This window comes from Tauraco erythrolophus, chromosome 15 (genome assembly GCF_009769465.1).
Source record: "Tauraco erythrolophus isolate bTauEry1 chromosome 15, bTauEry1.pri, whole genome shotgun sequence".
NCBI lineage: Eukaryota > Metazoa > Chordata > Aves > Musophagiformes > Musophagidae > Tauraco > Tauraco erythrolophus.
In genome coordinates, this window is record NC_141479.1 from 4,102,607 (window position 1) to 4,174,695 (window position 72,089).

At 40.9% G+C, this 72,089-nt stretch overlaps 1 protein-coding gene across 1 annotated transcript; it reads right to left on the bottom strand.

Annotated features, from left to right (window-relative positions):
* Positions 1-6,725: 6,725 nt before the first annotated feature.
* On the bottom strand, positions 6,726-40,319 carry MMP2 (matrix metallopeptidase 2). Its single transcript, XM_009977472.2, has 13 exons — positions 40,176-40,319; positions 35,614-35,840; positions 34,047-34,195; positions 31,777-31,905; positions 29,988-30,161; positions 24,514-24,687; positions 22,875-23,048; positions 21,575-21,730; positions 19,595-19,748; positions 13,689-13,825; positions 11,738-11,897; positions 8,174-8,283; positions 6,726-6,829 (listed from the first exon to the last, which is right to left on the bottom strand). The coding sequence occupies exons 1-13, from the start codon at positions 40,317-40,319 to the stop codon at positions 6,726-6,728; spliced, it is 1,992 nt and encodes a 663-aa protein (XP_009975774.1).
* Positions 40,320-72,089: the final 31,770 nt, after the last annotated feature.

A 72,089-nucleotide genomic window follows, 5' to 3' on the forward strand; every position in this document is an offset into this window, starting at 1 on the left:
CGTCTAAATGTAAGAATGGATGAAAGGCATGATGCTCAAAGAAGAGTCCTACGAAGTCCTACAAATGAGGATTCTAAAAGCACATAAATAGAAGCCTCTTTGACCACAAGGGAAACAACAGGAAAAGTCCTCCTATTTCATACTTTTGATCTGTTGAACAAGAGAATTGTCAGTGGCCTTGAAAAGTACATGTTTCTTAATGGGAAAGGAAAGCATGAAAATGCAAGAATGTAATGAGCCTTGCCAAGTGTTCAAATAGTGAGAAATCGCTCTCTCTCTTTAGAGGAGTGGGTTCAACAGTTAGTGCATTGACCACAGAGAGTAAGCAGGCTGATTGTCTTCCTTTAGCACGCGAGACTTGCGTCTCGGTCGATTGCTTCAGCGTGGTTTGCCTAATACGATAGGCAGCTGCTGTCCTGTAGCAGGGAACTCTACTGCCGTGGGATTCTCTACAAGTCCAATTAAGGCACTTGAAAAGGAGAGCAATGGAGAGAGACAGTGGCCAGAATCGTCTATTATAAAGTACAACCACAGAAGAAATGACATCTTCATGGCTTAACGAAGTGTGTCATGTGACACACAGGATGGGAGACCAGTGGCTGAATTTCCTAATTCCTTGGCTAGTGGTGATTAGAAACTTTGTGCAGTGGAGGTTCTGGGTCTTCGTCATTGCCTGGCATCCAACTGCAGAATGCGAAGCTGCTTTCTAGCTTCAGCCTTTTTGGCAGCAGTGTTATGGCTGTTGTAATGGGCATAGGGAAGACAGAATAAAGCTGTCCAAGTTTAAAGCAGTGGTTAGAGACCCAAAAATCAAGCCCACTTGGATAGCTTAATATTGTGAATTCCCATCTTTTTATGATGGGAGACCACCTCGAAATAACTCCAGGGACAGACTGCCAAGCTCCAGACTAATGTAAATTAAAACGATTATCCTCTTACAATTTTAAGTTTATTTTGGCAATGCTAGCAAATTCTTAACAGCAGAGCGAGTTAGTCAGTAGGGAGTAGTTCTGAGAAGTCCCAGAAGGAAGCACTGGACAGTAACAGACAGCTGAAAGCTCAACAGTTTTCTGTTTTGTCACCCTGTGGTTCATGGTGCGGAGAATCCGCAGCAGGGCTAGCAAGGGCAATGCAGGCCTGTAGGGACACGAGGCCTTTTATTCTTAGTACCCGTTTTCAGAGTGACTTCTTGGTTGTCTGGTAGAGTCTGAGCATGCACGTGGTGAAGCTGTCTGAAGCCGAACTTCAGAAGTTTACCAGGAGTTTGGGGATTTGCAAAAAGAGGCAAAAGAATGATCCAGATATTATAGCAGCAGGCAGTGTGGATACAGCCGTCCCAGTGCTGATTAGGCTGACCAACCGGGTAGTGCTGGTAGGAGCTGCTATGACATGTTGAATGGTCACTCACTCAGCTACTGCAGCTATGTAGAAATTACTTATCGCTTGAGCAATAAAACCAATAAACTATGGATTATTTTGAAATTCTTGACTGTTATCTCCACTAGTGCTACAAAGGAAGAGCACTTGTGCAGACTGAATACTTGTACTTTTATCTTCCCATATTGTCCTTTGCTCAGAAAGTGGCATGTTTTATGGACAAGGGAAAAACTAAGCAATGTCCTACGCCAGTTAAGGTCAATTAACATTCAGGCAGTTGGAGCAGATGATTATTGTAGGTCCTTTTGAACTGAAATATTCTATTCTATTCTAACATTCATCTTAAATCCTTACTATTGAATCAGATATTGTAATATCGCCATGAGCTGTTTCTTGGTGTGTGTATATGTGTGTACACATGCAGGCATATATTTAATACCTAAGTTAGAAAAGCTATTGTATGCACTTCTTAAAATTATATAAATTAATTTCATAGCCAAAGGCAGTCAAAGACTAGAAGAGGCCGTTGGTTCACTTACTCGAATCCCCACTTGGTCTAGGCCAGGATTTTTTTCCCAGATATGCTGTATTAACACCAGAAATAATATGTCTGAGTGAAAGATATTCTCCAAAAAGGCAGGGAGTCTTGCTTTGAAGACATAAAAGCCCTCAAAACAAACAAACAAACAAACAAACAAACAAACAAACAAACAAACAAAATGCCTCTCACTTCTTTTGGTACCCTGCTACACGGTTTATTATTTTTACTAGGCAAAGGTTCATGTCGTATCTTTCTCCATTAGATTTAAGAGTTCTGAGATAATAACAGGGTTTCTTGATATTAAGAAAAGAGTAATTGGAGATCTTACAAAAACCATTTTTAATGTAATGATGAGAATGAATGAATGTTGTTGAATTGTCTTTTTTATGTGAACTATCATACACCCGGAAAATTTGAGCCCATTTATTTCTGCAGATGAAGACTTGCTGTTTCAGTTGGGGTGGGGGAAAGCCATGTACCCAGCTTCCTGGCTAGTTGTGTGTGAAATCATCGTTGTCTGTGTGCAAGTGTCAATCTCAGAACTGGATAATTCACCCTAAGATGCCTTTTTGCTCTCAGTTGTGTTTTCAAAGGCAGTGCCAGCAGGAGACGTATTTCAGGCAATAGCATGTGACTCCGACAGGCTCGGTACGCAGAAACCTTGCTGGCAGCTTTTGAGGCGCCTCCAGTTCTGCCTGACTGTGCTTATTTCTCTGACAGAGTCTCAGAGTGGTTGGTTTTGGTGTTGTTTTGGGAGACTTGTTCTGGTTTTATGTTTTTGTCCTTACTACAGTTCCCTACGTTGAAATACCTTAGTACTTAAGAGTGTTTTCCAAAAGCAGCCTGGAACAGACTGTTTCCCCTTGCAGGTATAAATCTCTGCATTTGCAGCGATTCCACAGAGCCCAAAGCCTGCTCATTTGTTGGCTTCATCTCTTCCAAAAGCAGAAGAATGTTCATTCACCTCGTCTTTGCTGCTAAAAACATGCATGTCTGGGTTGGTAAATAGAAATAATTTGTCCAAAATGAGCCCAAAGGACCTGCTTCCTCTTGATTTAAAGAACAGCACAGTTACAGTCAATTGCTTAAATTTATGGGTGACTGCTGCTTTGTAAAAGCATGACAAAATAATAGGAAGAAAATGAATTTTTAACAAATACAGAGTGTTAGTGAGACACAAACTGTTGAGCATGATTCCCAGTTCAGGCTGTGATGTCTATTAAGTATTTAAACTGTGGCATTTCATTACAGCCTTGGCTGCCTTTTCCGTATTGTGACAGAGTGGTTACTAAGCCACTGCCCTTTACTCCATTGGCTTGGAACTGCCTGGCTGGGTGCCTACAGCCTGACTTGCTCATCACTGATAGGAAATTTCCTTCAGCTCAAGGAGCAAGAGTGTCTGAGCTCTATCCATGTTGCAACAAGCCCTTGTGCAGCATGTGTGCAACACCTGACACCAGACAGCCCTAAGTGAACCTAACTTCCATTTAGTAAAGCCATAGTAGTAGAACAAATTAGTTAAGGGTTTGATAGGGTTTTGTGCTGGGTTTTAGATGACTTTCAGATAAACACTTATGCTTTTGGCCTTTGTTTCTTCCTCTGTAAAGAAGGTAGGTAAAAATCTTGGTTCAGTTCTGAAAATGTCTTAGGAGAACCATGATGAGGGCAGGAAGGGCAGTGGCCTCACTGACAAGGCCTCACAGTCTCACAGTGCCCAAGAAAGGTGAAAAGAGCAGGCCTGGAGAGGGTAATCCAGTTCAAGGGTCCATGGATCACCAGAGAAGTCCATAGTGTTAGGGCAGGTCCAAAGTCAAAAAGGGAAGGAAGTCAGTGGGACAGATAGGCATGAGACGTGGTGAGGTACAGGCAGAGCTGCAGTGCTGCTCAGGGAAGGACTTTCCATCTCGTGCTTAACTCATTACAAACAGGAAAGAAGAGGTACAAAATGACTGAGGTACAATTTCTTGGGTTTTGGCCATAGGAAAAAAAGAAAGCATCCCTAGCTGCAGAAAATGCATTAAAGCAACTTTTAAGTTTCTTCTCCATTATCATGACTAGGTGGTATCCTGAAGGTAGAACAGGTTGTTTCTGGGTTCCAACAGTGAGGTTTTAAAAGTGGCTACCAGTAAGTGGAATTAGACCCAAAGACCTTTTCAGGACGCATTTCGTGACTTTTGGCGTTTCACAGGTAAAATGTGAAAGGTTAATGAGAAGGGTCAGTATACTTCTCCAGCTCATTGGATATATGTAGGTGATAACCTGGGAAATGGTACAGTTCATGAACAGAACCAGATGTGTTTACAATTGACCTGTGATAAGCTTAACGTTGCCAGTCTGAAACTGAACCCAAAGAAGCGTGTGTTGGTTTAAGGATAGAAAATTTATTCCTGTTTTCTGCCAGTAATGTAGTCGATGGAGAATGATTTTACACAGGCAAGAACAAAACAAGAAGCTGAGCAGAACTCCTTAAACCCACCAGATGTGCAGAGTGTTGTAGACTTGTGGTGTTATTTTAACAGAAGGTAAGCTGGTAGATTTGCCAATGTCGCAAAACATACACTTAATTTGTAGACAAAAGGGAAACTGTTTCAATCATCAGTAGGAATGTGATTTAGCAAGTTCAGAGCCAAAAAGGCCCATTGCAAATATTCCTCTAGTATATCTATGTTTCAAAACCCTTCTTCATATTAAATGCAGATGCTAGAGCATGTGGTTTGGGGCAGTATTGACACAAGAACATAAAAATCTTGAGGGGATAGTTATTGACGATGCTTAAACCTGTAAAAGCTTAAATTCTCCAGGGAGGAATTGTTGCAGCACTCAAAAGGAACTCCTGGCAGTCATTAAAGCTACAGAATGTTTTCAGCACTGATATAGGAAGATGTTTATGGTCAAGGACAGACCATACATCCCTGCCATGACTCAACAGATCCTGCAATCCCGAGGAAGTTGCCAGGTGTCTGTAAAAACTGGAACAATCATGTTTTGCAATTACTTTATTTTTTGCCTTATTTTCTTGACTCTGGTACGGGACTAATTGGGAAAGTGATTAATGATTTCTGGGGAGAATGAGGATGCTCAGAAGTAGATAGCCATCTTTTCCTTTGGCATAGGTGAAAATAGCACTGGTTCATCCAGGTGAAAATTGTCTGTTGTAATCAAAATCTTCTCAAAGTGGAAGTTCTGTCTGGATAGTGTGCAATGGAAAGATGATTTGGTGAACGCAGCCACTTTAGAAGTGATACCTTTTCAGAATACCACAGTAAAAAACTGCTTAGAACCAGAAAGCACTGAGTGTAAACATGAAGTTGTAGAGGACCTGAGAAAAAAACAATTGATGGTTGGTTCAGGTATTAATTGGTTACTAGCCACTTCTGTGAGTCATGGACTCAATGTGAGAGATGTGTTGAGAAGGATCTGAGTTGACCACTTGCATGATGCAGCCTATAGATTCTCACAAAGCGCTTCACGTTCAGAAAGCTGGATAAGATCCTTGGCCAAATGGCATCTGATCTCATGGGCAGGAGTAAGGTTTTACGTCTCCGTTTCTCAGCCTCACAATCTCTATAGGATACATATACCGCTGTGGCTATGCTGACTCCTCCTGTCTGGGTTGTGGTGAGGTAGCCTGCTGATAAGGAGGAAGAGTGTGGATAACAGACAGGCATGGAAACTGTTTTGAGAAGGCAGTGGGCTTTGCGGAGGCACGGGACCACGTGTGAATGTAAATTGCTGCAGTTACATCTTAGAACTAGCAGAAAGTAACCTAGGTTTCTAAATAAGTCCAGTATGCAGTTATATACTGGGGGAATATTGTCTTTCCTATGACAGGTATCACACTGTAACATGCTACTGAATTTCTGATTTCAAATGATACAAGGAAGCCTGGCCATGAGAAGTGTTGACAGTGTAATTTGATTTTATTTGTAAAGTTGGCATTTCATGTGTGGGACATTCTTTTCTGTTTTATTTTTTAATGAGAAACATTCCATCAGATTGTGAAAAGAACATTTTCTGTTGCCTGATGCATAAGCAAAAAACCTGACCGAACAAAACTCTGATATTATAAAGAACAGGAAAATAAACCAAGTTAAACAATAATGCTTGACTTTTATGTATAACGCATTGACTTCAAAAATCTGAGTCATTCCATCCATATAAACAAGTTATATAGTAGTAACAAAGTGCATGAAGCAAATTGCTAAATTTAACTAAGGTATTAAAATAAAAAGTACTTTAAAACAATACTTTAACACAGTTTCTTGCCATGATTCCATCATGCATCAACACAAATCAAATCCTGAGGCAACCTGTGCCTTTGACAGTCTTTCTGTATTATTATGTAAATAAATGGAAGTAATGATCAAACTTGCAAAAGGGCAAAAAACACTAAGACAAACCATCTATTTATAACAGTTGTATTGAAAAAAAAAAAATCAAAGTGCACTGCTGGTACATCTCATTTGAGCCGATTTGGGATGTGTATGACACAGGGGCGTGATCCAGTCTCCAGTGGTGTCAATGCTTTGTTTAAGCACCAGGGGGATAAAGACTGATGGATGTTCCGTTACTAGCATCGCTATGACTACCGTGAAAACTGGAAATTGTACCAGAATATATACGTAAACATCTTTTGTATACTGAGGAGGCAAACACTCTTAAATTCTCTGATGTGTACAGTACTGGTACTTAATGTTTGGGTGCCAGTACCAGACTGGTCCAGTAATTAGCATTCAGATCTATTTCTAATTACAGATAAGGCATATAACGAAAAAGTAAATATTTGGTTATTAATATCTCATACAGTTCAGCAACCCAACCAGTCAGAATTTATCTTGCCAATTTTAACAATCTTCAAACTCTTGTCTTCCATTTGTAGATAGTACTGATCTTTGAAAAAGTAGGTGTATCCTATGAAGGTAAATAAAAAAGCATTCTCAGATTACAGAGCACATAATTCTTGATCAAAGATTTTTTGTCTGTTTGCTTTCATGAAACTTAATGAACTAGAAGACTTATTTCCTGAAATATTTATACACAATAAAAATATTTATTTTAAAAATATGTAAAAATTCCCATCCTGGAGAAGAGAGGTCTTGTTAAATAGAGCCTGAAGTCAGGTTACCGTTTTGTGAGCCAGAATTTTCTGGGAAGAAATATTTGCTGGCAAAATAGATGTTGAAAATGTAATCGAGTCAAGACTCATGTGATATCAGTGGTGCTTCCAGACAGTTACACATATCTGTGCAAAATATGAGGCCACTTAAAATCCTGGGCCAGGCTCTCAGCTGCAGTTGACAGAAGGTTAAAAAAAAAGGGCAAAATACAACCCTTTTGTGCCTGTGATCAAGGAGATTATCATACTCGAGTTCTGGCAGTGCTGGAGCCAGATGATGCTGAGATGATGCTGTGACTGCATGCTGGTACTGAGGAACCTATGGAGCTGTCAGGAAGCTGGGAAATTTCCAAGCCATAGGGACTGGCCTGGTCATGCCTTCCTGTGTTAGGACATCCTGTGCATCAGGCACTGGCTGGCAGGAGTCGCTCTAGTCTGTATCTCAAATTACACTAGAAGGAGAATTCTCCACACAGCTAGTTTCCCCCGTGCTGAAATTAGAGAACCAACCCAGCTCTGAGCTTCAGAGAGATCTCAACATAAAAGTGACTGCAGCACAGATTATTACCCTCCTCTATGTCCTGTCTGACATGTAGAGCAGGTTTCTAGACCTGAACAACATAGCAATGGAAAGCAATAAGATGCTTCAACACACTTAAGGAAGAGAGTATATAAGCTTTTTTTTTTTTTAGGGGGGAAAAAAGTACCAAACACAAGGAAGAAAAGGAGGAAGATGCTAATAAAAGCTGTTTCTTGCCTTGTTAAGCTTTGCAAAGTGTTCAGCATCAAGGAAGTAAACAATAAAGAGTAGTAGCAGATTGAAATCAAAGGAGCTTCATGAAAAGGGAAATTAGCATAACTATTATTATTGTTATATGCTTGGATAAAAATATTCAGGAGAGGTCATATTCCTTAAATGTTTAATTTTAAAAAGTTTAAACTGTCTTAGTAGGGTATTTATCAACTGGTACTTTACGGAAAAAGAAAGAGACAAAACCAGTTTGTTTGAACTAGTAGTTTGCAAAGCCGAATGGCAATTTGGTGCCTTCTCATGGACCACAAGGAAGTAAAGGCTCCTATAAGTTTCACTGCAGACAAATAAGAGCTTTTTAGGGCCTTAGATCAGAATTACAGCTTACCACTGTCACCAAGACCCAGGACAGCATCGAGGTTATCTGGAACTCCGTTCCAAGAGTCAGCAATGAATTTAGGGGATGCAAGCTCCATTTTCTTCTTTTCTTCATTGTACCTGAAGAAAATTACATCCCTGCATTACAAATCTATACTTAATGTTAAAATTTAATGTAATTTTTCAGGGAGTCCTCAGTAAATGTGACTATATAAAAGAAAGAGAAATATAATAACTGAGACTGTGATATTGTTTTTATTTTATTATAATTATTCCCTGACTCTTTTAAAAACCTGTGAAGTTTTTATGTCTTTCCTTTTGGAAATGCAATTCTTGCTGAATTGAAGATATACTTGCTAAGCAAAACCCTTTTCAGAAATGTGACTTTAAAATTCCAACCATAATTCTAGGAAAGGTAACTTTCTTCAGGCAGTAGCCAACATCTGAAGATAGCAGATTTTAATGTGAAATGGCTATCTTATTTCAAATAAGATTTTTAAATGCTTCTAATCCATGTAATTGATGGATTGCTATTAAATTACTAATAACTTTTCCTAACATTTAGTTAAAGATTGTATCATTTTCACATAATCCTGTCTCTTTCTCAGTGATGATCAGCAGATAAATGCCAACTTAAAAATATATGTTTTTCTTTGGGGAAAAAAAGCCAACCCAAACCACAATGGCTTTCACAGTCTATGCTTTACTCAGCTAATGTAAACTCATCCAACTCCATGGAAGTCGGACCTAGTTTGCAATGTCCTTCAGCAGTGAGTGGATCTGTCTGTACCCACATCTGCAGATGATCAGTTGTCTCATTTACTCTGTGTGCTTTCCACCGTAATGTGCGATGACAGATTTGTGCAAATCCAGTTTTACACTCCCGCAAACAAGTAGTGCAGGATCTCCCTTTCCATATGTAGGGAATAAATGTCCCAGGGATGCAAGGTCTTTGAGAGTGAAGATGGAAGGAGCAACACTGTGGCCTGATTTCCACATTTTTCTGGCTTATAGAGAGTCAGTGATGAGCAGGAAGAGTGGAGATGTCGTGAGGAGCAGTGACATGGAATATAGTTTGAACCAGGCTTCCAATGCATGTGAGGCCTTAGTCACCCTGGCACCTTAGTCACCTCCTCTTCAGGAGCTTTTGACAAAGAAGGGTCATCTTTGTGTAGTACTGGAGGGATTCTCGTTCTTGATTCTGTTTACCCATAGCTGTATGTATCTGGAGTTACTTTTCCCTCATTGCTATATGGAACTACTTGGATCATATCCAAAGTTACACCAGTACAAATAAGCAGTAGGTTGGTCAAAGTCAATTTAAATGCTTTATTTAAATTACTTACTATTTTTTCCTTGGATATTTAAAGAAAATCTAGTACCTTACTGGGTAGCTTTAAGCCTTCAGCTGTGGAATCTGAGCCAGGTCCTCTTCCTCTCCCTCACAAAATTTTGCTTCGCTTAACAATCTTGTTATAATAACACTAAAATAGCTTGAGGCTGGAAGGAGGGAGAGGAGAAGGCTTCCAAAAAATCCATTTAAATTAAGTGTGATAATGGCACAGGAAGGACTATGGTATGTAACTATTTTGATTCCATGTGGCAAAGTCCTTGTATAAAATAAAACAGCCAAATACTTAAGGGTTATAGCATCTGTGTGAAACAGAGATGCATTTTTTTCTGAAATATTTGTCAACTGCTTGCTTTCTTCTTCACACAGATAAAAATCACTGAAGCTTCTTTTGATTCCTCAACAATAAATTATGCAATCTGCAGTGACTGCAATTGATAAGGTACTTTGATAGAAATACTGTCTGTGATTAGAGTGATGAATTACTTGGAGGCCCTGGAGTGCAGTTCATCAAAACAATCGCTGGTACAGAGGAGACAAGCTGCTTTGCTAACTCGTAGTCTATAGGTTTTGGTAGGAATCCGAAGTATTGCGGATGTCTGTATTAGAACTACTTGCAAATGTTTAAGATGGTCTTTACAATATGATGTTAAAAAATGAATAACGTAATTTAGCTTTTAAGTTCTTTTTTTTTTTTTGATAATGGAGAAGAGTACTGTCCTCAAAGTAATTGAAAGAAAGTTATGATCAAGTGGCAATTGTGAAAGGGTATTTTATTTACTTACAGGAATCCACAGCCATTAGGATGTTAAAAAAGACACTCATCCAGTTTGATCATAACATGAAATTAATGTTCACATAAATGGACTCAATTATACTGACACTTCCTTTGATATTTTATATAGAGCATCTCTCCGAAGGGAGCCTTATAGCTTGGAGAATCTTTTAGATTTTTGGTGGGTGTTTCTGATGTTTAACCTACCTCTAAATTGTCAGTTAATGAATGGTTTGATTTTCAGCCTGTTGTTTAATGTCTGCATTCCTGAATTCAAGTCCTGTTCCTGGAAGAGACCTCTGACTGGGAAAGCAGGAGTTAGTGTCTCTGTTTTGTTCTCATGCCATTCTGATAAGCAGCATGGAGGTAACTCACAAAGTTCCTCAAAGCACCAAAATGTGCCTGCTTTTTAAGATGATTGTTTGTGCCAGATCTTCCTTCCAGTTATGATAATGAAATTATATTAAATACAATTAGAAAACTTTTCATCAGGTGCAATGTAGGATATTTATTTCTACCACGGTAATAGCCTTGAGACATTTTGAGGACATTCTTTCCTAATCTAAGACTCCAAGATCTTTCCTGGACAGAGCGTGGTAGCAGATCACTTGAGTTTGGTTGCTTATGTTGCATCATACTTTGCTTCTCATACAATCTGTCTAACAACCTTAGTGCAAACAGAAATACGCGTATTTGTGGAATAGCACATTTGTTGGTGTTCTTTGCAACAAAAACTTCTCTGAGCGTGTACTGGAAACATGAAAAGGATTGTAGAGACTCTGAAAATGAATTGAAGCTAAGATTCTTTCCAAAGTACTAACAGATACACTTGTGGTTTGCTCAGATCTCCTCAGAGCCAACACTATTAGTAGAGCAAATGTGTTGGTGACTGGTAAATCAGCTGCTGAAAGGATTCACGGTCAGCCTCAGTGTGCTTTGCTAGTCACACTGCTGTTTCGTAATCCAGCACCTCCAAACCTGGTGGCTTAGTGAAAGAATTTCAAAGGCAATCTGGTCAGTCTTTGGCTTCAAGTGATTGGAGATCAGCCTGCTTTTAAGGAATTCCTGTCGTTTTTTTCCCAGCAGTTCTGAGCTGACAGTAGGGACAGCTTGTCCCTTTTAAGAGCCTAATACTGATGTGGGGCAGTTGCTGATACGTAGGGGCTGAGGGATGGGTTTAGTGGTGAGCAGCCTGACAGAGACTCCCAGGTATCCTCTTCCCTTGCAAGTTGTTCTCTCACATACATGCCAGTTTCCTGCTGCTGGCCTGAAGCACTTTCCTAGTCCTGCTCCCTGGTTCAGCATCCTCACTTATCGCTGCTGTCAGCGTGAGTTTTGTATTCTCAAAGGATGAAAACCCTGTGTTTGGTTTCTGCCTCCTGAACCTCAGTGTGCCTAGAGACACAGCTCAGCTAACAGCGTACCACCGCCACTTCAATGCGTCTTACTTCCAGTATCTGTCTCCAGCGAAAATGTATGTCCTCTTGTTTCTGCCCCAGTTAAAAGCTGCATCAACGCGTTGCACATCAGGGGGTAGTCCCAGGTTGGTGAGTTTCTTTGGATAGCCCCTATCCAAGTTACTGGCTGAATAAACCCAGTACTCATTTCCTAAGTAGGGGAGAAAACAAAACAAACACTGTTAATTAATCAGATACAGAGGAGTATTTCTTCTTTTATGCTTTGTTGTGTGACGTTTTATTGCACTAACTGTACTGTTAGTCTTCCTGGTATTTTGCCATCTGGGAACACTAGAGCGCAGGGGCTTGGCGAGTACAATTTCTGCGTTAGCCTCTTGAGCGTTGGTCGCCTCTCAGCAAAAGACATCACCTCAGCATGCTCTTGCTCCCGCCCTTACTAGCTGCTTCATCCTTGAGGCAGACACTGTCTGAGGACGGTTAAGAGTTGTGTTGAAACAAATAGCTAACATTGGTAATTTTTTGTAGATGAAGATGGTCTGAAATCAGGCACGGGCACCTGAAGTTGAATGCAGAAGCTCATGTCCACCCTCCACGTGTTTTGTTGAGCGATTTTATTGAGTGATTAACAGGAAGTTTTTGCCCAGAGTTCCTCTTTCTGTTGTCTTTTGTCATACGACATTTTCTAATGTCTCTCCAAATACGAACTAGTGAAAGAAGTACTAGTATGTAGAGTTCCTTACATGGAGTTGTAATTTACTTAGTAAATACCCTCACTGGGTTCACTGAAAGCCACAGAAAGATTCATTCATGAAAGGACATTTCTTTGATTCTGTGCTACTGGGAAAGAAAGTGAGTGAAGTGGTAATATGAGAAAAGCGTTATGTAGTGTTTGAGTTCCTGAGAAGTTACTATTTCACCATTCAGGAGCAAAGGGTGAATCTCAGTAGTAAGTACTTTGAGATAGTTGAGTTACACGTAACTTTCAAACCAATCTTTATTTGTTTGATAGTTCTTGGTTTTTTGGTTGGTTTTTTTTGTTTGTTTTTTTTTTTTAACCAGATTAGTTACATTTTCCTGGAAATCATAAAGAGAGAGAGAGAGGTTTAGATGCAATAGGATTATATATAATATATGCAATATTTAAAGTGTTTTGGCTTGCCTGAAATAAAACATTCCCCTCCTGCCATGTAAACTGAAGCAAATGGCCTTTGAGACATGTGGAATAGATTATCATTACTTTTTTCCCTCCTGTACAGAAAATGTGCAGCAGCATCGGCCATATGGTTTTTACATGATTGGAGATGTTTAGTCATGTTTTTAGTAGATGCTGGAGCCCAGTTTTTGCTGGCTTAGTTTTTCATGTTGAAAGCAGCCTCCCAGCTTCGCTGATCTGGCCAGTTCAGCTGAACCATATGTGTGATTTAGGACGGACAGAGTAGTGCTTCCTGTGACCCTCCTCTCCCCTGGCAGCCACTAGCTCAGCCACCTGTATCCTCTGCCTGATGAGCCACCAAGGCAGGTACTTGGAAGCCAGAGTGGAAGTCAGTCTTTGGCAAAAGAGGAGACAAGGAAATGCCTGGGGTGGGAAGATGTAATCTTCTCAGGTAACATGTACAGAGACAATAGCCTAAAATAAGAGGAAACAGAAGAGAAACAGAGCTCTGATGAAACAGAGCTCTCACTGTTGTTGCGTTTTGTTTTAAATAATGACTCTTGTTTAGTCTTGCTCATTGTTAAATGATTGTATCCTTCTAGGTGGGTATGGCTCCCCTTTGTTGTAATGGAGGCTGAATGCTGTTTAGCATCTTTCAGATCCAGCCTTTGTCTTAATATCCTCAGCATGGGATGTTTGAGATGTCACCCATTCCTGCTGGCTCTCAGGCAGGCCATTCCCTGGCCCAGTTACAACTTAGAGGAAACTGAGCTCGAATGCAGCATTTATGCAAATGGCTACTTACATTTCAAAACTTAAAACCAATACCTGAAAAAAATACAGCCTTCTCGTCCTGAGGGGCCTCGTAGACAGCATCAATTTTCTCCGGCAGATCGGGCCAGAACGTAGCAACAAGAAGAGGACCTGTGGGTTTTCCTCGGGGGTTTACAGTCCTCCACATGAATCTGAGCAGAACAGAAAATTGTACGGGATTTACAATGAACCAGTTCACCAGCACATCTGTTTCTCATCCTTTCTGGCAAAGGCCACACGAGCGTGCGTATACACACATGCGCACACACGCGGGTTAGCAGCAACACACACTTGTAAGTGTTTTCCTACGGTGACTGAAAAGCCAAATCATTTAGAAGCATGTTGCTAAAACAGTGGCACGCTAAGCTGCATGCTGGACTGCAGGTGAACTTGCTTGCACTGATTGCACTGATTGCTTTGGAGTTCCTGGTGCTTTTTGCATCAGGGCAAAATGTATTCTGTGCTTAGAGTACACAAATAAACTAATTTACAAGGCATTTAAACTATTAGAGCTCTCCTGCTTTTGTGTGTATAGCAGATGGATGAGGGTTTGACAAAAGCAGAGATTTGTATTCTGTGAATTGCTCTTGCAATTACTATTGTAGTGACTAAAAGTTCGAATTTAATAACAGTATATCAAAGTGCCTGGAAGTCAGCTTGGCTGTAAAAGAAACTGCTAGCACTAAAAATGTTCATTAGAGAAATGCAAAGGGTAATTTATTGGCTATTTTATGTAAGTAGGATCATAATTTGATTTAAGCTTTAAAAAGCTGTAATTATCTTTAAATGGCAGAGCTTAGAGCTGAGGGCTTTTGGTATTAAAAATGGTACTGCTATTTCCTTCTCCATAGAATGAAGAACTTTCTTCCCCAACGGAACAAAAGTTTTGCCATGACCATAAAATGAAAAATCAGTAGGCTAGTGGAATTGCTGTTGCACCAAGCTATAGCTATTAAATTCTCAGGTCAAACAGCTTTTAGTGTCAATATGTTGCTGAAGCTCAAGTTGCCACTGGCATCTTATTTTTTGCAGAGTATAGTCATTACCCATTCCTACCTAGAATAATTATACCTTTGAGAAACCCAGGATCTGTAACTGAATTTTGCTTTTGCCTGAAACTCGGAGGAGCAGTCCTAAATTCATTTAATAAATTTCTGTGTTTTTGTCAACAGAAGTTTGACTGCTAACGGAGCTAGCTAGGACAAATAAAACATTCTGAAATGCATTTGCAAGTATGATTAGTTGCTGCATACTGAATTATGATAACCTATAGTGTTTGATATGAGGAAGGATACAACTGGCAAGTGCATTATTTTTTTGTCTCTTAATTAAAAATACGTATTAATTTAACCTGACATATGGTACTAATAAGATAGTAATATGTTAACTTACTGTCATTTTGCATACATATATGTATTTTTAACATGTACAAAAATATCTCTGAGCATAACTCATGATAATTTTCATTTTAAGAGAGGCAAGAAATAAGGCATTTAGCTAATTACTCTTGCTTTTGACAGTGTTTAAACACATATTAAATGCTGTAAAAGATAATAACGTTTGTTGCATGCATCTCTTTTCAGACAGAAAAGCAGATCCAATATGATATGAAATGGAAATCCATACAACAAATCTTTCTAACACTGCATTCATAAAAGTAACTCCTTTTAAAAATGCAAGTTACAGAATTCTCAATCAAATTTGGGTCTGATTTATGGCTGAGTCAGCACTAATAATTACTATCTGCATGAATTCCAAACTTTTCAGAGCCAACAGAGACTTAACACCAGGTTTTTATTACAGCACACGTTTCAAGGGACTTGTTAAAATGGTGAGATTTTCTCGTGGAAAGGGAAACTTTGTCAAAGCTGAATTTTCTTTTATTTTTGAATTGAGTAGGAGGTATTTTTGTTTCTACTCATCTTATTGAGGAAATGGTGAAATTATTTATTTGACTATCTCATTTCACTTTGAACATGTTAAAATATGTTAACTTGTTCAGGTTAAATTTTTATATGATGTTTATAGACAGATTTGTTACTTTGTTACAGTAAGTATTTTACATTTTATTTTAACATAATCAAGATTTGCCATTGTTGTTATTACTACATGCAGTTATGGAAAGGGACCAAATCAGTGGGTCTTTTTTACTGTCTTACTAAACTTCAGAAGCTTGAATTTTTGTTCTTTTTCAGAACAAAAACATCTGTGTAAATGCTGTACTCGAGCACTCTGGTTGCTTGAAGGATTCTGTGCCCAGTGGAAAAGCCCAACTATTCTCTGTGGCCAACAGTACCTGCAGTAATTCCCTTTTATTTCCTTGGTTTGAGGGGGAAGGGAAAAATACACTTTTGAAAGAATTAATCTGATCTGACCTCCTTTTTGCTGTTTACTCCTTTTTCCTGTGTAATATGACAGTTGGATGCTATGGTCATTTTCATGAATCATAAAAGTCACACGGCACATGATAGACGTTTGTTTTTTGAATTCCAAAAGTGAGACATAATGCTGCTTGCCTGATATTTGGAAAGCTGCAAGACCGACAGGCAAAGCCATTCCAGAGCGAAACAATTCAGCAATTGTCTGCTTTGTGTCTGTTAGATAAAGCATGAGTCAGTTTGAACAGATTGGTTTGGTATTTGCATAGTTCTTTGACCAACTGTATCTGAATGCAAAATACTCCTGTTTTGTTGGGATTATATGGAATACTGAATCGCTTTGCTGATTGAGGAATAGATTTAAAATTGTTCCTTGTCGGATCAAGCCTCGCACAATTACTGATTTACAACAGCAGAATCAAGGTGGAGGTCTGACTGAAAACCACGGCCGACAAGTGAGCAAAAGAGGATCAGGATGCTGTGGATACTGTGGAACTTGAGAGGTTTTTTACTCACGTGAGAGTATGTTTTCCCTTCTGAAGGCACTGAGTGAATACTTTAGCTCTCTGATGACTATGGTAGCAAAAGTAAGCACTGGTTTTGGCAAACTAGTTAGGCCAGGGTGGTGGGGCCAGCTCTGGGCAGCTTGTTGGTGGAAGGATCTGGCGCTGGCTTTCTGTGAGGCAATGTGGGGCCGTTTCATGACCAAGAAAGGGCCATTTCTTTCCGTTAGGGATCACTGGATTGTAAGGAATCTTAGCCTGCTGCTGACTGGGACAAGAGGAGTAGTACAAAGGGTATCACAGGTGTCCCCACAGGTGTGTTGAAGGAACCCTTTTTGCCCCTAGCTGCCCTAGCAGCTGTTATAGAAATGGGGAACATCCTGTTCTTATAACCAGAAGTTTTAAATCCCATTTATGCATTGCTGGACCACAAAGCCTGTGAGAAAGATAAAATCAAACTTCAAAGCCAAAGCACCATTATTCTGGGTATCGCACAGATTGGAACTAGAAGGAAATGTACTGAAGGAATTACTGTATACCATAGCCTGTAAAATTACCCAGTTAACCATGATTTTTTGTTATGAAAAGCTGGTGAGTAGAGTTAAACTGTGCAGTATAGTAATAAATCCTTCATATCTTCTAGCTGAAAATGTAAGTCTGGAGGAGGTGGCTGGAATTTACACCAGCAGGAGATATAAAATAACTATTAAATTACTGTTTTGTGAGAGGGACCTTGTCTGTTGGTTCCTGCTTCCTTTTAAATTTCAGCTGACATCTGGCAAGGAGCAATGAACAGGTGAGTTGTAATCAGCTTCAGATGCTTGTGTATGTTTCTATATGATAGGAGACAGTGATTTAGGCATGTGCAGTGAACGTGCATGGGCCCAGATCTTCAGTGGCTTTAGCAGACTGTTCAGGGTAACTGAGGATACATGGTTTCAAATTGGGCATTGATTTATGGCAGGGAAAAAGGAGCTTTCGTGTCTCTCACCATGGTGCTGCCAAGTCCCATACTCCTTAGGAGCTGCTCTTCATTGCTGAGCAGCTGGGTAATACAGGCCCTGGCAAAGACAGTGGGAGCTGCAGCTGTGCAGCCACCTCATTTTATCAGGAATGTTTCTGCTTTTGCATCAAAAATGCCTTTGTGTCTTCTGTCTTGGAGGCCTTGCACACATGGAGCCTATCCCAATCACCAGTGTCCGTGATGTGTTATTACAGCAGCCGTGAGTGACATAATACTGTTATTTAATGATTTTGGACTCAACCTGGATTAAACCACTCAGGGACAAGACTTTCCTCACAGATTTCCATGATTGTATCTTTATGAACATGGGAAAGGAACACAGATCCTCTTTGGACCAGTCAATCATAATGAAAGTTATGCTAAAACTGAAGATTGGCTAAAACAGTGTCTCCATGGGAATACTCTCAAATGCTTCTTCTACCACTAGCTTTGGATGAACTACTTTTTTTTAGGAGTGTTTATAGAAGTTGAGATTGGAAATTTTCCTGCAATCAGATTTGCAGCTTTCCCCAGAGTGTAAACTATATGAAATGAAATCAGGAAGGATTCATCCTTCCAGAGCTCTACTCCACTGAAAATGACGGGATTTCCATTGCTGAATTAGTCCTTGTAGGTTTTGCTACAAAGTCCGGCATCCGGAAATATTTTATAGGGAATGAATCCTTTGGCAGGCAATAGACTGGCTAATGCATCTCTTGCATTGCTAATTTTGTGATTAACATTACAGATGAGTAAATCTCTAAAGATTTTGGGGGTCATATCTGGTTTGCATAAGCATTTAGAAGTTTGGATGTGTCTCCCAGCTACTTCACCCTTTTGAGCAACCCTTGTGTGACTCCACAGAAGCCAACAGGGCTGACACCAGGGTTAATTTTTGCTCTTCAATCTGTAAATTTGGGCAGAAAATATCATGAGAACAGGCTTTTTTGTGAGCTTTGTGGCATTTCCTTGTCCTGATTTTAGCTAGAACTACCACCAGCCCAGTCGTTGTCATAGCATCTTGGCATGCACAATTCCAGCGTAGGGCAGAAACCAGAAATTAAAAACCATCACAAAACTGCCTAAAATAATGACTGAAGTTGAAAATTCCAGGCTGTCAAAGAAGTTTGAGAGTAGCTCAAAGAAAAGGTGAATTTATGGCATAATCATCTCACCTATCTCTAATTACAATCATTTGGACAGGAAGGTGATTGGGAGTAGTCAGCATGGACTCTCAAATGGGAGGTCATGCTTAACCAACCCAATAACCTTGTATGATGAAATGACTGGCTCGATAGATGAGGGCAGAGCAGATCAGAAAGGTTTTTGACCCTGTTTCCAATAAGATTCTCATAGACATGCTTTTGAAGTATGGATGAGGTAAGCAGATAGCAAGGTGGACTGAAAATTAGCTGAGTGGCTGGGCCTAGAGGGGATGGTCAGTAGGATGATGTCTAGCTGGAGGCCAGTAACTAGTGATGTACCCCAAGCATCAGAACTGGCTGAAGAGTGTTTAGCATCTTCAGTAATGATCTGGATGGAAGGGGCAGAATGCACCCTCTACAAGTTTGCTGATGACCCACAATTGGGAGGAGTGACTGATACACCAAAGGGTTGTTCTGCTGTCCAGAGGGACGTGGACCCCTGGGGAAGTGGGATGGCAGGAACCTCATGCAGTTTAGCAAAGGCCAGTTCAAGGTCCTGCACCTGGGGAGAAACAACCCCAAACACCAATACATACTGGGGACCAACAGACTGGAAAGAAGCTTTGTGAAAAAGGACCTATGGGTCCTGGTGGAAATCAAGTTGATCACAAGCCAGCAGTGTACCCTTGTGGCAAAGAAGGCTCTATTATTTAACCATAAAACTGGAATTTGCCATCTCTTCCCTTAGGAGTTGATTAGCATACGTTGCTGTCTCTGAACACACAAAAGAAAGGGCAGATTGTGCCTGATAATAAATTTCTAGATTTTGATGAATAGATTTGACAGATTCCTCCTCTTGAAGCCTCATTGGTAAGAAATTTATCTCACTTACCTATCTTTGAAGAAAAACGTTTCTCCTCTAATTTGTGCAACTCCATCAAATACAATGTCGTGCTTGCAGAGCTCTGGAGTGACGGGTCCGAGGGTTGGACGTGGTCCTGGCCCGGGTCCTGGCCCTGGTCCAGGTTCGACATCGGGCGATACTTCTGTAACGATGAACCGAGAGATTCTGTTACTCTGGAGCACAGTGCTGCATAGCTTGCCTAGAGAACAGGAACTACCATCGTTTCTAGAGGGGGATCATTTGGAGGCAGTGCTGGAAGGAGAGAAGACTTAAAATCTTTTCTGAAGGAGGGTGGTCGAGTACAGGTGAGAAGGCCTTAGCTTCCAGTCCTGCCTTGGTCTGCTGTGTGCCTCCATTCAAGACACTGACTGTGTGAGTGTCTATCCGTGTTGAGATGCCTGTTTAACTGGAAAAATAATCAGAAGTGACTGTCCTAAGTTCAGATGTTAACATTACAATTTTTATTTTACTGGGTTCTGCAAAGAAGAGAAATGCATTTCAAAGTCCTTCCATTCAGAATTATCTGCAACTCCACTGAAAGAGGTGTCAAAGTGGATTTCTCCTCTTACTTCCAAGTGCCAATATTTTGCAAGTTACAAAGATGCATTTTGAGCCATTTGTGTGATCTTTCTGCCCTCATCAATAATCAAAATGTGCTCTTCAGAACATGTACTTTGCCATCTGGTTTATTTTATTTTATTTTATTTTATTTTATTTTATTTTATTTTATTTCACTGTTTGGCTGCTGCTGTGTTGCCTTAGGAGGCATTTACCTTTTTTATTAGACATCAGATTGATTTGCTGTATGATGCAAAGTGGAGTGTAGCTGATCTGGGATATTAATAATGGAAGAAAACACAGGGTTTTTTTGAATGCCTGTTTTATATAGAAACCAGTTTGTAAAGGGTTATGTCAGTTATAAAGAGGTAAGAAATATAGTTTTGTCTCAGGTTTTGCCTGCCTTGAGAGAACTGGGTTAAATTCTGAACTCTATCGAAGATATGCCATGAGAGCTTAGCAAATTCACTTAACCTTGCCCATGTCTCAATTCCCAGTCTTAATTAAAGCAGCTAAGAACAAGGGAAAAATGAAGATTCAAATCAGATTTCTGATAAAAAGGTGTCTCATGAGGTAATCATTTTGGTATATTCTTATTATAATTTTCTAAGGTGTTGAATACTGTAGAATATAGTCACAATTGGGAAGATATCTCAGTAGAAAAGTGAAAAGCACAGAAAGAGAAATAGTATAGGTTTTCTTCAACTGCTTAATTAGCTGTACTATACTTGTGCCTCTACAAGATAGAAAATATATACGTGAAAGAAACTTTAATTGTAGTAATACTGATGCATTTTACTAAGCATATCTGTGGAGAAAATAAATTTTAAAGATGTACCAACATAAAAATACTTAATCTACATTTTCTCCGGGAGCTTGCTAAACACATTTACATGAAAGTATGAGCTCCCACACACTCTGCAAATGTCATTGTGATGGTACAGCTGGAATTGTTGTGGGAAGGCAATGTGAACTGTTTCCAAACTGGAACAGGAAGCAACGTCCTGCCTTTCTTACAGGGAGTTGCAATCTGGGAAGCTCAGAGTGTTGTAGGCAATAACACCCAAACCCACCCATATCAGGTATTTCAGGCTAGAGAAAAGCACTACATTTTGTTGTCCCAGTAAAGGCATTCAAAATTTGAGTTTTGAATCTAAAGGTTTGGTTGTGGGAGTTTTGGGGCTCCTGTTAGTTCAGTAAATTTAGTGACCCCTTGTCCTTAAATTGGTATATTTGATTGAAGTAGGAGCCCTGGTAATAAGATGAAGAAAGCAGGGAGAAAGGAACAGAGGATGTTTCTGGCATTGGTGGTATTGTGCAGTATGTAATTTACTGCAAGCCCTGAGTCTTAAATTTCAGCCTGTGCTACATGCTTTTCTGATGAGTTCTGCTGACGAGGGAGGACTTTACCGTATAGCTCCTGGATCCCTTTAATGTCATCCTGAGAAAGCCGAAAATTCTTGGTGTAGGTGTAGATAGGGGCCATAAGAGCTCCTGGATCCTCAGAGTGCTCTAATCCCATGGCATGGCCAAATTCATGAGCAGCAACCAAGAAGAGACTGTATCCTAAATAACACAGCAAAATAGCATTAGCTGCTTGCATCTAAATAGAAGTGTACCACGCAGGTTAGTCATAGTCTTATAATTTTATTTTCCTTAGGCTACTCATCAAAAATCTCCCAGTAATAAATACCATAATTAGTATTTACAGCCTCCAATGCTGAATGTTAGAGAGTTTCTAAAACCGCCTCTGTGGCTGTTTGCTGCTGTCTCACGTGCAAGTGACTTTGACCACAGTTTTTAATACTTCCATGAAAAAAGGAAGTGTAGCAAATAAAATCAGACATCTTTTTTTAAGCACAGAAGAATTAAATTTGCAATCTAGACCTCAAATCTGACTTTTCATCATGAAATGGCTTGCAAGTGATAAACAGGTGTGTATCTTGTGTCTGTGAACAGAGCGTGAATCAGTACTATTGTGCCAAATATTGTTAGATTAAAAAAAATCTTTTCGCATAGAATGACATTTTATCAATTATGCCCAAAGTGTCTCCGAAATTTAGCAGTTATTTCCCTTCTAAAAGAAAAACCTGAATCTAGCATTTATTTGTAAATGTGTAAAAAGCCTTTTGCTATATTTGATTTTATCGATGTTACAAATAAAGACAAAGATTAACCAAAATAATGTAAAATACTGATATTTACCATACCAACTTTATACTGTCTCTCTCATTTTTTAAACGTGTTTTTTATCTTCAGCAATGTCAGTCACAAATTTATTAATTTTTTACATTTAGCTTTTTGTTGATAATTTGGCCAATATCAGGATATAATTATTAGATACTAGTGAAATACTATAGTACTTGTGGCTTTGAGCCTTGGAAGGAAAAACTGGTGATGAGAAAAAAAAAAGTATTTATTTATTTAATTATTTGTTTGTTTGGTTGGTTGGTTTTGTATTTTGGAAAGATACTTCATTGTTACAATTTTAGAAAATGTGACTGTTTCAGGCAGATGAATTCTGCGACTGACTCTTTAACAATAGTCTCCCATTTAAATGTAGGGGTTTTGCCCAGATTTCGGGCTGGGGAGAAATACTGTAACCAGACAGGAGTCTGGTAAGCATGAGAATGAAATCCTCGTCGGTGTGATGTCATCGGTGTTGTCAAATATGCTGTTACCGTTGTATTGCTCTGACAAAGGGTGTTACCTTGATCTGGACAGAAGCCCCACTTGCGGTCATCGTCATAGCTGCTGGTAGAAGCGCACCACAGCTTGCCGTCGTTGCGACCTGCGCTCGTGCAGGACTCGTATTTGTTCCCAAGGAAGATGAACGGGAATACACAAGGGGCTCCCTCTGAATTTCCACCGACTGTTGACATGGCTGTGGAAAAGGAGAACACACTGAGAAGGGAATCCCTTTTGTGAGATTAAGCTGATGCATCTTCTCCTAAGCTACATGTTAAGAACAGAAAGCAAGCAGAAAAACTGCAATCCTCTTAAGAACGTAAGGAGTAAGATTCAAAGTAGTATTTGAAAAAGAAACTGTCTGACAGAAGAAAAGGAAGAAGTCTAGACTGATGAACTTGCCAATTGTTTTGGTGGGAGTGAGAATGAGCCCAGACTCACGTTCACAGCTCTTAAGAAGCAGTTAACAGTGTTTTGTGGAAGGTGATTGCATCTCAAGTATCTTTTGATGGTCTTTCCTGGTGATTTTTTAAAGCATGTCTCAAATAAGTCGAAGGTGCGTGTGCTGATTTTGGCTGGGCTAGAGTTAGTTTTCTTGATAGTAGCTATTATGGGGCTGTGTTTTGGATTTGTGCTGGAAACTGTCGATAACTCAGGGATGTTTCTGTTCCTGCTGAGCTGTGCTTACATAGTGCCAAGGCCTCTTCTGCTCCTCACCACCCCCACCAGCGAGTAAGCTGGGGGCGCACAAGAAGCTGGGAGGGGACACAGCCAGGACAGAGGGAAGAGGGTGTAACTAACTTTAAAATTACAGTTTAAAGTAGGCATCATGTGATCATATGAACAGAATATGGAAAGAATATAAAACTCATTTAAATTCATTTACATTGCTGCCTGGCAATTACAGTTCCTTTCAAATTGTGGTCTGTTTTCTGGGAAGCTGCAGGAGAGCAACACAGAGGCAAAGCTGGTTGTGTCCCTAACAGGACACCTCTAACAGGGTGAATGTAGCTTCCCCTTGGGTTTGTTCCAAGCCCGAGACTTTAGTACTGCCATAGCTAACTTGCACAGTCTAAATTCTTATGGCTCTAGTCTGTATCCTAAAATTGAACACCTGCCAAGCTATACAAGGCTATAAATTAATTTTTGTTCCTTTATGTAATGAAACTCAAGTTAAAAAGTATAAAACATTGTGAAGAAAGTAGAAATCTATTTTCTTGGCTAAACCATTTTACTTAGGTCTTTTGAACTGCTGAAAAGATCTATTAACCCAAGCTTAACATACTAATCAGGATTTCTTTTTTCAAGTGTAAATGGCAAGTATTAAGCTAAAATATTATTCATGCTTTCCTCCGTCACATGAGACTTCTCTTCCAGAGCCATTAACAAGTTGTAATCTACTTGTAATTATCCTGCAGTGGTAGACATTTAGTCCTAAGGTTCAATGACATTTGTGTATCCCTGACAAACCTGGTGTGCTATGACACACTGTGTCCTTTACCTAGATCGTTTGTGTTCTAGTTACTTCCTTGGCTGCCTTTGCTGAAATGGCGCCCAACTCATCGACTTTTGTGTGCTCTGGTGAACGTGTCAAAAAGGAGATTTTGTTACTTAAAACAATGATAAATTAAACTATATTATGCAAGCAACATTCCTCATACCAGTCTCTGGACAGAATCCGTATTTCTTATCTCTATCATAGTCTTCAGTGGTTCCACACCATCGGTATCCGTCTGTCCTGCCTTCTGTTGTGCACTGGTCGTAGGATTGGCCTTGAAATTTAAAGGGAAACTTGCATGGCTGCCCGTCGCCGTTGCCGCCCATCGTAAAAAGTGCTGTAGGGAGAACGAAAGAGAAAAGTGTCAATCCGCGATGCTCAACGTCAGCAAGGAATCACAGTGTGCCTATGGAAACGTGCGGTGGTCTTGACAGAGATTAGACAGCCGTTGTGTGTGGTGCAGTTCCCACCTAGAACCTCTATTTTACACCAACAATGAAATGCTTTGGCAAGATAGATAAGGGATGTTACAATCTCACAAGTGTATAGCAAGGAGTGATCGACTGATCTTTATAAATGAACTGAGAAACGGAAATCTCCCTCGTGGATGAAGGAGTACAGATTAAACTGAGTCAAGAATTGTGGGATCTGTTTTAGTAAATAGATTTTAGGATCTTTGGTAAACTTTCTGGAATATCTAGGGGAAGCAGATAAAAATCTCCCATGCTGATGTTTAAAAAAATGTATGTCCAAATTGAATTACATGAAAATACTCGTGGCTCAGAGCATTTGATATCTTGTGGATCTGCCTGTGTGTTCTCTTGGCTGCTCCATCCATGCGAATTCTCGATAGTAGGACAGTGTCTGTGAGTACCATGTGCTGGTGAGAGGAAACCATGAGGGCAACAAACTGGGCCAGGCGTTGCACTGAACAGAGACAAAAAATCCTTCATGCAGCCACGCACTGATTCCTCTTGAGATTTAAGAACAGCGCCTCAGAATGGAACATGTCTGTTTGAATTCCCAGTGTAAATTATGCATGATTTGGCCTTTTTTAAGGTGCCCAAGGGGACACCTTTCTCTCTCTCCTTCCCACCATTTAAAGCTAAAGCTAAAACCCAAACATGTACGTGGGAGGGTTTGGCAGGTTATCTCTAACTTTGCTTTTGTGATTTTTGATAACCAAAAAGCCATTGTAGCCTCAGCATCTTTGTGTAGGATTTGAAGGATCTTGCCTTTGCTTAGTCTCATACATCGATGGGAAGAGACATTGCTTATGACTGTGCTTCACTTTTTAGCATAGTAAAAAACTCAAGACCTTTTCTAGATGAAGGGTGATTGGAACAATGAGATCTTGTGACGCAGATGATTCATTTTGCCTTTTCCATTTAAATCGGTAATTGGCTACGGTATCAGGGGCATGAACCAGTAAGTCACTGAAGTTCCAGTCCCACTAAGGAGAGGACTTGAGCTTTGTAGGCCTGGCTCACATGTGTGAGTTCACTGAACTTCTCATCTGGCTGAGCTCTCATCTGCATCCTTCTGCATCCTGGACATGGCAGGAGCCACACAGAGGTCTTATCTCTATGCAAAAGGTGCTTGTCAAGGTAACTGCAGTACACACTGTGTCTCTCCAAAGAGCAAGCTGCAAACGTTTGTATTTGTCTCAGATGCTGTAATAAGTTAGTAAACGTGTATTAACTAGGACTGGGGCTATTGTGATTGGAGAAAGACTTTGTTTTTTTTATAAAGAAATTATAGAACTGGAAGGCAAAATTAAACTGAGTTGTTTAGATGACTCATTTACCACATGAGCTGCTTCCAGCTCTAGATCTGGCAAACTCTGTATTGTAATAGCCTTTTTTTATTGGTTTAAATGTGGCTAAGTTGCAAAAACCTTATGGAAAGTCCATCTCTTACTGCTTTGCATGGAGTCTTTCTGAGTCACAGTCAAAATGCATTTTTTCATTTTGCTTGAGGTAACATCATGTGATAGTAATAACAGCAATTTATTAAGTTTTCAAATCCTTCCCCTCCCTCTGTCTTAAGTAGAGAATTCTTTGCTTTAGTGTAAATGAAAGTTAGAGAGAGACTAGGGCAGTTCCCCCCCCCAAAAAAAAACCCAAACAAAACAAAAGCTTTGTTTACTTGTAAGGGGATCTTAAAGGGCCTGACTTTTCTCCTGCACCATGGTAAGCTCAACGATTTAAAAATCAGTAAAGATACGCTGACAGTACTGATCTGTGAGCTGTACTGCACTGTTAGCTCTTCCCAGAAAAATCAGCCAGTTGTTCTATAAGGAACCCTCAGGCTGGAAGGCTGCTGAACCCCTGTGGCACAGATCCAAGGTGGAGGTAGCTGCAGCTTCATGAGGGTTCTGCCTGGGAAAGCAGTCGAGCAGCAGCCTACGAGAACTGTGACCAGCCTGAGGGAGGTACAGGCAGAGTACAGATCTCAGCAGTGTTACATATCAGAGGACCAAAATATGGAGGCTAAACTCTCTATAGTGTCAGTGGAGTTTGGTAAAGAGAGAAATTCAGGATCTCTTGATCCCATCTGGCAAAGGAGAGGTTCAGCACACTCGCGTAAGGTTAATGTAGGAGGTAGATAACTTTCTGCTTTCCCTTCTTCTGCTTTGACAAATGATAGTTGAATCAGTCTACAAAATTAGGATACAGATCTGGGATTAGCTTTAGGAAAGCCTGGTGCAGTACCATAGCTTCAAAAATGTTTCCAAATATGCAGCATGGCTCTATAATGAGAAGAATTGAAACTAACTTCAGTGAATTAAATGGGAAAGAAACAAACACTGACAACTGGGAATGTCAGCCCCAGCGCAGACTCTGTAATGTGAATTCTCCCCTATCTCAATGTATTAGTTGGGTTTTAGCAAATGGTGTCTTGGAATAATGCGTGAACAATGCTGCTCTGAATTTAATAAGAAACATCTGTGCATAACTGTTCAAGGATCTTGCAAAACAATTACATCAGAAACAAAAGACTGGAACCCTTCTGTTCCGTTTCAGAAACCTTGACACAAGCATTTCCAGGAACATCAACCTCCAGAATCAACTCTCCCCGAGAGTGCTTCACTGCTTACATTTTTGGTCTTACGTGACTTTGGGATTTTACAAAGGTATCAGTCAGGGTATGTGGATCTTGATTTGTCCAGCTACTTATCATCTGGGCTTCGTTCTGACTATATCTGAGCATTTGGAGTGTGTGAAAGAAATAAACCCAATTTTGCTCTTTTCCAGTTGGAAGGATTAACCTGAAGGAGAAAAGATTTGGGGAAAGGTGGGGAATGAAGGAGATGGCACAGTTTTAGGAAAAAATGATTATGTGGGTATGTGCATGTGCATGCATATAATCTTCTGGCATAAATGTTAGGCTAAAGAAGCTAGTTCTGAAAGTCGTGTAGCTAACAAGACATTTTTTTATTAACTGAAGTTTGTTACAAGTTCACACTCTTGCTTGTTCATCCCCTATAGTCGTATAAATAGCTGTCACCATGGTAGCTCCCAGTTCTAGATGTGATCTATAATGGGCAATTAGGGTTTTGGAAATTAAAGAATTTTTTTTTTTTGTGACATTACGGCTAGGAGACTGATATGTCCTAAAACAGATTATCTTTGCAAAACTGATGCTGAAAATTTGTAATTTTATATTGGAAACTGTATGATATTGCAAATGAGCTTGAGAAATCCCCAAAACTTGTTAAGCAGGAATCCATTTAGTGTTTGGCTACGATAGGATACCAGAGACATTTTGAAGACAGGTTATCTGAACTTTATCTACGTACACATACCTGTGATCTTTTGAAAAATTCTATGTACTTAACTGACACACATATTAAGGCACATAATGTGTGTTTGCAGTACTTGTTGAGGCTTGCCTGGGACATGTCAGACATGTGAATTCTTGGTTTGGCAAAACCCTGACCATGCCTTGTTTTGTTAACTTTGCATCTTAAGCACCACTAATTTTCTTTCAGTGATCTGCATTCTCTTTCCTTGAACTGGCTACTTGTAGCCATAATATTATAAATAAATTTAGTACTGTCGTTCCAAGCAGGATTAGCATGAGTTCAACAAAAGCTCTATTATTTTCTGGTTTGTTCTCTTTCATAACTCCATTTTTATTTGTTATGACACAGCAGTAGCCGGCCAGAGTTTTAGTGACGCTGTGAGTCCATTGCTCAGGACATAAGGTAACAAGAGTGATGGAACACTCCTTTCTGCCAAAAGCTTATTGCAGTCGGTTACGTACAAAGGGAGAAAAGTGAATGTGGAAACTACAGTACTGAGAATGTCGGTGGCTATGGGTGCCAGCACTGGAGCTGGCGAACGGGAGATGGAACGAGCGGCTAAAAGCCCCTTACCTTCTCTGCTCTTCTCACTGCTGATAAATTAGCACAGTATGCTACAGCCAATTATACTGAATTGCTTCTCTAAAGGTTTCCTGCTGTATGATATACAGAAGATCAAATTAACACTCATATAATAATAAATTGTCTGAAATCTTATATCCAGTAGACTCACCAAGATTTTCAAGCATATAAATACGTTGTTCCTGATGTTTAACAGAAAACATATTGCCATAATTTCATTTCAAAGACAATAATCACATTGTGTATATTGTTAAAAAGTTACAGATACATGAAAACATTATACACATTGTCTAATCTGTAAATGAGTGTTTCCAAATATGAAATAAATTGCTTGTGAAACAGGATTCTGTTCACATCCCCAAAAATTAGAAATTAAGTAAGATTTTAGCTTTCCTAGACCCTCTAACAGCTTTGTACACTGATACAGAGTTATGACTTCTGAATTACAGTGTCATTCCTGTATCTAAAGTGAGCAGTTGGAACTGCTTTAAAAGTAAGAATCCTAAGACCTGCATTAAAAATAAAAACCTGAATTCTAAAAATGTGAGCGCTCTCCCAGTTAGCAATTTGCAATGTACCAACATATAAATACCTGTACCAGCACAGATACTCACTTGACATTAAATCATTTTTTATTTTGAAAAGCAGTATGAGGTCATTTAAAGGGTGATTTGTGACGATAATAGTGTCATGTTGCACTAAAAGAGCTCCCAGACTCAGAGGACCTGGGCCACCAGTTGGTCAAAATCATATGCAAAGTTACAGAGGTTTGGCTCAGTGGGTTTCATCCTTAACTGCTAGTTTTTGTGAGTTACTGTTCTTGAAGGGGATGCAGTTGGAATTGTTAGTAAAATGGCCTGCAATTTAGGTGGAGATTTCTGTCATTTTGCGTGCTCCATCTCCAAATTTGGCCCTATCCTTACTCTGAAAGGTGGTTGTCTTTCCTGGATCATGAAACTGAACCTGTAGTGTCTTTGATGTATACATGGGGCTGACATTGCTTCAGCCATGTCTTCCATATGTCCTTGTTTTTAGAGAAATGCCCTGGCCTGGGTCATCATCAGTTACAAACTCTCCTACACCAAGGGAGCCTTTAGGGAGTTTTGTCTGCTTGGATACTGATTAAAGAGCAGTAAATCTAAATCTGCCGGAAAGGAAGTGGAAAAACTACAAGGAGAAGTGGATGGGCAAAATAAGTAGGGAATGGCCTACCAGGAAAAAAACAGTACAAACAAGGACCTACTTACACTCGTGGGGACAAAAGCCATATTTGCCATCTGCATCAAAGTCTTTGGTTGTGGAACACCAGAGGAATCCATCGCTGCGTCCTGCGTCTGTGCAGCTGTTGTATTCCTTGCCATTGAACCAGAAGGGAAATTTGCAGTATTCACCATCTGCATTTCCATACTTCACTCTAACCACTATAAAGAGAACAAATGCAGTGGTGAAATTAGTCACCAACTGATATAAATAATACAGTTTCTGGACATCTTTTCCTGGAGGACATTGGTATAGAAATGCAGTCTGAATTTCCACTTTGGAATTCAATATACTGTTGGTCTCTTTATGGGCAAGATGATCATAGCTGAAATAATAACTGGTAATTTTGAAAGAATTACATGGATATTACTCATGGTGAAGTGTTAGAATGAACAGTCCTTAGAATCAGCCCAGAAAAATATATATGTAGTCGTTACTATGGCAATGCAAACTTATAAACATGTTACTACATTTAGTAATTTAGTTTCTTTGGTAATTTGGTGTCTAAAATGTTCAGTATAGTTTGAAAGGTTCCAGGCAGCAGTTGAGCATGAGCTGAACATGCCTCGTGCCCCGTAAACCACTTCGGTATTTTGAGTTCCACTTGAATGATGTCTGCTGTGGCACTGGGGGATAGGGTGGTAACACAGACACACCCAGATCCTGGGTTTTATTTCAGTTTGTCACATGTAGTCCTAAGACTACAGTACTGATGCTGTAATGTATGTTAATGTATAGATAATTCACTCATCCATAGCATGTCTTTTAATGGCAGTAACTAACTGGATGCTTGCTCAGTATTTCCACTAATATGGAAACCAGTTTCCTCCTGTTTGTTGTTAGTCTGAGACAGGGATCCAGTGCAGTTAGTAGAGCTACCAGTCAGTGCTTCTGCTAAGTTAAGAAGCCAAACAGAAGGAAGCTGACTATTTTGGTTTAAAGTTTTTTGTTTTTTGTTTTTTTTTTTTTAAATGGGAGGACAGCTGAGAAAACTAGAATTTGATATGAAAGGCAAACACGAGTTTGCATTCTTATTCTAAGTTTTCCAAATTATTTTACAGTAGAAGAATTATAATTAGCACTATATGATTGTGGCAAATTTCAAGAAGGAAAAAAGAGATTCCAAACTACTACTACTTGGACTTGTTTGTCTAGTTCAGGTGATATTATCTGGACTTTAGTTGTTTTCTTCTACAGGGTATGGCAAACTGCCTGTTAAAGATTCTTGGAGATGTTCTTAATCCACTGTTTGATGTTGATTTTTTTTCAGTCATCAGCATGAGGCATTTATATTTCATTTGTTTTTAACAGCTATTGTGAGTATTGAAATCCTTATTCAGGTGGATGGTTGCATTTTTAACAACTGGAGCCATAGCTTAAGTCAGGTTAAAATGGGTATGTCAGCTGAAAAGCACTGGCCAGTCTGCCTCTTACAAAGAAACTTAAAGATGTTGTAATTTGAGTCCTCGAGAACAAAATCATAGTAGTGGCTTTGTACTTTTCTCAGAATCCATGAAGGCTGTGCAGCATCAGGCTCATTATTAATTCAGGTTTTGAAGGGGTGACAGTAGAGGAACAGAAAGAGAAATCATAGGTAACATTTATTTATAAATTACATAAATATTTTGTAGACAACAATTTAAACTGTATAAATTAATTTTCATCACCTAATGTTTATTGACATGTCAGTGAAAACGTTTAGTGCAGTGCTTGAAACAGCATTAAAACGTAACAGCCAGCAGGCTATATGTTCTGAAACATTAAAAAGTCTGGTACCTTGCCCCTCTCCAAGAGTCCACAGTTCATCATCATCAAAATGGGAGTCTCCTCCAATTCCTGGCCCCGGCGCAAAGGCATGAGCCAGGAGACCGTCTTTGCCATCAAATGGATAGCCATCACCATGTTCTGCAGGAGGAAACAGACAAAAAAGAGCAGTTTCTAATGACCCCAGCTCTGTCAGAGTCTGTACATGAATGATGATTATGGTGTGTACTTTCCCGTCCGAGATAGCGGCAGAATACGCTAGTGAGTGAGTTCATTGGTATGGGTAGTGTTGGCAAGACTGAACCAGAAGAGAAGAAGCCAGTTCTTACATAGAACATCAAGTGTCAGTACTGCAGTTGTCACAGCATGTTATTTCATATCTCATAACTGTGGTGGAAAGGAATCAAAAACAGTGAAGAACAGCAAAATATTGTACATTAGATGGATGGCTGCATACACACTGCTGTTTCTCAATGGAGACTGGTAGAAGCTGTAAAATAAACATTGTAGATGAGAAGTATTTTCAGATAATTCGTATCAGTCTCCAACACAGAGATTGGAAAGTAAAGGGAGATTTCTTTTCACAGGCTACTCTTTTCTACTGCGCCTCAGACTGCTGTGCTCTTTTCTCTGTGCAGGATATCAACTACTTTAAGCAGGAAAACAAATCAGCTGAGTGTCTCAGTAGTGAGCCTCTGGAAAGCTAGCTCTTATTCCGTGCTCTGAGTCCTGTGAATGAGCCTATTCCTCCTCCACATCAACCACTCCGAGACTCAGGCGGCTCACAGAGCAACAGCAGGTTAAGTAGCTTTCCTGTTATTACACTGTAGGCTTTTCTTGGAAGTACACCGCATGTGGGTAAGGCAGGCTGGCAAGGGCATAACCCTGGTATTCATCGCGTTCCCACCACACTGACCTGTGCATCAAAGCTTGCCAGCATCTCCAGTTGCATCATTTCAGGCCTTTTGGTCTGATGTCTTCACATTTAACAGAAGCCCTAAATACACAGATCTGATTCTCTACTCTGTTATACTAATTTCATGCTGTTGTCACTCTCCTAATCCTAGTCCAGTTCATCCATTTCAGTAGACTAGTGTGTCAGTTGTCAAGAAGATTTTGACATATATTAGATGCTTTATTCTCATTTATTTCAAAGTAGATCCTTTGCTTAAGAAAAGGCTTAAAAATGAAAAACCTTGTGGATGTCCCAGCTCCTCTGAATCTGACATGCAGTAAAGTGATAACAATGAATGAATATGGAAGAAGTTATTCTCCCGCTGTTTCTGAGCTGACTATAACCAGCAAGTACTGAAACCAGCTGAAACACTTCTGCTTTTGTAAGACTTCTTTTTTGCGAACCAAGCCAGCCTGGATGAGGATCTGAAGTTTTGAGTTCTGTACAGAATCTCTGAAGCTTTTGAGGTCAACTCATCAGTAGCTAAAGCAAAGAAAACCAGCTTGAAATGGAGGCTTTTACAAAGAGCTCAGTTATTCTTTGAACTGTTCACTTCGCTTCACTTCCAAAGTCTACCTCCCAAGTGATTGGCTGCACAAGTATCTTCATTAGTATTAAAAATTCTGTCTGTCCGTAAGAAGTTTAAATGCCCCAGGTTTCCACTGAAAAGCTATAAACATTCTTTCAGAGGAAACCAAAATTAATGAAGAAAGCATGTACAGCGAAATCACGTTGCCCACCATCAGCCGGACTCAGACCATAATTCAGCTTATGGTCCATATTTTTAAATTCCTCAAGACCAAAGAATGCATTGAAAGCCTGCATTCTGCTGTGCTAAAGAACAGAGACCAGCTATAGAGTCAAAACTGAAAGTCACAAATCCATTTTTAAGCTCCAATATGTCGGGACCTCCACCGCTATCACAGGAGAACTGAGTATGGAGCTATAAATAAACAGTACGATGGCATTCCATTCTCTTCTGTGGCAGGAAGCCAGCTCACATCATCTGAAGATCTGTACCAATATTTCCCAGTTCTATTTCTGAATTGTAAATTTAAAAATAAAATGTTGCCTCTAGCGATTCTCTTTTAGAAAGATAAATATAGTGTAAGGATATTGTATAAATACTTCTCTCTCTCGTATGTATAAAAAAGAAAAAAAATATCTTAGTGAAATTAGATCTTAGCCTGTGTAAGCCAAGTGCAAACTAGGACAAGGTTTGCCAGAAAGGCTCACGGGTACTACTTACTGAGGGTAGATCATTCCAATACTAAGGATTAATGAAAAGAACAGAACCAAAAACATATGTAAAAATAGAAAAATATACCCCATCGGCCAAAATTAATCATAATGTCTGCTTCTCCATCGTTTATTCGGTTAAATCTCAGCGGTGTGACATCACTCCAGACTTGAAAGGCTCGAGCAAAGGCATCATCTACTGTCTCAGGATCCAAATCCGGGGTATAGCCTATAATCCTTAGAGGTAAGAGGAAGAATTAAATGGCGCATAAACCTCCTCCCAGTATTTGTTGTTTACTGATCAAAATGCTGAGTAGACTCAGTAGTGAAACCAGTTAAGAGGTAACACTGTTCCACGTGAGATCTGGACACTTTCCTTTCATTCAGAGATTTGTTTAGATGTGGCACTTGCTATTTATTTTCCTTTGGAATTGATGCAGCAGCATGAAGAAAATTATGTAGCCAAAGGCTGCAAAGCCTGCGTGGCAGCGGGCCTGGCACAAAATATTCAGGGTTTTGTGTCAGCACTGAGGTGCTGGCAAGACATCACCTTGTCTTCTTTTGCTCTGTTAGATTTGGGATTTACCTTTTTGTAGACTACTTAGCTTGCAAGTCATACTGTCACTTTAGACATGAACATGCGAGCACATCTCGATATTTAAGATTTATTCACCAGAAAAAGAGCTCAATAACATTCTGGAAGTTTCAAGAGTGGGTTGTTTTTCTCTTTAATAACAACGGAAAAGCAGCCCTTCTCCCTCACCTTTGTAGTTAGCTGTATATTGTTTCATCCCAGTCGAATGCTAATCCTTTAGCAGTGTGTCGGTTACATTGGCACTAGGATACATGGGGAAAGAGGAGGTAAAAGCGTGTAGGATAGAGCCATAGGCCTGACATGAGAAAGGGACAAACTCAACTGCATTGCTTTCTCCTTATTATATTTTCATTGGACTTCTTGGTGCCTTCTATTATGGCCAGCTAACTTCCGTGTAAAGACAAGTTTCCAATTCTTTGCTGCTGGGGCTGTGCATAGTGAAGGAAACTACTTTGTGCCTAAGGAGAATGAAGAAGAATCTGAAGCAGCACATCAGCAAGAGGGGGCTGTGAGAGCTGCCGTGGGTTTGTTCTGTGGTTGTTAGGCTAGTCACAGACAAGGGATGCTTTCAGTCATAACTTGGGAGGAAGCAGCAGACCGAGTCGAGCAGCTAAGACAAATCTGCTGTTTGTTCTCATTGATGCTAAAAGTTTGTTCCTGGACCATCTAAGGTAATGAGATTTTTTTATTACTGACTTCAACAAGAGCTATATTGCTCTCTAACTCTTCAGAGTAAGAGTAAGAAATTAAAACGTGCCAAACCTATTGCAATAGGTTTGCTTTAAATCATGTCTGTATATATCTGAAATATGATTGGTTTCTTTTAAAATCTATTTGATGACCTCCATTTTTATGACTGCTGCGTGCGGGGGAGTTTGTCCTTCTACGTGGCCTCTGCGATCCCTGTGGAGCAGATGGGCAGGTGAGACACTCCTGCTCTAGTGCCCTCAGGATGCTTGCGACACAGCGAAGAATAAACCCAAAATCTCTGTAGTCCCAACTAGAACCATAAAGTTGATCTTTAGATGATTATTCCTGAAATTTTACAATTTGTCAGTACCTGTATGTTATATGATTCTTCTCCCATTTTGGCTTTCTTGGAAAGAAGTTGTAATTGGCTACGTCTGGGTTACCACAGCGGGGCTTCTTCATTGTCTCAATAGTGTTTTGATCCAAATCTCCTGTTTCAGGCAGCCCAAAAAATTTCTGCATTTTCTTCAAAGTATCTTTCAGGACAAATAAATTGCAATTGTCTTTTGGGCACCCATAGTATTTATTCAGGTATTGCTTGGAAAAAAACCACAGAACAAAGACTTTAAAATTCATAAAAGAAACAGTTAATCATTACAAATAAATACTGTAATTCCACGTTAGATTTCCATCTGTAATTTACAAGTTTTCTTTTCAAAATTACTATTATTAGTAACTGAGAGACCAGCAGAATCTCCTTAATTGACACAAACCATCCTTGATCACACAACATCGCTAATTAAGCAATCATTTCCACTATTAGCTATTACCTTTACTTAATGAATTGCTTTATTAGTAAGTAGAGCATAGAGCTTTAATGTAGAACTACAAAGTAAAAATGGGTTTATCTTTTTTGGTTTCTTCATTATGTATAAATCTGCTTACAGCTTTAGATTTTGTGGTTGTTTTTTTTTTTTTTCTTGGAAGACTCTATGGATTATTGTAGAAGCTTGTCAAAGTATCAAAGCAACCACACAAATGAGACCACATTAATTGGAAAGAAAAAAAACATTGTTTATTCAAACTGCATAGTGCTATTTGAATGTTGTATGTGTTTGCTTTTGAGTCAAACATTGCAAAGACCTGAGGAAGGTGGTCTTCAGTAACATCTCAGTTGCCTGGACACTGCAGCCAATCAATATCTGCATACTCCATCGAACACTCCAGCAGATTATGGCCAGACTGGTCTTTCTGATACAACCATGGTGGCAGATCACAAAATTATCTGTCCTTAGAAAACCGTGGTCATAAAGGGTCAAAAAGACAGCACAAATCCCATTATTTTTACCTCTTACCTAAAATAATACCCACACAAGTCTCCTCCACTTTCTGTTTTGATCAGTATGACGTATTTAGCAGGTATAGTGCAGTTAAATTTTTTTTTTTTAAAGTCTGTCTGTTCTTTGCTGCTGCCTCTAATCCTAGAGGAGCAATGGGTTAGTCTGTTCCCTGGCAATTGTTCCAGTTAAGCAGCCACATCTTTCTGATGTGTGTTGACAAGTTGCATGTTTACATTAAACTGAACTGTAGATAAACAGACTGTGTTCCTGGATATCCACACCTGGTCCCACCTTCTGTGCAATTCACAAGTGAACTCACACAAATAATTTAGTATTTAGTATTTTTTCCCTCAAGTTCATTGTTGCCTGGCAGAATAACTGTGAGCTTCTTGGGGTAGGGACCAACCCTGGGAGAATACTTGGCAGTCTCTAGCATGTGGTGAAACCTGCCGTAAAACAGTCATTCCAGTGAAGAAGAGTGACAAGAAGCAAAGGGGAAAACTTCCAGCTATATCTTCAGCAACCGTGTAAAATCCTCTATCAACTCTGTTCCTAACTGGAAACTAAGAAATGCGCCACCCAACAGGCTGCTGGCTAGCTTAGAGGTTTTGGGTTCAGGGTTTTGATCCAGATGAGTCTGAGAATGTAGCTCAAGCTGTTGCTTTAGCTTGGACTGTTGCACAGATAGGCTCAGTCATGCTGCTTGGGTTACATACAGCTTTAGATTGTTGAATATGCATCCTCACTGAGGGGTAGATAAATGGATTATGATGCCAATGTTAGTTTGGGTTCTACAAAGATAATAACCTGTCATTATCTAATTATTTTCATTCATAGGTTCTAAAGAGCTTGACTAAACTATCTGGAGTTGTAGGCTTTATCCAGAAAAGTGAATCTTACGGTTCTCTTGCACAAAGATTTCAGGAACTCCACACTCAAGTCTGGGTTTGCAATATTTCATGCCTAGCTCTAGAACAAAAGGTACAGGCATGTCAAATGGCAGATGTTCTCAAACTGGTACTTAGTATGGCACAGAGCTGAGAGATGCCCTTGCCAATGATGCTGTTAGATTGGAAGGTTGCAAGTTACTGATCTTTCCAGTAAAATGGTCTGTAGCAGAGGAAGAAGCATCCTTCAGATATTGTATCCAAAATACTAACTACAAATACAAGGTAGGAGAACATCTTAAATAAAGTGAAGGTATATTTGCCAAATATATCTCAGAAATATCAGAGAGAATTATTTCTAACTGAGGATTACAAGAAGCCTAACAAAATGACTACGCATTTAAGTTCTTGTGCCAGAAAGTATCCTCAGGGAAACCTTACTTTATGTATCTAATTAATTGACCGAAGTTCACCCAGGAGACTGGGTATAAGACCACTATATCAGTAGAATGTAGCAAAGGATATTTGATGACTGCAGTTGGTCAAGTCTGGATTTCACCACCTCATTAAGTCCAGGCGTACCTCATCTACCCTGCATAGGAAATGGTTCAGAGCTTACTCAGAAAAAGGATTTAATCAAGATGTTACACCATTTCCTTCAGAAGGTCCTCCATCCACCTACTGACTAAGCACAGACTATGCTTAGTTTTTGTGATTTTTGTAATTTCTGATGTAGTATTTCTTCAGTGGAGACTGTGGCACTAGCAAACAACGGACACAGAATGGTTTCATCTTTGCTACCACTAAGCTTCTGTCTACTCATAGTTAATGGGACCTGGTGGAAATTATGTAAAATGCATTAAGAACATAATCAAACAGGCCGGTTTAGAGGATCTGTTCTTATCTCAATTTTCATTTTAATGTAGGTTGATAGATTTTCTCCTGCTTCTGTTTGCATCTCCCAGTGAGGTGCCATGACATAATACAGAATATACATCAGAACTGAAGGCTAGTGAAGAAGCAGGATGCTGCTCTTGCCATTTTAGGTTTGGGAATAAGATATGCAACCAAAAATATAAAATGAGGCATGGTAAAGAATCTTACTTGCTAGGATTCTAAATAAAAAGCTAATCTCTCTCAGTTTTTCCTAAAATGGAGATTTTACTGAGATGAGAAATGAACATAACCAGCTGTTCTATGAGAAGAGAATCTTGAAGAAAATGTAGTGTCTATGTAAACCACATCTTGGCCTAGGCTGCAAAATTCAGTTTCCCCAGAGTCAGCAGGGAGCTGTGGTGATCTGGAATTTTGATCCAGCACATTAATAAAACAGGGTCCAGCTGCAACACAGCAATTTGTGTTCTGATGCTGAGTGTTGGGGCTGTTCTGACGGAGGGTGTGAGGGAAAGGCAGCCAGTTTGCATTACTCAAGAATACTGCAGCAAAGACAAAGAAGAACTGCAGCTTGTTATTTTCCTCTGAATACACATAATAAATAGGTTGTTCGAAAGAAACAGAGATGAGGGGAGATGTGGATTGTTGTTATTGAATAAAAGCCTGACTGTGTCTAAGAAAACAGATTATTTAAGAGTGGTTGAATCACTATTAGACATGTGGGACCCCACTCTCCTCTCCCACATGTACTGCCTCCCTCCCCCCATCCCCTGGCTGCTGTGCTGCTAAGGCAAAACCTTGGGTGAAATTTTTTTTGTTGTTAAAGGCTGAGTGCCCTTTTCGGGTCAGTTTGTCTGTTTTTCCTAAACTTTCCACCACAGCTCCCATCTGGAAATTCTCTCTGTACCCTTGCCCAGAGCTTCTTTAGCCTGGCAAGCTTTCCCAAGATGCACACCAACTCCTACAGAAAAGTGACCAACTTTCAAACCTCTATGTCCTAAAATAAGAATAATTTATCTCAATCTTCCTTAAAATGGACTTACTGCTGAAGAAGAGAAATGTCTGTAATTTACATTCTAAAATAAGGATCATCCATCTCAATCTCCCCTTAAATGGAGAGGGGAGACATTCTCCATAATGTCATTTTTATGAAGGTTCACAGGGCTAAAATAAGGTTAGAATAAAATGCCGTAGAGTTATAGCTATAATTTGCTAATGTCACAGAAATCCAAACTCCTTTTTTGTTCGAGACTGAATTTGGAAAAAAATATTTCTTTAAACCTCTGATGAGATTTTTTTTCAAAGTCAAAACTAGTCACAATGGCTTCTGAAACTTGAGCCAGCTTTCGGTTGTAATTGTCCCTTAAAGCTCTGTTTATGCAACATACAGTGAGCAATCTGGAAAACAACTTCTGAAAGCTGATACATGCATTAAGTGAGTCTCGGCAGCCCTCACTTCTACTTGATTTAAGTAAAAAAAATAGATGTCTCTTATTTGCCCTTCTCCCCTCTTACCGTTGCAATCGTTTGATTATAGTTGCGAGGATTTAATGAAATTATTTTGTATGTTCTGACTTAAGGAAAAAAAAAAAGACTTTCTTTGCCGGCTTTAAAAATTTTAAGAGAGGAAACATTACTTGGCTCTAGTTTTGACTTTTGAAAGCTGATACCTTTACTAGCTTGCTAGCGCTTCCAGAGACTCTAGGGAGAGAATGCTACAGTCATTCCTGAGCCTCAGCTGAAACAAGAAAGAAACATCTGCTTATGAAACAACAATATACATCTGAAGCAAAGATGAAACCAACACTTACCACTGCTAGTTCTTTGTCTGTTTTGGGAGTGCTGTCTCCAGGAAACTTAATGATTGGTGATGGTGCAGCTAAAGTTTTGTTAAAAAGATACACTTGGATTAATAGTACTTTAAAAACAAAGCCACAGACAATATGAGTCTTCATTCTGTCTAAACTTGTGCTCTCCTCTTTGGAAAAAGATTTTCCTCGACTGCCTGTCCGTTACTTTAGCTGCACAGTGCACCAGTTGCTTATCTGAACATCTTAACTCTCTGCACCGTTTTCTCTTTTGCTTGCTCCAGCAATTCCTTTGTATGTTTAAAACATCCAGATGCGCAGTCTCAAGCTACCACAAGAGGAAGTCTGAAAACTAGTGGAAACATGAGAAAAGGGCAGTTACCAGATGTGATTGCTGTGATTTTAAGGTAGCAACAGGCAGATACTTATTACTGCTGAAAGAGGCCACGCTTTATCCTCATTTGCATATATGAAAGCGTTTAGTTATGCCAGAGAGCTGAAAAAAGCAGAATCTAACTTATTCTTGAAATTAGATTTTTAAATTAAAAAAAATAAACAAATTCCTAAACATTCTTTTCCTGGCTAGGTGTTTTTATTATTTTTTAGCCTATTTTTTTGCCACAGACGTAATGAACTGCTTTAGTCATGCGTGGTTACACTCCTGCACAGTGCCTTACAGTAAACATTTTGATTACGGATTTTGGGCCAGCGCGGCCGAGTGAGGCTTCTTGTCCCGCTCCTGCTTAGGCTGCCCAGACTGTAGCTCTGTGTACACGAGGCTCACCCGCACTTGGCCTGAGCATCGCTCCCTCCCTGGGCTGTGCAGAACATGCAGAGCTCTGAATAACATTCTTGTGGCTTGTTTGGGTTTCGAAGCAGCTTGAGGCTTTGCCACTGACAGGCACAGTGTATCACCTTAACCTGTAGGGTAAGAGATAATCAGGCAGATTCAGCGATAGAAATTATCCTCAGTAATTGGCATCAGGGGAATTGTACAAAATTCAGGGTTTGCTTATGCTGGAGGTTTGATCCGCTGCTGCAGCTGCCTTAGTCTGACATTTTGGTGTAAATATGGCCATCGTAATGGACAGTCTTTTTATTGTGTCGTTCATAATACTGCCAGCTTTCAGATGTTACTACAAGGGGCATGTTTTTTTAGCTGCATATCCCTAATCTAGGGGCTTGGCTCATGACTTTTTAAGACAGGAGGCTGGCAATTCCACATGAATGCAAACTCAGCCAAGTGTCACACAACAGTTTCTCTTAAGCATGTGTCCAGCCATCGCGGTTCCTCCGAGCTCTATGTCAGCATGAAGGTTGTCACAGCTTTTCACTGAATGTCAAAGGAAAATTTTCCAGATATGACTCTTGTTACCAAATAAGGCTCTTAATGGAAAGGAAATACTTTGCTGGTGTTCGTAAGTTTTCATAGTATATTGATATTTGATTGTAAATAGTTAATATTGATAGTTCTTTAATTTATGCTAATATCAAGCTATTTTGCTAACTACTCCCCGTCATCCATGGGCTGAGTAGTCTTATATAAAGGCAAAGGGTGGGCTGAGGGGTTCAGGGAGAAAGCACCAGCAGGAGCCTTTGCTGCTCATACGGTTCCATTGACAACCCGACACAGCAGCTGTACACATGGCCGCTGGGTCAATCAGCCATGGGAAGCGGCACTTCACACTCTAGAAAGAAAGGAGTTACAGGAACTTTTTACATGAATGGAGCTTTTTTTTATAAGCAAGGAACTGTGTATTTATGCCCTCTCATCCTTTCATGTATGATTCCAGTGGCACTTGAGTTACAGTGAACAACTTTCCCCTAATGGTGCGGGTTTGAAATTACATCTTCCTTTGTAGCCTTTCCCCATCAGCAAAAAACCACAGTTGTTTCTAAGAGTTGCCTTAATAAATGGCAGTTCTGAAAATATGATCCAGCTTTTCCACAGCCATGCGCTTGGCTGTGGGGGATGACTCTCCTGCTTTGTTTGTGATCACAGCTTATATTTGTGTCCGACCACGTGAAACTACATGAGAACAAAGGCTAAGAAAGCCTTCACTAGATGTGCCAAGTTACTCTTATCCTTAACTAAGCAAGTAAAAATATTACGTGTTGTGTTGCAAGATTCTGCCTTTATCGCAGTGCTCTGCAGTAGGTCAAGGGCTGCTGTAAATCTTAAAGTGTAAGAACCACGGCATTTTCATAAGAATTTTAGTGTAATTTATGATGGCTTAGTAGCTTTCATTTAGAAGAGTGCTGCAGTGAAGCCATTTAAAGCCATATGTGTCCTGGCACATTCCTGTTGCACTCATAAGCCTCTTTGAAATCTAATGAATGCTCAATTCTCAGTGTGTCCTAATGAACGTGGAATCAGAAATGGATGAGGAAACTTTTGAATGGGCTTTGAGATCCGTGCAGTTTGGAAATCTCACTGTATTTTGTTTCTTTTCTTTGCTGGCAGTGAGAGTAGGTGGAGGGCACCTTCTGAATATATTTCCTCAAAAAAAATCGCCGAAGTAACAGAAACCAGACAGACCTGCAGCAAAGCGTTGTTTCACACCTTTGATTGCAGTTTTGCTGATAAACTGCTTTGCTGGTACTACTTCAGCTAGTGAGCAGTGAAGCAAGTTATGTTCAATTAGGAAACATAATACATAACGGAAAATGGAATTTATGGGTACTGGGTGAACCCATATATTGAGTTTCCGGCCATTCAGTGAAAGGCATTCTCTTCCATTAGCACGAGATCAGTAGCAGTTTATGAGATGCTAGCTGAGGTGCCCTTTTTCAGGTGAGAAAAGCAAAATAAAAGCTGGTGACACTTCTTTGTGAGAGTAGAATTCCTGTTGTATTGCGACTAATTTTGGAGTAAAATGTTTCTTATCTCCTTAGATTTCTCTTTAAGCTCCGTGGGATTATCCTGTTCTCAGTGTGCTACAGAGATGCTGTGTTTTCAAGCTAGGAATGCAGTGGTGCTAAATCCTGAAAGTAGGGAAATTTTGCTGCTGGCAGGCCTCTGCTTGGAGCCAGACATTGGGCTAGATGGCTTCCTGGGGTTTGTTACAGCCCGAATTACTCCGTGATCCTGCCACTCTTGCTGAATTTGAGAAGATACGGTGTGATGTGTTTTCTGTTCTCAGACTAGATAAGCCTAAGATCAGGGAGACTGAAACGTTTGAACTGATGTATTTTGACATGAACAGATTGACAGTTTAACTGCTAGTGATGTTTAGTGCATAAACATTCCTCGACACTCCATACTCTGAAGAGATTACCTCTAACATCAATTAGTGACTTCTGAATAGATTCCTGGAAGTTAAAAATTAAGGAAAGAAGCAATACAAAACAAAGAGGAAGAGGAAAAAGCCCCCCTGAGAAGGCAACATAAGGCCATCTACCAACTTTATGGAAGAGCTGAAAGAGTACCCTAGATCTCCTTTTACCTTAATACCCACTCTACAAGATAATTTGTCTATGTACATATATGCTACCTCCAGATTAGCTACAGAAAATGAACACGGTTATGACTACAGCTACAGCCTTTATGTATTTGTGGAAAAAAATTAGTTCAATATTGCATATAACTTCCATATTAGGTACGATATTTATTTAATATATACATTAATTTGTCTCTCCTGAGTCATAAAAAACTCCTCTCTAGCTACCGTGTTTGTTTCAGGTTAGAAGCACTCCATACTGAAAATTTTAAACTATCTACTTTATGATTAAGATGCCAGATTTGCTTTTTAAAAGCCGACTTTCATGTGTTAATAGGAACTGCATGGCAGAAACCACACAGTCTGAGATGGCAAATGCCTCTTTTCAGGACATACTTCAGTAATAAGAGTAAAAAGAGAATCATGATGTCTTGTGAACCGTAAGCTGCGTATCTCAGTAGATCTGACTGTGATAAGAGACACATGAGCTTGTGTTAACATGCTGTTTTTATCAAAGGATTTTTCTGTTTCAGAAGATTGTTTTTGAAATGATTCAGGAGCACTCAGCAGTTTCAGGATTAGACTTCAGATGGTGTCCTGGGTAGTTTGCTGACAGAGTAGTCATCCCTCCAGAAATGTACTGTAGCAATTCCTACTGTCACTAATTTCAAAATTTTATCAAAAGCTGATGATTTCCTGGTGGTTCTAGAGGAATACGTTAGACAGAGTGTCAGTGAGCACAGGCCACAGGAGAATGGTGAATTTATTCTTAGTGGGGTTTCATGTTTTAAATTGAAGCCTATTGCTAGGCTGAAGGAATAAATAATCATCAAGACAATTAAGATCTCAAGAAAGCAGCTGATCATCTGATTACAGAGTCAGCTGGCTGTAACCGGGTGCAGTGAGATGTGTGTCTCCAGGTAAACTATTGCAGTACGTGAGTATAATCTCTGCGTGTATTTGTTACTTCTAGGTTCTGTGCTGCCAGTTTATAGCTTCTAGTTTAGGAAGCAAAACGAAAGTTTGATTAAATAAATGGACTTGCCTTGATTTTAGCAGGATTTGTGAAAAAGAACCAATTAAAATTGTCAGAGCTAATGTGGTGTTCTCAGAGTGTTTCATTCAGAATTTCTAAGGGACTGGAAAACCTGAAGCTCAGGTGATGGAGAACTGTACCTGGGCTTCAGGAAAGCTGTCCATGTGACTATCCCAGGTCCGGTTTAGCCAGGCCTTTGGCTCCTTCTCAGATTGCTGGGGTTGCCTTGTGATTCATTCTCCTTTGCACAGATCCTGGTCTGTAATTTCTCCTGGATCATCATTCCAGTGCCGCCTTTCTTCCTGTCTGAGAAAGAGAAGTTTTTAAGTACCAGGAAACTGAATAGCTTAGGGAAGAAAGTATGGGACTGGACTAAGCTAAAGGAGGGATTCTGGTGCATTTTGCCACATGTCTGACTTGTAGGGCACGGCAGTAGAAAGTAGCAAAGCTACCAGCATGGTGCCAGACTGAAGCCTCAGTGAACCTGAGGTGTATCTGAATCGTTATCTACTCACTGCTCTTTCTTAGTGATACTTCTGCTGAAGGTGCACCATCTATGCAAGTGATAGTATTAATATACTAAGGGAGTACTTTCTTCCTGGTGTTTGGCACTGGCAAGGCACTAAGCTCCAAGTACCTCCTGTTTGGTGCCTGTAACAGAAACAGCGAGTGTCTGCTGCGGTTGACCGATGGAGACATGTGCCCCTGTAGGAACAGAGACAGCCATAATATTAGCAGTTTATCTGTTTTAGTAAAGTTGTCTCCAGGAAGCAATGATTAGTCACAGCAGTCCCCATTTGAGTTTAAAAGGATTAATAACTTCAGCGAGAACTCATTTATATTGCAGGCAAGTGAGCTCATCTAAGACATGTATGTTGAAGGGTTGATCCTAACGGAACGTAAGCCTTAAGCATCCGCATCATTTATCATCTGGATATGCTCTCTGCCTGCTCAGCGGCTGGCTCAGACCGCCCTGGTCTAATTCACCGTATCTGACTGCCACATGAGGGAGTCTGTAAACTGCTGGAAATCAGTGTGTGTGTGTGCGTGCGCGGAGGGCTGACAGCCGGACTGTGTACAAAAGGTCAACAGTTGGTACCAGATGTGATTTTCAGCGTTTAAGGTAGCAATTATAGTTTTGCTTTTGTTTCTTTTATCCTTTCTGTTTTGGGAAGTTAGGTCCTAAGGATGTGAAGTTCCATTGACACATGGATTTCATTTGTTAGCTTGCTACTAAATTAGAAATGAATTTTAAGTAAATCTGTTACTCTCGACAAAGCATTTTCCATTGCATTTGTTCATTATGCTTCTGCCTGAACCAGAAATTCCTGCTTATGTCCTCAGCTGGTGTTAATTGGCATTGCAAAGCTTCTGTTGGGTGAATTAGTTCAGCGGAAATATGCTGAAGTACTTTGGGCAAAACCCCAGGCCAAGTTTACATGTGTCACCAGGACAAACTTCTTTGTGCCTTCTTAACACTGCCAGATGGTCTAGAGAAGTTTTAAAATGCAGTCTTCTTTGATAAATTTGTCTCTTACCCCTACACATTTTCCCAATGTAATTCTTACCTGTTTTAACTATTTTGATTTTAAGTATCTGGTAGGATAAAGTGACATCTGATGGGTTCTTGTAATGCGAATTTGGGGCATTCTAATTACTCATTGCTGTTGACCATTCTGCTAGCTAGTTAGTACAGAAATCATAATGCCTTTGAGAATTTGGTTAGAAACTAATTTCAAACACTTCTATTTGAAGTTGGCCATTACCTGCTTGTCACCCCTGAATTTCAGACACAAAATAGATGTAATAAAAAAATGTGTATTTTAGGTATGTCCATTTAGAGACTGATTATAGTAAGTAGTATATACCTGACATTAACTGTTAAGGTCACTAATTGAAATGTGTCTTCAGTGAAAATTATGCCGGTAAAGTGGAAAGTATAGTACTTTCACTAAAAATGACCTAGCTTAGTAATGTGAGGGATGTGAATGGGGAAGTATTCCCAGATCGCCGTAAATGGAGCACAATATAAGGCAATTCCTTATGGTGAAACTGTGAAAATACTCAGACGAATAGTTTCTATACAAGAACAATTAATTAATAATAGAGATTATGAGTTGTATGACTAGTATGGAACATTGTGAAAGTGTGTATTGATAATGTTTTCCAGAATGAGTTGAACTCCCTTTAGCCTATAGAGCTGTTGAATTTAAAGGAAATCCGGTTGGTCTATCAGTCAAGATAAGCTGCTGGAAGGAAGAACAGCTCGACTGAGGAGATGGCTCTGACCTCCTCAAGGGCCTTGCTGGTTAGCTCCCACAGGGCTGCCTGCCCACACCACCTGCGCTTTGTAGAGAGAAAACAAACTTCAAACTGCTCCTCAGCACTGAGGTGAGAAAAAGGGTTTAGTGTCAAGCTTTCAACTGCAGAGGAGAAAGAGGGAACCTTTGGTTTGGGAAATGAGTCAAGCTAATTTTGAGTAAGGATTTTTTTAGTTTTGAGTTATCAGTATTCTCTGAGGACAGTGCATCTGTGAGGGCACAGAAAACCTGAGTTGTTTTCAATGTAAACCCAAGCACCCTGCCTAGAACATAAAGTGCTTCAGTTTGTGTTATTTCAAAGAAAAACATCATGACTATTAGTATCTGATTTTATACTTCTCCTTTTTCCCCCTTTTCACATATTGACTCTTCTCCTTATTTTCAAGCATCCCATTCCACAGCGATTTACATTGAGGTTGTCACTCACCCTTAGAGTTTGCCCAGTTGGTCACAGGTATGAAAACCACCTGTGTTCGTTTGGATTTCACTTTGTGAAGTGTCATCTGGCCAATGGCTTCTCTGTTTGGAAATGAACTGGATCATGTGGGTAAAATGTGCAGAACTAATTTGCCTTTGAAAGAAACTCCAGATCACTGGTGGCTCAGCGGAATAATGAATTCTCAATGCTTCTGTATTTGCTTAAGCTTGGTAAACTCAGCATGATCATAACTAGCACTGGGCACAGATCCTGCCATCCATATTGACGTTGGCTTGCAGTGGTATTTGTCAGTGAGCCTGTTGATCTTAATGAGGCACCTTGCAGTGAAACATGTGAGTGAGTGTGATGGGATCTAGCTCTTAGCTAGTAAGGTAGCCACTGCTACACACAGCGGGAGCAACAGCTAAGTTGACGTGGTTGTGTGATCAGCTCCTAAGCCCTTTAGTACAGAGCTGTGGAATTTCTGTTTTTCAAACTTCAGAGACAGACCCTAAGGAGTACCTCACTGAGTGACCCATTTCTCAAATCCTAGGAAGAGACACATTACTTACAAACAGTACCACACCAAAGCTTGACTGTTCCCCACCTCTGTTCTGTTCGTATTCATGGGAGATCTCTTTGCTGGAACAATCGGGATGTGCAATGCTGAACATGTCAGAATAATAGTTCTGCTTGCTTTGCTGCTGCTGCCGTGCAGCCGCCTGTTGATAGGCACTGTACATCTCACTTGTCGTTATAACGTTAGTATTCAGACACCGAAGGGCCTTAATTAATGACTTTGAAGATCTGCTCTTTTATAATTCATGACAGAACTTTAATTAAAATCAAATATATAGCAGTTGAACTAGCAAAGGATTTACAGTGCGCAATCTTTGATGGAGACAGTGATTCCCTCCGACCGCTAGTGCTGTATGCCGAATGCAAATTCCATTTCATTATAGCAGATTCAGAGAACAGAATGGGCTTTTTGTGAAACAGAGAGGTCCCTGTTGTTATAGACTCTGGAAAAGTGGTAAGGCCAAGGGGCCTGCAGTCATTTGATTCCCCCTCCTTACCCCCCTTTCTCCCTCTAAAATCCTCATATATTTAAAATGTCTGTATTGGCAGGGAAAAAAAAAAAAAGGACATGAGTTTGTATGATGCTTGTATACTCAGTTATTATTTGTAATTATTTGAGATGAGGTGTTAAAATGCTGTGTGTGGATCAGGTAGTCACTCCAGGACTCTTGTCAAGGCAGGAGAATTCTTCACATAAAGGGAAACTGAGGCAGTGCTTTCGGACAGTGTAGGGGAAATTAGTATGTTTTTGGAGAGTTCAGCCTGGTGCAGTGATCAATTACATCTCTTTCTGGCCTATGTTATGATAAGGGGATTTAAGCAAATGTGTAGCAGAATATATTGCTGTAGATTAAATCTGTTGTGCTGGGAAACGTGGTTTTCTTATGGCAGTTGAATTTGTTTCAGTTTATTTGGTCTTACTGTATACCTTGATTCACCTGAATTTCTTATCAAATGTATTTTTTATCTACAGGACTCAAACTGCTATCCTGTTACTGCAGTGACTTCCATGAAGTTCTTTGAATGAACTTCATAGTCTTGCTGGTTACTCTGCCTTCTCGGGGTAAAAATTCAGAGGACATTTGTGGATTTGATTTTACAGCTGTGGGTAGTATTTTAAAGTTTATTTTCTGGTCTGGTCTACTAAGGGGTGAGTCTTTCTTTCTGTGGGATTAGTTGATCGTTTGGGGTTGCTAAGTTTTCCCATCCTGTATGTGAAGGCCAGTCTATGATGCTTACTATCAGAAACAAACAAATAAAACCAAACAACAAGAAAGAATACCTGCTACTTATACAAAAGCTAATCAATTAAACAAAATTTACAATTTAATAGAACAAAGGGAAATTGGTCAGTAAGTCGCAACAAGATCTTACAAAAAAATTGCCTTGAGAGGGAGATGAATAATGGAAAAAACTGCATTTAAAGAAATTAGTCACTGCAAGCTGGCAAAAATTCAGTAATGTCTTATTTGCTAGCTATAGAAATGGTTTAACAGTAGGAAAATACAATTCACAATTTTTCAGCAGTTGCTGAAAAAATGTGTTTGATAAATTTTGAACATTATTCAAACATCTGTAGGTACCATCTTTACATAATTTCTTAGTTATAAATATAAAAATATAAATATATCTTATAAATATAAAATATCTTCCCTAGAAAGGAGTCATTATTTGATTTCTTCTGTGGCTGCTCTTGGTAATGTTGCAAAAAGTTTATTGGTGTTATATTACTAACCGTTCGTGCGGTAACTCAACCAACTGCTAAAACCTACAATTCATGAACTGTTAAAATTGAATTCCTGGGCACAATCGTGGGGGAGTTTTATCTGGAGTTTTTTCTTTTGTTTTTATTGTCAAGTTACTACAGTAATCTGTTACTCATATTTGATAATTTACGTCTCTGTGGCTAGCAGAGGTATTTGTGTACGAGGCTTAAGAGCACTGGGCTGTTACTGCCCGTCCAGCTGGGACTGGGCTTGGGTCATTTTCAGGATGTTAAACCGAAGTAAAGGTCCCCTAATTGCAGCCTCTCCTCTGGTTGGGCAGTATTTTGTGGCATCGCACTAGAAAAGCTCTGGATCATTTTCAAGCTGTGATGTGTGGAAGTATGTTCAGTGTCTAGTTACCAGGTTTTTCAGTTACCGGCATCGCACGTGCAGCGGGAGCTGTTGGAGAAGGCTGTTAGGAAAATCGGGCTCGTGGCTTTCATTTAGTGACTTCCTTTCTTGTATAATGAGGAACCAAGGTCAGCTTCCTTCCCTTTAACGAGACGCACTGGGTCATTGGTCCATCACTGAGATCTCAGGAACAGAATCGCAGCCTCAAAGATGCCAAAAAGGAGAAATAGCTAAGGGCACCATGGGAATCCCAAAGGAGAGAAGCGAGGGAAGTCTCCCAGCCCTCAGTGGTTAGGCGGGAGGGATTGAGTTCAAAGGAAAACCTCCATTAGAGTGCAAACCTGAACCCGCGGCACCACCTGCCTGTCCCGTAGCGGTCTGTCTTAGTTGTTAATGGGAATGCCTGAATAAAGGCAGCATTTTAATGGCCAGTGAGAATGTTTCTATATAAAAGGATTAAATTCCAAGTTTTTGTCTTGCAACATTTTTATTACACTTCCTATGCTTTTTATGAGCCATTAATTTCTTTCATATTTGACTATTATTAATACAGGGCAAATAAATGCCTAAACTACTTCCAGAGGCAACTTGATGGGCCATACAGTATGTCTACATTTTCCTGTCAGGAAGATGGATTCTAGGGCCATTGGCACAAGTTTTATACTGGTTTTTGTTCCTGATGTTAAGATGATGTTAAATAACATTAGTACTGCTGCACACAAAATCTGGATCACGTATTTTTTTTCTCTGTTTCAAAGAATAAAGTGCTTAAGGTTTTATACTGAAATGTAAATGCAGATTGATTTTATTTCTGGATTTCCTTTTCTCCCCTCTGCTATGATGTAATAGAGAAAGATTTGAATTAGGAATTATGATCATAAGCAAGTCAATACATGTTTTTTTGATGACAATAAAACAAGCAGTGGGAACTTCTGTGTACAATGATGGATTAAAAGGCATTACTGAAATATACCATCTTCTGTGGCGCAGTAATGCCTGTACAGAATTACTTTTTTTTTTATTTTTTTAGCTTTACCATCTGTGATGAAGTCATCTTCCTATTCTAGGAAGGGTTATACTTTAAAATCCGGCAGGTCCTCTTCATTTCAGCTCTTCACATTGAGAGTCTTTGCAACCTCAACAGCGATAGTTAATTATCTTTTTCTGCTTGAACTCCTGAGTAGCTTTGGGAATGGCAGTCCACATGTCAGCTGAGATGAGACCAGATGTTTTACCCAGAACACTGGTTACATACTGGACACTGCTTTCCTGAGCTTTTGTCCACTCCTCTGGTTCTTCTGCCTGCAGTCTACAAATCTCTCTCAGGTAATTTGCAAATGAGAAATCTGTAACCTTAAAAAAACAACTTTCTGTGTTCCCAAGGGGGAGGTAGGACATTTAGGCTTCTTTGGGGAATGAAATAAGTGATTTACCATTTATTTTGGTCAACAGAAATCTCATAAATTAAGACAAAAGCTTTTTCACACTCTTGGTCCGAGACCCAGTCCTCCCTCTCCACCCCTCTCTGAACATAGCGATGCTCAGCATTTGCTGCTGCCAATTGTGTGTAACTTACTTTTCGCCATATTTCTAAAAGAACTGACCCAGTACTTTTCCTGATGACAAAATTTAGTTTTACTTATCTTAATAATAACTGAATTTGGCGGAAGGAGGGCTCTTTAGGTGTCCCAGCTGCCCAAATGCTTTGTTAGGTTCATTGGAGATTTTTGCACATTAGCTCTTCTGGTTTTCTGCTCCAGACAGAACAGGCCCAGATTTCCTTCCCAGAATTCACCATTTCGAGGAATATTTGTGTGTATTTTGCTAATTATTTTGATCTTACTATGACTTACCTGTACACTGTTCTGGGCAAGGCTATTCTGTAGGTGCACTAGCTTGTGTGCACCAAAACTTCTGTCGTTTGTTTTGCTGAAGTTTATCAGACTCTTGAAGGTTCCCTGATACTGTGTGCAGAGCCGGGGCTATGATTGCTTGGCTTGTCATATCACAAGGTCTCAAAGTTTTGGTATGGAAAAAAAGATGATTGTCCTCAGCCTTCTGGGTTTAATTCTGATCAAGGAAACCTCTTCGTATTGAAGTCAGATGAAATCTGAAGTCAGATTGCAAACTACAGCCCTCGTCACAGTGAGTCTCTGACCTAGTGCAGTGTCTCAGGAATACCAATGTAAGTGAGCGCTGTTTATATTGCTTTCTGGTTTATTGCAGATATGGTGAGAATTGATTCATGGCAATCATTTGTTACTAATGTGAATATACAGATCTGAATCAATGAAATATGCATGGGTATAGCTCATTGCACTGCATGTGCTCCAGAGGAATTAATGAATTTACACCTCACAGATTGCACAAAGCTCTTTATACTCTGGATCAGTTTTTTGATTGTATAAGAAATAGAACTACTACTGATGTGTAAAACAGGAAGACAGCAGAAACAGAGACATTGTTGGTGTATTAGATTCTCAAAGTTTTAGCAAAAGCACCACACTTTACTACAAAAGAAAATGTGATCCTTGTAACAATGGTGAAGAATCTGTCTCTTTCCCTCAAACTTCTTAGACCTGCAGTTTGTGCTGCTTTCCCCTCCAAAGTCAGAGCAAGATGTAACAGAGGATATTGCAGCTCTAGAGGAAGAGTTATAGTTTGACTCTGATGGGAAATTTGTATCTTTGTGGGTTTTTTTTTAAAAAAAACACCTCTGTGTACAGATGCTACACCACATCCATTTTAGAAGGATGGCAACCAAATTATTGATAGTTTCTTTCAGATTTGGAAGAGAAATTTTTTCAAATTAATAGAATCATAGCATATTTTGGGTTGGAAGGGACCTTTAAAGGTCATCTGGTCCAACCTACTTGCAGTAAGCAAGAACATTGTCAGCTAGATCAGATTGCTCAGAGGCCCATCCAACCTGGCCTTGAATGTTTCCAGGGATGGGGCATCTACCACCTCTCTGGGCAACCTATGCCAGTGTTTCACCACCCTTATTGTAAATATTTTTTTCCTTATATCTAGTCTAAATCTACCCTCTCTTTAAAACCACTGCCCCTTGTCCTGTCTCAACAGTTCCTGCTAAAAAGTTTGTCCCCATCTTTCTTATAGGCTCCCTTTAAATATTGGAAGGCTGCTAGAAAGTATCCTCAAAGCCTTCTCTTCTCCAGGCTGAACAACCCCAACTCTCTCAGCCCGTCTTCATGGGAGAGATATTCCATCCCTCTGACCATTTTTGTGGCCCTCCTGTAGACCTGCTCCAACAGATCTATGTCTTTCCTGTGCTGAGGACCCCACAGCTGAATGCAGTACTGCAGGTGGGGTCTCATGAGAGCAGAGTAGAGGGGGAGAATCACCTCCCTCAACCTGCTGGCCACACTTCTTTTGATGCAGCCCGGGATACGGTTGGCCTTCTGGGCTGTGAACTCACATTGCCGCTCATGTCCAGTTTTCATCCACCAGTACCCCCAAGTTCTTCTCAGCAGGGGTGCTCTCAACCCCTTCATCCCGCAGCCTGTCATGGTATCGGGAATTGCCTCGACTCATATGCAGGACCTTGCACTTGGCCTTATTGAACCTCATAAGGTTCACACGTGCCCACTTCTCAAGCTTGTCCAGGTCCCTCTGGATGGCATCCCATCCATCAGGTATGTCAACCACACCACTCAGCTTGTTGTTGTCTGCAAACTTGCTGAGGATGCACTTGATCCCACTGTCTGTATCCTTGATGAAGATATTAAACAGTACTGGCCTCAATATGGACCCCTGAGGGACACCACTTGTCACCAGTCTCCATCTGGACATTGAGCCATTGACCTCTACCTTCTGGATGTGACCATCCAACCAATTCCTCATCCACTGAACAGTCCACCCATCAAATCCGTACGTCTCCAATTTAGAGAGAAGGATTTTGTGAAGGACTGTGTCAAAGGCCTTGCAGAAGTCCAGATAGATGACACCCATAGCTTTTCCCTTGTCCACTGATGTGGTCACTCCATCGTGGAGGGCCACTGGGTTGGTCAGGCGGGACTTACCCTTGATGAAGCCATGCTGGCTGTCTTGAGTCACCTCCCTGTCCTCCATGTGCCTTAGCATAGCTTCTAGGAGGATCTGTTCCATGATCTCCCAGGCACAGAGGTAAGGCTGACAGGCTGGTAGTTCCCAGGGTCCTCCTTTCTAGCCTTTTGAAAAATGGGTGCAATGTTTCCCTTTTTCCAGTCAACAGAAACTTAACCTGACTGTCATGACTTTTCAAATATTACGGATAGTGGCTTGACAACTGCCTCAGCCAATTCCCTCAGGACTCCGGGATGCGTCTTGTCAGGTCCCATAGACTGATGTATATTCAGGTTCCTCAGCCGGTCATGAACCTGGTTTTCTCTTGCAGTGGGAGAGACTTTGCTCCCTCAGTCCCTGTCTTACAGCCCGTCCACTCGAGAGCTATGGGAAGAGAGGTTGCCAGTGAAGACTGAGGCAGAAAGTTGTTGAGTACCTCAGTCTTTTCCTCATCCCTTGTTACCAGTTTGACATTACCCCTTGCTCAGCATGGGGGATACACTTTCTTTGATCTTCCTGTTCTGGCTGACATACCTGTAGAAGCCCTTATTATTCTTTGCATCCCTTGCCAAGTTCAACTCCATTTGTGCCTTGGCCTTCCTGACCCAATCCTGACACAGCCAGCATCCCTATACTCTTCCCAGGATACCTGTCCCTCCTTCCACTGCCTGTCCATTTCTTTCTTGCCCTTCAGTTTGACCAGCAGGTCTTGACTCAGTCATGCTGGTCTCTTGTCTTCCTTACCTGATTTCTCACACCTGGGGATCGAGAACTCTTGTGCTCTATGGAAAGCATCCTTAAAGATCTGCCAGCTCTGTTCTGCTCCCTTGTTCCTGAGGGCAGTTTCCTAGGGTGTCATATTGACTAATTCCTTGAACAGCAGGAATTTTACTTTCCTCAGATTCAGCATCTTGACTTTGCTCTGCCTGACTCCTATCCCTCAGGACTGCAAACTCCACCAGTGCATGATCACTGCAGCCCAGGCTGCCTCCAGTCTTGACATCATCAATTAGCTTACTTGCATTGGTGACCATTAGGTCCAGTATCGCATCCCCTCTGGTAGGGCTGTCTATTACCTGGCCTGAGAAGTTATCCTCAATGCACTCCAGGACTCTCCTGGGTTGCCTACAGCTTGCCATGCTACTTTTCCAGCAAACATCAGGGTGGTTGAAGTCCCCTAGCAGGACAAGAGCCTGCAAGCGTGTTGCATGCTGTAGCTGGAGTAGGAAGGCTTCGTCAATAGGCTCCACTTGATCTGGCAGCCAGTATTAGACACCACCCAGAAGGTTCCCTGTGTTGCCTTGGCCTCTAATTCTTACCCATAAGCTTTCAACCTGCTCGTGGCTATTCTTCAGAGACAGCTCTTCACACTCTCTCCGATCATTTCTTGAAGCAGAGGGCAATGTTTCTGCACCTCCTTCCTCGCCTGTCCCCTCTAAACAGCCTGTAGCCATGGATAGCTGCACTCCGGTCACGGGATTCGTCCCACCAAGTTTCAGTTTCAAATTACGGGGCTCGACTGCCAATTGCTGTTTATTCTTGCAGAAACTCTCGTGGCCTCAATTTGACAAAGCACTTGAGCACTTGTTTTACTCAATAGTCATGTGAAACAAAAGAGATTAGTCTTATGCTTAAATGCTGAATTGGAATGTATTTGCTTGAAGAAAATTAAATGCATTTATCATTGCAAAGAATGTAAATTCTATACTGTCAAATTCTAATGGGCTGAAGTTCAGTCAAAAGAGTAGCACTACTCATAAACAGTATTTAGAGGAAAGCAGTCGTAATAGCAAGGAGAATATTTAATACTTCCAAAGCACCTTTCACCCAATGAGTTCACATCGCTGTGTGCATAAAAATGATCAACATTTCAACACCTCTGTGAACTAAGCTGAATATCTGCTTTCTCAGATGGGAAAGTCAAAGCACAAAGACTCTAAATGATTTATCTGCGTGAATTGGTAGCAGAGCTAAGAATCACGTCTTGGCTTGACTCAATCTGCCGTGGTATTATTGCTCATCCCAACTATTCAGTCATTTATACTACACAGAAGTGACAAGCTCTGTCATTCAGGTGGATAAAAATAATTTTAAAATATGATTTCAGTACAGCTCTTACTTGCCATTCCCCAGGTTCTGTTTATAAGAAGTGTGCCTTTTTCTCTCCCGTGACACCAAGCCTTGGATTTACATTTTACTGCATTTGCTCTGCTTTCTGCTTTTGCCAAACAGTAAGTTCAGGCTGGCCAAGTCAACTGGTCCAGAGTTAGGACGCTGCTATAATAAAAGTGTGAATGGGCAACTCTGTGTGGAAAAATTGTTCCCCTCTTGTTGGCATGTAATACCAGTTGTGAAGTCTGTTACTTGCTTCTCTGAAGCATGGGCAGAACCTTTCGTCATACAACCCAGCAATGCCGCTCGCTCTCCCAGCCCCCGCGGGCTGAAGGTGCTGCCTCTCCTCTCTCCCTTTGTGAGTCATGAGAATGGATTTTTTACACTCCTTTTTGTGTAGAATGTGCTGCTAAAAATAATTTTATTCTCATTATGTGGTAAACTGGAATTTCTAGATCCTAAGGAAAATTGCTTAACTAAGAACCTTAACATTATGAGTTCTTTACAACAAAAACCTTTGTGTTTTGACTGAGAACTTTTCAAGTGTAGTAGAGCAAATATCTGGTGCTTTACTCCTGAAGGTTTTGATGGTGGACTCTTCCTCTTACAGACCTTGGAAGGCTGGCCATTCACTTCTCTGGGGAACAGGACAGGGTTCCTTACTTTAAAGACCTTTAATAGCTTTAAGGTTTAAGATTTCTATGGTATGGAAGCCAGATGCTTCTCTTAGTCCAACTGTCTCTCACACAGTGCCCAAATGCATATCCTACTTCTAGTTTACATGCTGCAGGTAACTTCTTAAATGCCATCGCAGTGAGGGAAATGACTGTAAAACAATGACACTCACCCCCTAGGCCTGCTCCCCATATGGCTGACGTATCTGCTTACACGGAAATGAGCTTTTATCACTGCCAACAATTAAGAGACAATATAGTTGTGGGAAAGTGAGCTGGTTTTCTGCTCTGTCTGGCACATTAACAGCATCACTCTCAGGTAAATTTCAGCTGCCAGATTTTTATTATTGGTGATGATACTTGAGCCCTTAGGATCAGAATTCCAATTCCAGGTTGCATCTGCAGAGCTGGCACATGGAAAAAAAACAGGAGAAAAGAAAATCACTTGCTTTGTAAATTGAGTAGACTTAGCCTGGAAGACATTGAGAGGCAGGCACTAACGGTTCATTAAAGAACATTTTCATCATTTTTAAGTTCAAACAGAGTTTGGAATGGGGGAAAAACAGGGTTGTTCATGACATTTGTAGAAAAAATATGTCAATGTATGAGAGATATTATGATGGATTGTGGGTCTTTCTTTTTAAAAGGTGTGACATACTCTTACTCCGTTACCTGTTTTATAGTGTGTTTCTCCTCCAGGACTTCAGCCTCATCCCATCATCTGGTTGCACACACTCATTTTTCTTTCTGCCCCTCCAGCACACTCTCCAGAGGCACAGCTCACACTTGGCATTCAGTGTAAAACTCACTGCAGTGGCATTTCTGGGTACCATCATGGTCATGCTGTTTCTACTTCTGGTTATTTTACTACGAGGAACTTCTACGACCAGCACTTTCTTAAATTCAGGTTTTTATTGTTGTCAAGGTCATAGTACAAAATAATTCAGAGATTAATTAGTTGTTTCTGCAATTTTGGTCAGAACTTTTAGCACCAGCTGTAATAATGAAATCCAAGCTGTTGTGGTTTAACCAGTGGGTTGTTGGTGATTTAAGTCAAAGACACTTGCTAAATGAGTAAGGTAAGTCAGAGGCCTCCCATCCCATGATTTAGCCACCCAGGCTTCTAAGCAATACGCACCCACTGTTTCATTCAGATGCGACATTTCCAAAATTACCTCTTCTTCCTCAAATGTGTGTGTTCCTTGGAGGCTCCAGCCGATGGGAAGCAGGCACTGCTGCATGCTTCATAAAATACCTGTCCTAAGTTTGAAACCATGGAATCAAATGATCTTTGAGGGCAGCTGAGCAATTCCCAGGTTCTGGGCATGCCAGGAAATATCTGCTATGTCTTTGCTCTTCAGCACAACTTTAATATACAGAGCTAGAGTTGGAAGGTTTGGGTTTTGTTTTTTTCCTGCCTGGTAATGCAAAACAATTGTCAGCACCATCTAGCCAGCAAGTTCAGCTAAGGTTATGGTGGCAGAGAAGCCAAGCCAGGTTGGATGGAGCTTTGAGCAGCCTGGCCTAGTGGAAGGTGTCCCTTCCCATGGCAGGGAGGTTGGAACTGAATGATCTTTAAGGTCCCTTCCAATCCAAACCGTTCTCTCCTTCTAATTCTGTCCCAGAGTGTAATACCGGCTCCCTAATTTGTGCCTGTAGTATCTGGAGCACAGGAAATGTTGCATATTTTACTGGAGATCACTGCCTGTTCTTTCCTGCACTTTCAGTAGTTGAGTGAATGAGACATGAGTCTGACAGTAATGTGACAGGCAACAAAGGCAGGTTGGGAAGTGACCCCAGCTATATATGTGTAGATATGAACAAGAGAGAATAGAACATGAGAACTCACATTGTTTAACCTACCCATAACAATATCAAAGGAAAAAAAACACAAACAATGGTGCTGGATGTTTCAAAACCAACCCAGTGTGGTTGGGGTGTGATTAGGATAACATCAAGTGCCTTTTGTTTTGGTCTTACTAGCAATATTTGGGAAAGAACTAAATACTTAGTCAACAGGATGCTAAAATATCTACTGCACTCCTGTGGCTCGTTTGACTTGTAAGAGGCAATTTCTCTCCCTCTGTAAATTGGGGAGATACCAGCTCCTATATTGCTGTATGGAATGGTGATTGTTGGTAGTGTCTCAGGAGGTTGATAAACACTCTCAGACTGGACATTGCAGAGGTGCAGTTGTCCCCTTAAGATCAAAGTTTTATGGATTCCATGACTTGAATATGTTTTATCTTCACTGTGGTAGGCAAAAAGCAGGGAAATGGGCAAGTCTTTCACGCTTTACGAAGCTGTGACTTAAAATCCCAAACCAATCTGACTCTGTCTTCTGGGTCACCCACGATCAACAACACAAAGCTAAAGAAATTTTTCACTCAGAGGATGGTGAGGCACTGGAACAGGTTGCCCAGAGAAGTTGTAGATGCCCCATCCCTGAAGGGTTCAAGGCCAAGTTGGATGAGGCTTTGGGCAACCTGGTGTAGTGGAGGGTTTCCCTGCCCATGGCAGGGGGGTTGGAACTAGATGGTCTTTGAGGTCCCTTCCAACCCTAACCATTCTGTGATTCTATGATTCTAAGCTGCATGTCCTTCTGACTCTTACCAGGAGCCCCAGCACATCTCCCATGGCTGCTGATGTCTCCTTGCCTTTTTAAACCAGTGCTGAGAGGTCCTACTGCCACCCCTCCAGTTCTTTGACATCATCCTTTTAAGGTTTACTTTTCAGAAGTCCCCAAAGTATTTGTAACTGGAAAGCTGTTTTGTGCACGTTTCTCTGAGGATGCCTGTGGATATGTGATTAATGCTGGAGAAAGTTTGAAATGCCCAGTTTCGAAAGAGAAAGTTTGGCTCCCAGTAAAGGCATTTTGGATTGGATAGCGTTAGGTTATACTTCAGTGGAATAAAGAGCACAGCATAAAAATATTTCTTAAAGATGTGCAAAAAGAAAGTTATCACTCTTAGTGCTTCCATTTCTCCTCTAGGAGATACCGAAAGGGCTGTACCATGTGGGTTTGCTCATTAAAGAGTGTGTTCAGTTCCTTGGCAATGGACAGTGTTACGAGAAAAGTGTGAACTCTTAGTGTCTTCTCTCTAATGCGTGATATTCAGGAAAAAATACAGTACCCTACTAGTGAGCCTGGTGTCTGTAGCAGCTTCAGGTATAAAGCAGCTGACAAAATGTCAGTTGATACAATAACGGATAGTTTCCTGTGGACTACCAACTCTTTGCTAAGCACCAAAATTCTTCCTTTAATGAGACATGAGGTTACTGACTGTATGACTTGTTTTGTTGTCAGTATTAGAATGCTGTCATGCTTCATTTATGGGTATTTGCAAAAAAACACATCTCATTCTTTAAGAGGATGTACAATGCTAAGATCTTAACTTAGGCTAGAGTTGCTTCTTTCCTCATATTTTATGGAACACATGGACTTGATTTTTAAATTTTTAATTCTAACACATCTTATTAAACGTGCAGGCATAGAGAAGCACCACCAGTCAAAGACATCATTATTATATGCATGGAGGGTTATCTTCTGCCTTTCTACCCTCATCATTCATTAATGATGCACAGAGGCTTGTCATTTGTCTTTTCAATTCTTTGACTTTATTTTATTGCTCATATTTTATGACACATGGAGAGCTCTGTAGCAAGCATTCATCATCAGCCTTGCATATCTATGGAAATGCCATCTCTGTTAGGCCAGGAAAAGTACCTTTTGTTCTCTTTGTATTTTGCTTACGAACTTAGTCTAACATCACTTTCTTATTGATGCTGTTTCTTTCAGTCTTTAATTTTCCAAGAAAACTACTAGCACAGCTCTGCTGCCTGCTGAAAGAGAAGCTAACCCATACAGGCTCACCTTTATCTCATTTCGTAGCCGCTCATATACGCCACTGCACACCAGGTGTATTAGTTTGGGCCTCAGTTGTAACTCCAGTGCACCATTCAGAGAGTGACCTTAGATGTGATTGAGATGCTGCTTAGTCTTTGTAAAACTGCCAGATAGAAATCTCTTCTGCCAACTATGTTGGGTGTGTGTCTTTGCAAGGCAAGCTGTGGTCCACTGGGAGCACTGAGGAGACTATTAAAGCAGTTCTGACTTCTACATATCACTTTGGAAAGCCCCCCAAGATACTCTGATCATAGAGTGTTTGGAGTGTTTTAAGTTTTTCAAGTTCAGTTTAAAGAGCTTAATCAAACTTTCTGACACAACTGGCACACATTAACATTTTTCAGCAGTAAATACACAAAACCAGGAATTTCTAATTGCCAGTAATTAAAGTGTGTGGTTGGTTTTGAAATGTTTTCCTATTTTGAAGAAGTCTGAAGTGGTACAGCTCCCCAGTGACATTCCCAAGGAGACAGAGGCCTGCCTGAGGCTGCCTTGCTGCCTCTCAAAAGGTAATAGGGAAAAAACTGGGCTGTGTACTCGTCTTGCATAAACATTTGAGCTGGGGCTGCTGTTGTGTGTGTTCATAGCAAAAATTGAGTTGGATGACTCCTTTCTATTAAAAAATCAATTAGCTCACCATGCAAAATATCACTTACTGCCTGATATGACATTTAAAAGGGTCCTGGTGTGCATCAGTTTTTTTGCTGAAATGGTTCAAGAGCTCAGAAACACAAACCCGTGCTGTCCCGGCAGAATGTGGGTGGCTTCCATGCTTTATTAAAAACATTTACGAATGAAATGTTCTTTGGACTAGAGCTAACCCTGAATTACTCTGAAAGGATCCAGAGACCTACCAGTTAGGGGCCAAGTTATATGCATTTCCTCTGAGCTCTGTGGAGCGGAGAGAGGCAGTCTCTCCCTGATGCTTCAGTGCTTTATCCACACGCTGACTATGGAAAATAGGGGGGAAAGGTCTCCTGGGGAATACGATCTACTAGAACCATCTCGGCTTCCTCTGGAGCATCTGGGGCTAATGACTGCTAAGAGAAACTTGATAGGGGGCATAGCCTAATCTAATAGGTAATTCCTAGATTTTCAGGATAGCTTGATGCTTGACAAAAGCCACTGCTGCTTTTCTCCGTCCCTGGCTCACAGAGATTCTTGCATAATCTAGCTCGAAAAAAGGGCAGAGCTGCTGTGCCACGGCTTGGCAGGCCATTCTCTAGGGATACACTTGCAAGTATTTTTGCTTCTAAGAGTGGTATTTTTGGTGGCCACATCACAATTCAGTTTTCAAGCACTTGTCTTTTATTATCTCTCACAGGGTTTCTTCATCTTCCTGTCTCTTCTAGTCAGTTCAAAAATACATTAAGAGCAGCCTTTATTGTGGTATTCTGGCACTTCTGTTTTCAGTTTCAGCTACAGTGAGGAAGCCCAGAAGGAAAAATGGCTTTTTTTTTTTTCCCCTTTGGAAGAGGTTAACCATTTGCAGCCTGAATTGGTTCAGCAAGTGCAGAATGGGGTGAAATTTTGTAGTCTGAAGATTCAAATCGAAAAAATTAGACATAATCTGAATTTTCTGCACTTACACCAACATGAAATTAATTGAAAAGATTTCATATATAAGTTGTTAAAATGTGTTCCATTGCAGTGCTAGAAATCTAGTACACAAGCAGGACCTTCTTTTACAGGTTGACCAGTCAATAAGTGCACACTCCTTTGGATTACTGTCATGCATGTGCAGAGCATGGGTGAGACCATGAGAAAATGTTAGGCAAGGGGCATTATGGAGCCATCCGAATTTGATCCCTTATCTCCCCTCTTTTATCTCTGCTTCTGCTCCAGAACAGAGGATTATACGTATGATACAGCAGAAGCACTGTAGTTAACGTGTGTACTAGGACCACAATTGCTTTCACTGTAAATGTCGCGTTTCTTTTGGATACGTGTCTGTGCCAATGAAATGAGTAAATATATTAAAAACGTATCTGACATCCTGACAAATGGAACAGTGAGTAATTTACCGAGAAAATTAGATTTATAACTAAGTACTTCGAGGAAAAGTGTGTTGGAGGATTAAATTAAAACTGTTAAATTCCAGTCACTTCATTATTCGAAGACATTCAGTAAGTATGTGTTCTCCAGAGTGCCCCTTTCCTGCTAGCTATGCACAAAGTCACCCATCAAGAGCAAGGACAGACTGAGCACATTTCCATGCAACATGGACTGGAAAAGGGCAGGAATCAGAAGCTTAACAAAGCATTTATTGCCTAGTAAGAAGAATCTATGCACAACTTTTATTTTATTGATTTGATTTTATTTTGCATTCTTCAGACAAGGGAGCATGGGGTTAGAGGTTTTGACAATACCACACAGCTCTGCTCTGCTGGTGGAGGACATACATTCTGCAGCACTTTGGGTCACTGTGATAAAATGACTCAGGTGTTTGCAATTCTGCTACTTCCTTTGGAAGACTGTTTCACAGCTGAATAAACATTTCTACAGGAGTTCTTCCTGCTGTGCTTTCATTCAGAGGAGAAGTGAAAAGGATTGTGGTCCCCCTCATTCTGGAGGGCAGAATCAAACTAAGATCTTTGGGAAACAACTGAAGGTGTTTGGAGGGGAAAAGGAGAAAGTTTAAATGTGTGAGAGAGAAAATGTGTACTGAGGCTTTATGCTTTTAAGACTAAACCAGGCAGTAGCAGAATGAAAATAAGATGTCCATTCTAATGAAGCCAGCTGCAGAATATCAGACAGATGGCAATTATGGGATGGTGATGTTTTCATTTATACTTCTGCTTCCAGAAGATCCCACTTGTAGGCAGAATCCATTGACTGGCAACACTAAATGTTGTGCTTACAGTCAAGCAAATTGCTTTTTAAACAATAAAATCTTGGAACACCAGGATTCTAAATGTCCTGCTTAGAGCTTTTCCACGGTATTTTTCGTATTCCATCTCTAACACTTGGAAGTTCAGACCAGAGTCCCCCATTAGCCTTCCAGAAAGCCACAGAGTAATTTTACAGGGATTTACTCAGGAAGTGCCTGTGCATCTGCCTCAGCTCTGCACGGACAGGTTCTAGCTTCAGGGCTAGAAGCAAGTCCCTGAGAGTCTGAGCAAATTGCTAGAAATACGGGATTACAAGGTCTTGGTAAAAGTTACTTGCAACCAGAATCCAGCGGGTGTCTGCCCTGCTTCTCTTGTATCCCAGGGTAACGAAAATTTTTCCACTCACAGTCTTTTAATGAGCATAATTACACACACTTGCTGTACGTGGTTTGTAATGCTCTGACTTCTCATCTCATGTTTGCAAAGCCACAAATCAGCATGTTATTTTTAGATGGAGACACTGTCTTGGATTCATACTGAGTATAAATATTTATAAGAATATGGGGCCCAAATAAATCGAGACTGTTAAATTCATCTAAATACTTCCAACACATGGGTGAAGTTTGTTGGCAAGTAATAAAGGTGAAAGTTAATTTCTCTGTTCTCTTACAACAGAATTTGCTGAAGTTAGAGTTACTATATATTTTCCAGTCGTATATTTACTGAAAGATCTTCTATACTAATGGCAGAAAAAGTGACATTCTAAGGATCTGGCATTATCATCTATTGTGTCTTCTGTGTCAACTAATGCAAGACAGTTTTCCCTGTGCAGGCAGCAAATGCTAATGAAGGCATCCCAAATGTCTGAAGTGATACTCAGATCTATCAAAGTTTGTTACAGCCAACTGTGAGTGACTTTCAGACGCTGGTGCAGTGCACATCACCTGAAACCACGTGTAACTGAAAAGCATTTTTAATGCCTTCTGCTCTGGAGGTATCTCAGTTAGGTTTTCTTCTGAAAAGGTTCCTTGCTAAAGTGCCAGGACAAAGGAACCGTGCTAAGTGTTACCAGACTTGGTAAGTGTGCATGGGATTGTGACACAATGAAATAGGGTGAAAGAAGGAAATTGCAACTTGCTCTCTGTGTTCCAAACTTAAAATTAATCCAAGACTGCGGAGAAGGGATTTGGAGAAGTACTGAGACGACTCAATATGAGTTAGCTGCAGGAAGTCTCGTTTATTGCGCAGTTCTTATTGCTTATATAGACAGTATTTGCCAATAATCCTGAGACCACACCTTTTCTACACCATTATTGGATGATACATACGCTTGTCATATTTAACAGCTTATTTCAAACAGGCACCCGCCTAGCGAAGCTCTGCTCTAAGCAAACACTACTCCCTTATCATACTGCATAGTTTTCTTATCCTTAACTTCAAGGGCATTCTGCCCTTGAGGCCTAACTTTAGAGCTCCAGTCTCTATTTACACAGGTTTTTCTTCGTGCAGTCTCTTCAAGGATCTGCACTCCGACAAATCCCCCTTTCTTTTCTTGCACGAAGAAAACCCCGTGCATGAGACTGTCACCCCAGTTACTAGCATGTTGTTTTGGTACAGCCTTGCAAAGCAGTTTCTAGCATACTACTTCCCTTTCTGAGGGCTTTACTATTTCCGTTATATCCAAGATTCCACTGAGCAGGAGGGTGTCAGTCGGCAGGGTCATCGCAGAGAAGAGAGGCAGGCACGGCACCTTCAGGGCGTCCCCTGTTTATCCACACAGTGTGCTCTGCAGCCTCTTTCCGCTCCGCTCTGAGCCATCCCTTTTACACCCTCAGCAGAGTCTATGACAAAGGTACTGACACGGCATTGCCGCACGCGTGGCCAGTGCGTGCAACAAGGCCGCCAGGTATGTGCTCTGCTGGGCAACAGCGGACTTTTTAAGTTGTAACATATTTCTCCTAGCTTCCTTTTTCAAAGTTACGTGCTCACAACTAAGTCTAGTTTGTAATTCTTTGTCATTAATTCGGTACCAGTTAATGCTTCTCCTTCCAGTAGCTCACTTCTGATTGGAAAAAACACACAAAGCATATATACAAGCAATATATACAAACAACTTTCACACACGTAATATACTAAATCATAAGAAACATAAAGACAGTTTACATATCAATATACAATCCTCTACCACAATTCTCCCCGAATGCTCTCCAAGCCATTGCAATTGTTTGTGGATGGACTCACTATGGTCACTTAGATTAAAAAAAACACATGTTTGTGTAACGTGGTTGTTGCTGGCACTACCTACAAATTTTGATCCTAATAAATTTAACTCTTGTGGGGAAATATACGGAAGACTGCCCCTTTTTTTTTTTTTTTTTTTTTTTTTTTTAGGTATTTGTTTTGATGTTAAATGAATTCATTCAATAACCACTTGTCCCATAGGTGAATGAGGGATACTGGTAGTGTGCGTCACTCCCCAATCCTGTAAAAAGGCACCATATTGGATCACTGTCTGTCCCAATTTTCTTTGGTACTCCCATGGTTTTCTTCAGTGTGAGCAGTAGCAACAGCAAAGGCAGAAAACATATCAACAGTTACATGCACATATTTAGATCGATTAAACGATGGAATATAAGTAATATCAGTTTGCCATAATTCATTGGCACATAAACCTGTTAGATTTACTCCTGCTGGAGTATTTGAAGGCACAATATGTTGACGGTCAGGGCAGGCACCTGCAATCTGCTGAGCCTGATCTGCTGTCTGACCTGACAGAGAGCATCATCTACCACCAATTGACAAACTGTAGGACTATTCATCATTCCTTGAAGCAGTACAATCCAATGATATTGTTGCGTGGGTCGTTCATTGTTAAGCACTAGAACTGAAAAGGCAAATCTAGGACAATCGTTAGGGTGTAAATAAATAAAAAGTAAAAAGGTGAAATAACCCAATCTTTTAAATCAATCACCATCAAATGCTAACATTCTGGAATCATAGTAGGATTTGGTACACCCGGTTGTAATGCACCCATTGGTGAAATGATTGCATAATAGCTCTTAAACCTTTTAACGTAAATCTCCATTTTCCTGATTTCTTTGAGATAACAAATTTTGGAGTATTCTATGGGCTAGTGGAGAGAATTATATGTCCTAATTTGAGCTGTTCGTCGACTAATTTTTGAGCTCACTCCAGCCGCTCGCTTTTTAATGGCCACTGATCGACCCAGACCGGCTTGCCAGCTTGAGTCAGGGCTGGACATCAGTGACGTGCTAAAAATTTGAGGTTAGCATCACATTCCAGTGATTCAACAAAGCCCGACCTCATAATGTATATGGGACATCAAAAACATATGGTTTCAAAATAGCTTGTTTGTTACCTGGGCCTACTACTAACAAGGTCTGTGCACTCTGCTGTGGGATCTGTGTTCCACCTACTCCGATCACAGCTGCCAGGGCTTGTATCAGAGGCCGAGAGGGCGGCCAGTCAGGATTTTTCACTATAGATACATCAGCCCCTGTGTCAACTAGGCCAGAAAAGCCTTCCCATTAATGATTACTGTTAAAGGAGGCTGTGCAGCTGTGACTGTCTGTGTCCAAAATTCTTTTGTGATAGCAGAGTGACCTTTATTGTTATATAGGCAGCTTTTATAGATTATTACTCTGGCCACGATGTGTCCACGCGGCCCTCACCCAGCTGTGATTGGGTACAAACAATAGTGCACGCACCTATTTTAATTTTACTATTGGCTATGCCTAAAAAGGAGCTATTTTTTACTTGCTAAACTAAACATCATTTTCTCATACACTCTATATCAACTTCCCAAACTCCCATGTCAGCTTCTCACACTCCCTGTGCCAGCTGTTCACACTCCCTTCTCTTTCTCACCCTCGTTATCGGTGTTTCCCAACTTCAGAAAAGAGCACAGGCTTAAATCATCAAGGTCAAACCTCAAATGTAGCTGTGTGTATGATGCCACAATTCCCCTTTTTTGTTTTTCTATGACCATTACTTGATGAACCGTACTCTGTACCGTTCGCTGGGAGCGTGACAATAGGCAGGGGGTGATTATTACTATGCATAAAAGAACTACTAGCAATATAATGTCTGCTTTACTAGAGATTTTAACCATCCTGTCAATTAAGAACATTGATAAAGCAAAAGCTGTAGCATTAGTTTGTTTTGTAAGCCAACAACCCAACTTACTCAGTATAGTTAACGCCTGTGCCACTCCAACTCCTGGTGCAAATATTGAAGCTGCAATGATTTTAGCTGGTTCCCAAAATTTTGCTTTATAGTGTTTCAAGCCCACATTGTGACACGCCTTTACTAAATCTGCAATCGTTTTTGCCCGATTTCCGATAAGATCAAGAGCTTGTTGGCAGTCTGTGTTAGCATTTTCAATGGCTAACTGGAATACCAACACATCTGCAGTAGCCGGATTTTCTGTTTATCTCTGAACTGCCATTTGTAGCTGATCAAAGAAATGCTCATAAGGTTCCTGTGCTCCCTGCCGAATGGAAGCAAAGGAAGCCTCCCCTGTCCCAAAAATCAGGGACACGTCTTAATGCTCTCTTAGTCAGTTCAGTCAGTTGTTGGAAAGCCACTTGCTGTAACCCTGCCTGTGCCTGATTTTGACATGTGTGACATTTTATTCATCCCAAAATATTTAGCTCTCAATTTAAGAGATTTAACACCCATAACACTTTAGCTATTGTTTCATTGGGAGATTTCCCCATCATTCTTGTTTTAAAAGCATATTCTCCAAAGTACCATGTGCGTATTCTATGATCAGTTGCCCAGTAGGATTGTAAGGAATACCAATAACATGCTCAATATCTTATGATGACAAAAATACATATGTCTGATACGAAGTGTATGCCAAAAGTTCCTGCGAGCGTAAACCACGAGGATTAACACCATTCACTGGTGGCACGATCGTATTTTGACAGGTACTACACAATTGTACGATTGAGCGGGCTTGCTCTGTTGTTATACCAAATTGTCACCTAATGGCGTTAGCATTCTGATGGTAGAAGTCATGCAAGATGTTTGCCTGCATGAGCGAGTTTGGTACCAGAGCTGCACTCGTGAGAGGGTCAGCTCGCCTGTTCCCTTCTGCTATAGGCCCTGGCAGCGTGGTGTGCGCTCGCAGATGTACAATGGAATATGCATGTTTATGGTTTTGCAACACTTATATTAACTGTTGAAATTTTTGGAACAGAAGAGGATTAGTTATTTCCCGCGATGCCGATCGAGACGATCCAAGTTACGATGTGCTCTCTCGGTAAAACCTGGGCTCCGGGCCTCAGCCGGGCGGGGGGGCGGGGCCAAGCGGCCGCTCTCCAGGCGCGGCCGACGGGTGGGGGGGCAGCAGCGGCGGGGGGGGGGGGGGGGGGGGCGGGTCAGCCCTCCCTCGCCTCAGCCGGGCGGGGGGGCAGGGTGGCGATGACGACCCAGCGGCCCTGTGCCGGCCCCCCCTTGTTGTCGTTGTTGTTGTTGTTGTCGCAGCTCCGGCCGCTCGCGCTCCGTAACCGCCGCCGACCCCTCCCGCCGAGGGACCATCAGCTGCGAACGAACCGGCGCAGCGGGGCCCGCAGCGCGTCTCCGTCCCGTCCAGCCGCGGCTCGCTCCGCGCACGGGCGGCAGCGCCGAAACAAACGTTGCCCGCGGCCCCGACCGGCAGCAGCAGCAGCGGCGGCGTTCCCGGGGCGCCGCCGGGCGCGGTGGGCGGTGCGGCGCGGGGGTGCCGGTGTACCGACTTCGTTGGAAGAGGGGGAAAGAAATAAGTCTGTCTTTCGTTCGGGGCCCTGGATCAAAAGATTCGATGATGACTTTTCCAGGCCAGCAGCATCCCCACAGGTGGCTGCACACCAAAGTTTAACGTCTATAGTGTCCCAAGTCCTTGTCATGTATGTATTTGAAGAGCTTGCCTCCGGTACATGGGCTGATACCCAAACCAGGAGTACCGGGAGTTTTATCAAGTCAGAACTGTTAATAGTGCTGGTTTCTCTAGCACTTTGTCAACACTTTAACTACAGACTTATGTTCTGTTAAAGCCATGCTTCCCATTGTTCCCAGTCGCTTACCTCCTCCTGTTGAGGCAGTTGTCGCTTATTTTTTTTCTTCAGTCGCTTACTTCTTCTTTCCTTTGGTTCCTAATTCTTCGTGTTTCACGATAATATCTTTTGCATACCCCCCTGCAATCAGGGGGGGCCAATATCTTTTTCCAAGTTTTAATCCACGCTTCTCTAAGAAGCTTCCCAACAACGACAATGCAACGTCCTGTTCCATCGTCTTACCGCGACAGTGGATCCTACAGATCTTCCGGCTTTCCCCTATAGGCCGCCTGTATGCAGATCTGCACGGCTTTCCCCGATGGGCCGCCTTAATGGATCCTGCGGATCGTCGGCTTTCCTGTATAGGCCGCCTGGGTAGATCCGCCCGGCTTTCCCCGATGGGCCGCCTGAGGTCGCCGTCCCTTCTCCGCTAAAATAACACTCGTTCAAAACAAGTAATAAATGTCCCGAGTGAAACGATGAGTCCAGCTCATTTTTCCCCGTCCCTGTTCGGGCGCCATAATGCGGAGAAGGGATTTGGAGAAGTACTGAGACGACTCAATATGAGTTAGCTGCAGGAAGTCTCGTTTATTGCGCAGTTCTTATTGCTTATATAGACAGTATTTGCCAATAATCCTGAGACCACACCTTTTCTACACCATTATTGGATGATACATACGCTTGTCATATTTAACAGCTTATTTCAAACAGGCACCCGCCTAGCGAAGCTCTGCTCTAAGCAAACACTACTCCCTTATCATACTGCATAGTTTTCTTATCCTTAACTTCAAGGGCATTCTGCCCTTGAGGCCTAACTTTAGAGCTCCAGTCTCTATTTACACAGGTTTTTCTTCGTGCAGTCTCTTCAAGGATCTGCACTCCGACACAAGACAAACAAGACCTTTACTCCACTTACACTGACAGCAGAAGCACTTATGTGAGTCCCAGGCATATGCTGTACCCAGTAAAGGGAACGCGTTTGGAGGGCAGCTAGTGCTGCCCCTCAGTTTTGCAAGGTCCCTTCTGACCCCAGTGCTACATTGGTAACTCTGTGCTTCCTTTGACTGTACGGTGAGTGTGCCAAATACCACATCACTGAACCATGAGAAGAAGATCCAAGAGTGATGGCTGTTTATAACTGCCAAGTAGGCTATTTTCTCAGGTGCTTGAGTTGCTCGTTAAGAGCACATGATGATGAAAACTCTTATGCTACAGGTCTGTGAGCTCTTGCAAGCAAGAAAGATTATGCACTGCCTCAAAATACGTGCGTCAAGGTGAGCTGGCTAACTATATATCATTCACATGCATTAAGGTGTGAAATACAGCCTCTGCAGCTCATGTTCGCAGCCCACAGATGAGGTAGGAAATGTTCACGTCAATGAATATACATACAGTCATGGCGAATAGTTCCAGATCTGATCCTAATTCTAGTACTAAACCTACCGAGTTCATACTAAATTTACTGAGTTCACAGATCAGTTGCTGTCACAGTGGTCTGAAGGCATCCTCCAGCTCTGGCAGCTGCTAACCACCGACTCTTAGAAGCTTGTCAAGCTTATGAAGGGAAAAATCATTCTATGTGCTTCTTGTCAGTTATGTTCTTCTCTAGACATGTGCTCCTGACCACCAGGGACAACCACAACAGATGGGACTTTTTCTTTGAACTATCCTGGCCTTTCTTGTGTTCTTAAGCTAAGAGGCACCCACTAAACTTCACTTTAGGTCCCAGAAGGCATGCGAATACAAGGGTTGAGAAACAGGAAATGCCTCTTGGCATGAATTTGAGAACGTTTGTGTGTGTGTCCCAGAGAATTTCATTGAGAGTGACACCACTTTGGATATTCAGTTCTTCAGACTTAGCAGAAACCCACCGCACTAGTCTTTTTAGATCAGGATCATTTTCTGCTGTACCAATCAGTGAATTGGAAGCAGACCTGAGAGGGTAGGTGTTCTATACTGTATTGGTTCAAGAGAAGCATTCTGCACTAACTGGGCCCCTTCAGGCTGACTTACAGGGTCAGCCTTACACAGGGCGCTCTTGAGATTTCCAGTCTGTAGAGCTTCCTCGATCACACTGTGGTAGGGCGTTGTTGTACAGCATCTGCATCCAGCTCTCCTACATTCACTAGCACAGGTCAGAGGGGCAGTAGAAGAGATCAACTCTTAGTTTTTGGACATGCCAACAGCTGTTAAGAAGGATCTTTTTGTTCTAGGGAAACCTAAAGGGCAGTCCAAAATCATCCTGAAGAGCTGGCCAAAATGTAATGTTTGGATTTTGAGCTCCTCAAAGCATGGACTTTATGTCTGCGTTTATCTGCAAAATGCCTTTCAGCGTGCTATTAAAAAATGCAAACATTT

Coding starts and splice junctions, on each gene's coding strand:
- MMP2 (XM_009977472.2), bottom strand. CDS start 40,319: ATGAAGACTCATATTGTCTGTGGCTTTGTTTTTAAAGTACTATTAATC. Junction 35,841..40,175: donor CAGACAAAGAACTAGCAGTG/GTAAGTGTTGGT, acceptor TTTTTTTCCAAG/CAATACCTGAATAAATACTA. Junction 21,731..22,874: donor GGGCTTCTGTCCAGATCAAG/GTAACACCCTTT, acceptor TGTGTTATTTAG/GATACAGTCTCTTCTTGGTT.